This window comes from Scyliorhinus canicula, chromosome 13, assembly GCF_902713615.1.
Source record: "Scyliorhinus canicula chromosome 13, sScyCan1.1, whole genome shotgun sequence".
Lineage (NCBI taxonomy): Eukaryota > Metazoa > Chordata > Chondrichthyes > Carcharhiniformes > Scyliorhinidae > Scyliorhinus > Scyliorhinus canicula.
Window position 1 is genome coordinate 38512389 of NC_052158.1, and position 72089 is coordinate 38584477.

The following is a 72089-nucleotide window of genomic DNA, read 5'->3' on the forward strand; positions in this document are numbered from 1 at the left end:
CTGTGAAAAGCCTCTAGTCGCCACATTCCAGCGCCTGTTCGGGGAGGCTGGTATGGGAATTGAACCGTGCTGCTGGCCTGCCTTGCTCTGCTTTAAAAGCCAGCTATTTAGCCCAGTGTGCTAAACCAGCCCCAATTGAAAGCAAAACTAAACACAGAGCCAGAAACAGCTTCCAGCTCAAAGCGAAAGTATAAAGTAAAGCAGAGCTCAGCTCCACCCACACAATGACATCGCTGCAGCCACTTAAGAAGACAAACATTTCTTAAAGTGGCATTCACATGGCACCCATCAAACACTCCCAGGGGACAAGTACAACACAGGGTTAGATTAAGAGTAAAGCTCCCTGTACATTGTCCCATCAAACACTCCCATGGCAGATAAAGCACAGAGTTAGATACAGAGTAGGGTTCCTCTACACAGTCTCTTCAAACACTCTGGTGAATCTCTGTGTCTATTCGGAACCCTGGGTATCCAGTATCCCTTCTCAGGTCCCAAATAACAGGTCAAATCTGTGCTTTATGGCAAAGTCCACTTGCACTTTATTTGTCAGCTGTGTCACAGGTAACTTATTTTCAATGCAACATTTAGGAAGTTCCGACTAGCCCTACAGAAAGCTAGTCAGATTAATTGGCTTTAGCGAATACAGTAGTTGAGTTTTCATTCAATTACGGATCGTAGTAATTCTTCAGGATAATATAACTAAGTGATTTAAACAAAAGAAAGATGGCAATTGGTAAGCAGCAAAGAACTAGGTTTCAGAAATATAGATAGGGTGATTCCAGAATGAGTTTTTCCATCCCGGTAAATGATTCTTAAGGAGATTATTATCTTAAGGTTTGGTCTTCTTATTACTTCTGATTGGCTTTAACTAATTTATAATTCGCTCAATTCGGCCAAACTGTCAGTCTATCAATTTATGAGATATATGTATTTCAATATATTGGTGCCAATTTCCCATTCCATCGCTTGCCAATTTAATTAGAAAAATACAGTTTTTGTTAAGAGATTATCAGTCCTAGACTGGCTGTTACTATAGAAACGGGACTACTCATACTGGACAGCCGCCCAGCTTTTACCAAACAATGGGGCCTTTTAGCTAGTTGACATCACTGGCAGTCTCACAAGCAACTTGCAAAATGTGAAACTTAAAAATTAAAGAGCATTATCTGGATTAACGCTTAGTGGATTCCCAACTACTGTTGCACTGAAATAATGCTTAGCATGATTATCGTTAATTATTATTAATGAGTTCTCAATAAACCTCTATCATCTTCCCTTACTCTCATGATTATAGCTGATTGGAAAAGTCAATTTCTATCACACTCTCAGGGCAGGTATAGGATGTATAGATATACACTGTCGTTCTGGATCCACACACGTTCCATCAAATATCTAACAAAGGTGCACAGGATATGTTTTAGAGGGTGCTGACATAACCTCCAGTAAAATGTTGGGAACTTGAGGAGAACGTGGGAAGAGAATGGATGATAATAGATAAATGACACGCATTGGAAATGTTAACCGTCGGTTAGCAGTTGAGAACGTGTCAGCTTCTGCAGCATGTTAAATTGAAGATTTATTTTACATTTACAAGTAGTATTTATGAATCAGATGCACCATCTTTGCCCCATGAGTGTATCATTCTCTACCAGTCTCTGCTGTTCTCCGCTAGTCACTGCCAGAGTCTGCTGGTAGCTGTGAGTCTCTGCCATTCTCTGCTGGTCATTGTGAGTCTCTGCCAATCCCTGCTGGTGGCTGCCAGTCTCTCTCATCTCGGACATTCATGGCTGGTCTCGGACAGTCGCTGTTGGTCTCTGCGAGTATCTGCTGGTCTCGGCTACTGTCTGCTCGTCTCTCACCAGCCTGTGCACTGCCAGTCGAACCAGTTTCCACTGGTCTCCGTCACACTCTACTGTTCTCCGTCACACTCTGTCAGTGCCTGCAGGTATCTGCCAGTCTCTGCCAGTCTTTGCTGGTTGCTGCCAGTCACATTGTTCATTCTCTTCCTCCAGAAACCAATTCCAATGATGATGCAAAGTAGAGTGAGTGAGATGGCTGTTGCTCCAACTGTAATCCCGACCTTCACGCCTTCTTGTGCCACTCTCTCTGCTGGCACATACAGTTACATTAAAATTATATCGAGCAATAATAATTTACGAATGATTCTGTACTTCAATGTCCTGCAAACTAGTACTGTACATGTCTGATATTAGAGAAAGAATGTTTTAAATGTATGTACTACCTTTTATGAACACAAGGCTAGATTGAGATAGGTACAGGACTATGGCGAGAGGTTAGCGGGACAATGGACTAGTTTGGGGTTGATACAGGGTTAGAGTCATAGAGTTTTTACTGCATGGAAAGAGGTCCTTCGCCCATCATGTCTGTATCGGGCATCAAGCACCTATTCACTCCAGTGCCATTTTCCAGCTCTTGTCCCTTAGCCTTGTAGGCTGCAGCATTTCAACTGCTCTTCTAAATACTTCCCAAATGTTGTGAGGGTTCCCGCCTCTAGCACCCTTTCAGGCAGCGAGTTCCAAATTCCTACCACCCTCTGGGTGAAAAACATTTTTCCTCACATCCCCTTTAAACATCCTTCCCCTTCCCTTAAATCTATGCCGCCTGGTTATTGACCCCTCTACTAAGCGGAAAACTCACTTCCTATCCACACTATCTCTGTTCTTCATAATTTTATACGCCTCAGTTACCCAAGAAAACAACCCCAGCCGAACCAGTCTCTCTTGATAGCTGAAACACTCCAGCCCAGGAAACATCCTGGTGAATTCTCCTCAACCTCTCTAGTGCAATCATATCCTCCCTATAGTGTGGTGACCAGAACTGCACACAATACTCTAGCTGTGGCCCAACCAGTGTTTTATACAGCTCCATCATAACCTCCCTCTTATAATCTATGCCACGGCTAATAAAGGCAAGTATCCTTAACCACCTTATCTACCTGTCCTGCTGCCTTTCAGGATCTTTGGATACAACCCAAGGTCCCTCTGGTCTGTATTTCCCAGCATCCTACCATTCATTGCCATAGGGCGAAATCTTCCCAAAAGGAAACAAAGTCCTCGTGCGAGCGCGTTTAGCCATGTGGATATTCAAAATGACTTGCGTTGAATAAGGGGCTTAAACGCGTGGCCGAGGCCACATGTAGCCCCATTTTTTACAACCTTACTGTCTCGCTCTAAAGTGCAGAATTGACAAAAATGAATGCCACCTACTGTGGGCGGGATTCACCTTGCAACATCTTGTGGCATTGCATTGAGTCTCGCGAGGCATTGCGAGCCGGGTGGATCCCGGAAGCAGGGTCTCCCGGCTTCCAACAACCACACTGCCTACGGCGAGCTGCTTTTGGGGCACAGTGTGGCCACATGTTTGCACCTATAGAATCATAGAGGTATTCAGCACAGAAAAGCCCCTTCGTCCCATCGCTTCTGCACCGGTCAAAAACAACCATCTAACGATTCTAATCCCATTTTCCAGCCTTGTATGTCCTGTCATCGCAAGTACACATCTAAATACTTCTTAAATGTTATGAGGGTCTCTGCCTCCACTGCCCTTTCAGGCAGCAAGTTTCAAACTCCCCCCCCACCCTCTGGTTGAAATCTATGTCCCTGATCATTGATCACTCCACCGAGGGGAAAGGTTTCTTCCTGTCTACTCTATCTGTGTCCATCATAATTTTATGCATCCCAATGATTACCAACCCCCTCAGTCTCCTCTGCTCCAAGGAAAACTAAAACTCTCCCACGAGATGTCGGAATCGGAGCTCCACCTCAAATGGGTGGCACCGAATGACGCTCGTGGGCGTAGGTCGTGGACCTACTTACGACCTACCTGCGCGGGATCCACCGGTCTTTCATTCTTCGGCCTCTCCAGGGAGGCTGCAGCCAGGCTCCATTTAGTGCTGGTCCACACAAACATGGGCCAGGCGAATGGCACCCGGGCCATCAGAGAGACCTGGGTGGTCAGGGTCAGTGCAGGGTGGCTCCCTAGCCCTCCCCTGGAATTGGACACGTTGGCACTGCGCAGGTGGCACCTTGACACTGCTACCCTGGCACTGCCATGGTGCGTGGATGGCACTGCCAAGCTAGCAGGAGCACTGACTGGGTGCTAGGGTAGCAATACCAGGCTGCCCAAGTGCCAGGGTGGCACTGCCAAGGGTTAGGGATGAGGGGGACCATGCCCATGAAATGAGGGTGGGAGAGTTTGAAGGGAATGCAGGGCAGGTAGGGGCATCTGGGAGATTGGGGGGTAATGGATGGGGTACTATGCAGGAAGTGATACTGTAAGCTGGTTTTGGGGGGCAGAAGTGGGGGGGACCCCCAGGTACCCTATATTGGGGTGTCCTCACTTGGAGGGTGTGGGATAGAGTCCATGTGTGTGGAGGGTGACATTGCCCATGTGTGGGGGTGTGGGGGACCCACAAACTCAGTTAGAGTTCGGCGCACCATTTCAAAATGGCATCCCGATCTCTGAGTTCAGCTCCCCGGTGCTAAAGTGTGGGCTAAGCCTGTGAGAATATCCCCATTGCCCAATAACGTGACTGAGTGTCATTGAATAGCAGTGAGGAACTCGCCGGCAGAGCCGAGAGAAACCCCCTGAAAAACCCAACACAAATTAACTTAGAAATTTTGGGAGAGAATCGCCCCCGAACGGGTGGATTCTTCCACCCCACCAGCCACAAAAATGTCACAGGCGAGACAACAACAATCAGAAACTTCAGTAGGGCAGCAGAATTTGTTTGAGATTGATACAGAGCTAAGGGAAACGAGTTGGGTACTGGGATTAATTCGGGACTGATGCAGGGCTATGGGGAGAGTGTGGGGTTGTGGGATTAGTTTGGGATTGATACAGGGATGTTTGGAAAGAGTGGGCAGTGAGATTAGTGTTGGATTGATACAGGCCTATGCAGAGAGAGTGGGGCAGTGGAATTAGCTAGGGATGGATATCAGGACCAGAGGTGACAGTGGGGCAGCGGGATTTATCTGGGACTGATACAGGGCAATGGGACAGCGTGGGGAAGTGGGATTAGTTTGGGATTGATACAGGGTGATAGGTAGTGTGGGACAGTGGGATTAGTTAAAGATTGATGCAGGCCTATTGGGAGAGAGTGGGGCAGTGGGATTAGTTTGGGATTGATACAGAGTTATGGGGAGAGAGTGGGGCAGTGGGATTAGTTTTTGATTCATACAGGGCGATTGGTAGAGTGTGGGACGGTGGGATGTTTGGGATTGATACAGGGCTATGGGTAGAGTGTGGGGCAGTGGGATGTTTGGGATTGATACAGGGCGATTGGTAGAGTGTGAGGACAGTGGGATGTTTGGGATTGATACAGGACTATGGGGAGAGTGTGGGGCAGTGGGATAGAACATAGAACATAGAACAGTACAGCACAGAACAGGCCCTTCGGCCCTCGATGTTGTGCCAAGCCATGATCTCCCTACTCAAACCCACGCTATACCCGTAACCCAACAACCCCCCCTTAACCTTACTTTTAGGACACTACGGGCAATTTAGCATGGCCAATCCACCTAACCCGCACATCTTTGGACTGTGGGAGGAAACCGGAGCACCCGGAGGAAACCCACGCACACACGGGGAGGACGTGCAGACTCTGCACAGACAGTGACCCAGCCGGGAATCGAACCTGGGACCCTGGAGCTGTGAAGCATTTATGCTAACCACCTGCTACCGCGCTGCCCCTTTGTTTGGGATGTTTGGGATTGATACAGGGCGATTGGTAGAGTGTGGGACAGTGGGATGTTTGGGATTGATACAGGGCTATGGGGAGAGAGTGGGGCAGTGGGATTAGTTTGGGATTGGTACAGGGCGATTGGTAGAGTGTGGGAGAGTGGGATTAGTTTAGGATTGATACAGGGCGATTGGTAGAGTGTGGGACAGTGGGATTAGTTTGGGGTTGATACAGGGCGATTGGTAGAGTGTGGGACAGTGGGATTAGTTTGGGATTGATACAGGGCGATTGGTAGAGTGTGGGACAGTGGGATGTTTGGGATTGATACAGGACTATGGGGAGAGAGTGGGGCAGTGGGATTAGTTTTTGATTCATACGAGGCGATTGGTAGATTGTGGGACAGTGGGATGTTTGGGATTGATACAGGACTATGGGGTGTAATTAGAGCACTGGACTGCCATTACCACGGCCTGCAAGGCAGCCAATTGCTGCACACCACCCACCCTGGTTCTTCAAAGTGACACTGGCATATGGTTACCACCACCTCCGCATCCCACCCTCTACCATACCACACCCACCCTGCACACCCGGCCACCACCTGCCAGCAGCCCACCCTGGACAAAGTCCATGGTAGCCACTACGGGGCGAAGGTTGTGGACCAAGGAGCGTATCCCTAGCAAGGACAGTCCCAGCCAATAGTACCCCTGGCACCAGGGACAGGCGCCAGAGCCAGAGGCCTTCAGGCACCGACGGGGCCAGGAGTGCGGGGATGGGGGGAGGGAGCGAGTGTAGGGTGTTACATGCAGGGGCAGAGTCCGCAGTGACAACCTAAGCCGTTGTGTTGCTCGGTGGACCTGGTTGGGCATGGGGTACGCACCATGCTACCATGCCGGCCTTCCACCCCCTACAGCCAATGGATATTGGAATTCAACAAGCAATGCTGGCCTTGCTGCTAATCGCCGCAGCCCCGGGGGATAACTTGCGACTGTATGAGTTGGAGCTGCTCGAGGAGGAGGAAGCTGTAGCAGCAGAGCCTGCCCCAGAGGAACAAGAGGAGTCTGCCCAGGATGGAGAGCCAGCCACCCAACAGGCCGAGGAGGTGGAGGCGCCACATGAGGCCTTGTGTGTACCGGCAGCGCCTGTCATTTGAGGATCTGTCGGACCAGGTATGTCGTCCAAGACTCCGGATGAGCAGGGGGACAGTGCGACGTATCTACCAGGTGATAGCACTCCTGGCACTGTGGTGGTATGGGGGAGGAGACCCGCTCTGGTGGCTGTCGGGGTGATGGTCACCCTGACCTTTTACAGCACAGGATCCTTTCAGGTGCCGAATGGCAGCTGTCTGGGATCTCACAGACCATCACAGAGGCCCTATATGCCCAGGTGGCTCAATACATCCACTTCAATGTGGACAGAGCCTGCCAGAATGTCCGGATAATGAGGTTCGCCGCCATCGATGGGATGCCCAGGGTCCAGAGGTTGATTGACGGGATGCATGTCCGCCTACGACGAGCACCTGCAGATGACAGGCGGCTCTACACCAACTGAAAGAGGTTCCGCTCGATGAACGTACAGCTGATATGTGACAATCAACTGTGCATCATTCACCTCTGCATCGGATACCTGGGCAGTGTGCACGACGCCTTCATTCTGACATGCTCGAGACACTTCTCCAGCTGGGAGGGTTGACTCTTGGGTGATCGGGGCTATCCGCTGCGGTCCTGGTTGATGGCATCTATAGGGAGGCCACAGACTGACATTGAGACCTGCTACACTGATGCCCATTCAGCAACCAGGGCGTGATCGAGTGATGCTTCGGACTCCTGGAGGTGCAGTTCAGGTACCTGGTCCACTCTGGAGGGGAGCTCCAGTATGATGCTGTGAGGCTCGCTCGCCACTGGCGGCCTGCTGCATCCTCCACAACATCGCACAGCAGAGGGCCGATGTGCTGAAGGAGGAGGAGAAATGGCAGGCTTCATCCGACAGGCAGAATGCAGGTGAGGGTGAGGGAGGGCAGGACATGCGGCCCAGGCAGGCATGAGAGGCCACACAACGTATGCGGCAGGGGCAACGTGCATGAGACACTCTGATCGCCTCCAGGTTCACCAACTCTTGGATGGAGACTGGACGGAGGCACGGGCAGCTAAAGTGACTCCCTGTCGGGCCGTCCCCACAGCCTGCAATGCCCTCTGTGATACCTGCTGTACCGGATTGGCTGTGTTATGCGCACCAGATAGTGTCCCAGGAGCCTCTTCACTAAAGCCCAAACGAGGTGCTTATCTCTGGGATGGTGGAGGGTGTTGGAGATTCTGTTACTGGAAATCTGTGTCATCCTCTGAGCCGAAGTCCGGTTCTCCTGAGTCTCAGGTCGAGGGCTGACCTCTGAACTGCTCTCGGCACTGCTTGGCTCACGGTGGGGCTCCAGCCGTGGCACTGGCTATGGGTGGGGGATGCCAGATGGACCCGCCTCATTACCAGCAGGTTCTGCAAAACACAAGATAAGACGCATGATTAGAATGCGGCTGAGGGGTGGTGGGGATGAGCGTGTGGGTGGGAGATGGTGAGCGTCAGGGTAGTATAGGGTGCAGGTGTGGGTGAGGGTGTGGGTGGTGGGGGGGAGGGTTGTGTGGGGGTGGAGGTGGTGTAGGGTGCAGGTGTGGGTGAGGGTGTGGGTGGTGGGGGGGAGGGTTGTGTGGGGGTGGAGGTGGTGTAGGGTGCAGGTGTGGGTGAGGGTGTGGGTGGTGGGGGGGGGAGGGTTGTGTGGGGATGGTGTTAGGGGGGTGTTGACACGCATGTCATGGGGAACCGCAAGTAAACTGGGTCTCACTCCCTCACCCGTGGCTGAACTTCACCTCGGTGATCTCCCTTTCCTCCAGGCTGCCGACCACATCCAGGGCTCTCTGCTCTGCCACAATGAGGGGCCGCAGGTCCACCGGTCCCCCTCCTGTCTTCTCCCAATCCCGGCAATTATGGGTGGCCTTCCAGGGAAGGGCGGGGTGGGATGCAAACAACAAAATGACAGTGTTAGACAGTCCGACACATGCAGCCCAGGGGGTGGGTAGCTGGTGGCCTCAGTGGCCAGGGCACATGGCTCTGGCGGCCGGTATGGGTGCCAGCATGTAGTGCAGGGTGGGTATTCGCCACCCTCCGGGTGGGTGGGTGTGTCGGGTTACAGGTGTGTGGGACAGGGGTTGGTGCCCGGGGCACAGTGCTGCCTACTCACCCTGGCCGCCCTGAGGAGGTCGTGCAGTTGTTTCTAGGCACTGCTGGCCAGTCTGAATGGTGTTGCCATGGCGCTGACCGCCTCTGCCATCTGTGCCGTGGCATGGTGAATGGTGGTGGCTGGCAGCCTCCTTCCCGGGCCAGGATATAGGGTCATCCTTCTCTGGTCCACCGCATCCAGGAGGGTCTCCAGCTCAGCGTCGGTGAGTCTTGAGGCCATTTTGTTGGCTGGGATGGGAGTGAAGTGTGTATATGTGGCTGCAGCTTGTCAGCCTCCCGAGTGTTGATCACAAAACCAGTGAATCCCACGCCATTTCTCATTGGAATCGATTGTGTTCCACGTGTCGCCGGCATTAGCCCCTTAATAGTAGCAAAATCGGTCCAGGTGCGGCACTGGTTTTGCTGTCGTGGAAGACCATGAATTCTGAGTCAGCGTCAACACTGAGTGTTAGAAACAGAGAATCACGCCCACAGTGTTTTGCCTTCAACGGCTTCCTGTGGTAATGAATTCGATAGGCCGATGCTCTCTGAGTAAAGTAATTTCTCCTCATCTTTATCCTAAATGGTCTACCCCATATTCTCAGACTGTGACCCCGGGTTCTGGACTCTCCCACCATTGGGAACATCCTACATCTACCCTGTCTAGTCCTGTTAGAATTTTACAGGTTTCTATGGGAACTCCCCCTCATTCTGCTGAACTTCGACAAACACAATCCTGACCAACTCAATCTCTCCTCATACATCAGTCTTGTCATCCCAGGAATCACTCTGGTAAACCTTCACTGCACTCCCTCTATCGCAAAGATATCGGATATCGGGAAGTCTATAATCCAAGAGATTGGAAGTAAGGAACTAGCTATGCAAAGCCCTAGTTGAGACCACATCTGGAATACTATGAACAAATGTGGGCACTAAACAATTGGGAGGATACATTGGCCTTGGAATGTGAGGGGCATAGATTTACCTTCGACACGAAGGGTTTGACAGAAGTTCGGAAGTCTCATCCACAAAAGGCAATTTGATGCCACATCAATTGCTCATTTTTGAAAATAGGATACATAGATTTTTATTACATGGGATAAAGGTGAGAAAATGGATTTGGGTCACTGACTGATCACTGGATAGTGAAACAGGCTCGAGGGGCCGACCCATCGAATCTATACAGTGCAGAAGGAGGCCATTCAGCACATTGAGTCTGCACTAACCCTCTAAAAGAGCACCCCACCCAGGCCCACTCCCCCACCGTATCCCTGCAACCCCACCTAACCTGCACATGCCTGGTCATCAAGGGGCAATTTAGCATGGCCAATCCACATAACCTGCACATCTATTCCTCTGTGTAAAGGAATGTGCCAATCCTTCTGGTTACCAACATTTAGTAACCCCACGCCTTTTAAAAAACAATCATCGCATGTCTGACCATTACAGATGAGACCATCTGACCCCTCACTGGGGCTTTCTGCTTTGAACAAACAGACTGAGAGAGCACCCAGGGCTGGTGGAAGGACCCTGCTGCCCTGTCACTTGTCACTTACCCCAGCGTACATCGAGGCCCTGCAGGAGGCTGGCATGCTCGACGTGACAGGAGTATACCTCCCCATCATCTCCCATCAGATCCATCGTTTTCATCACCCGATATGTCTCGTCCTGGTTGGGCAGCGTGCCACTGGATTCAACGTTGAGGACTTCCTCACCGTCCCTCAGCCATGCCACATCGATTGGCCAGGGGTAAAAACCCGTCACAAGGCAGGAGAGTCTCAGCACTCGCTCGCCCTCAATCCTGTTCGCAATGAACACCTCAGGGATGGCTGCAAGTGAAACAAGGTCTGCAATCACTGACTATGAAGCTTCGACGAAAGACCATCGACCTGAACCATTAACTCCAGAAGTAACATTCCAGCCCCTCCCGCAGGCTGATTTTTCACACCTGCCAAAATCTTTTGAATGGCCCCATCTGCCAGCCAAACAGAGCCGTAAAATTCCTCCCTCTCTTGTTCTCTCTCCACAGGTGCTGCTTAGAATTCCCAGCATGTCAGGTTTTGCTTTGTATTAATTTTTAAAAATTTGTTCATGGGATGTGGGCGTCGCTGCCTGCTCATCAACTGAGGGCCTTTAAGAATCAACCACATTGCTGTGGGTCTGGAGTGACATGTAGGCCAGACCACGTCAGGACAGCAGATTTCCCTCCCATTAGTGAACCAGACAGGTTTTTACAGCAACTAGGAATGGGTTCATGGTGATCATAGAATCATACAGTGCAGGAGAGGCCCTTTGGCTCATTAAATCCGCACCGACAAAATAAAACCTATTCTAACCAGCATTAATCCCATTTCTGACCTCGGGTGACTGTCTGTATGGAGTTTGCACTCTCTCCCCCTATCTGTTTGGGTTTCCTCCGGAAGCGCCGGTTTCCTCCCACAGTCCAGAGATGTACAGGTTAGGTGGATGGCCATGGTTAATTTTCCCTGAGTGTCCAAAGCTTGGGTTTGGTTATGGGGATAGGGCGGGGGATTAGGCCTAGGTAGAGTTCTCTTTCGAAGGCTCGGTGCAGACTCGATTGGCCGAGTGGCCTTCTTCCGCACTGTCGGGAGTCTATGATTCCCAGCATTTGATTTTGAATGTGACATTTCAAAGAACAAAGAACAATACAGCACAGGAACAGGTCCTTCGGCCCTCCAAGCCTGTACCGGTCATGATACCAACCTTTGCCAAAACCCTCAGCACTTCCTTGTGCCGTATCCCTCTATACCCATCCTATCAATATGTTTGTCAAGATGCCTTTTGAACGATGTTAATGTATCTGCTTTAACAACCTCCCCTGGCAACTCGTTCCAGGCACCGACCACCCTCTGTGTAAAAAAGTTGCCTCTCTCATATTCCAAATGCGGCCTTACCAAGGTTCTATACAACTGGAACATGACTTGCCAGTTTTTATATTCGATTACCCGTCCAATGAAGGCAAGCATTCCGTATGCTTTCTTGACTACCTTGTCCACTTGTGTTGCCATTTTCAAAGATCTTTGGACATGCACGTCCAGATCTCTCTGACTTTCTATATTCCTAAGAGTTTTGCTATTTCCATTATATTTCCCCTCTATGTTAGACCTACCAAAATGCTCACGTCACATTTGTCTGGATTAAATTCCATTTGCCATTTCTCTGCCCAAGTCTCCTATCTATGTCTTGCTGTATCACCTGTCAATTCTCAACTATCTGCCACTCTCCCAACCCTGGTGTCATCCGTGAACTTACTCATCAGACCAGCCACATTTTCCGCCAAATCTTTTATGTACACTACATCAGAGGCCCCAGCACAGATCCCTGTGGAACACCACCAGTCACAACATTCCATTCAGAAAAACACCCTTCTACTGCTATCCCTTGCCTTCTGTGACCGAGCCAGTTCTGTATCCACCTTGCTACCTCATGTCTGATCCTGTGTGACTTCACCATTTGTACCAGTCTGCCATGAGGCTCCTTGTCAAAGACTTTACTGAAGAGCATGTAAACAACATCCACCGCCCTCTCCTCATCAATCATCTTTGTCACCTCCTTAAAAAACTCAATCAAGTTGGTGAGGCATGACCTCCCCTTCACAAAACAATGTTGTCTATCGCTTATGAGTCCATTTGTTCCCAAATGGGTATAAATTCTGTCCCTGAGATATCTCTCCAATAATTTACCTACTACCGACGTGAGGCTCACCTGTCTATAGTTTCCAGGATTATCCCAGCTCCCTTTCTTAAACAGCGGTACCACATTAGCTATTCTCCAGTCTACTGGGATCTCACCTGTAGCCAATGAGGATACAAAGATGTCAGTCAAAGCCCCAGTAATTTCCTCCCTTGCTTCCCTCAGTATTCTGGGGTAAATCCCATCCGGCCCAGGAGACTTATCTACCTTAATATCTTTTTTTGAAGACAGAATACCTCCTTTTTGATGTCAACATGATCCAGATTGTCCACACACCCTACCCAAGAATCATCTTCCACAAAGTCCCTGGGCAGGATTCTCCAATAATGGGGCTATGTCCCCACTCCTGCATCAAAACACGGGTTTATCCTCCAATTTGCATGGTGCTCGCAGGACCCTGGAGTACTCCTCGCAGCTCTGCCTGCCAATACAGGGCCCTGCACTTCCTGTCAGGAGTCCATGCATGCACACGGCAACAGCCTTTGGCGGCTGCCCCGCACAACATGGACTCACACTGCGGAGCAGCCCCGGAAATATAGGCCCCCCTCGGGATCGCATGAACCGCGGATCGTTGTCCCCGATCGCTAGCCTGCCGTCCGTGAGGCCCCCCCCCCCAAGTGAAGGATCTCCTCGCCACCCACTAGGGTGGCCGCCGACTGAGTCTGCAGCTGCTTCCGACTGTTCCCAATAGGCAAAGTGTGGTTAGAACCACGCCGTCGGGAACTCGGCCAGTTATTGGAGAATCGCCGCGGGGGCCTGTGAATGGCCCCCTACCCACACCACGTAGACCACGCGTGCAATTCGCAGCGATTCTCCAGGGACCGGAGACTGTCGGGAGTGGCGTCATGCCGGTTTTCGGTGTCAAGGCCCATTCTCTGCCTCCGCACCGATCGTGATTTCGGGGGGGGGAGGTTTGGAGAATTCCGCCCCCTTTCTTTGGTGAATACTGATGCAAAATACTCATTTAGTACCTCGCCCATTTCCTCTGGCTCAACACATAGATTCCCCCCACTGTCCTTAAGTGGTCCAATCAATTCCCTGGCCACCCTCTTGCTTTTTACATATGAATAAAAAGCTTTATTAAAGTCCTCATCCACGTACATTTAAAGACTGTGATGGTTCCTGCCGCAACTGCCTTCCCAGGCAGTGAACTCCAGATTCTAACCACCATCTGGATGAAAACAGTTTTCCTCAAATCCACTCCTGCCATTCACGTGAAAATTAAGCCCCCTTGTTATTGACCCTTCAACTAAGCTGCTTTCTATCCACCCTGTCCATGCATCTTCATTGGACTTTTAATTCCAAATTACATATTTGGAATGTTTATGGAACTCAAATGTCACCATCTGCACTGGCAGGATATGACCTCAGGTCCCCAGAGAGTTATCCTGAGTCTCTGGCTTCCTACTCATCTCCCTTTCATCTCCCTTTGACAAACCCTTTATTCATTCATTTCTCATTTCCCTGCTCGTCAACATTCAGATGCCGGATGCCTCCGAAAGCTGCACGTTCCTCTTCGCTGCACCTTCTTTAATGGCACTCTGCGCCGTGATGCCATGGCCAATCCACTCACCCCACCTTGCCGTCCTTTTGCTCCTCCACACAGGAGGCCAGGCAACACACACGAGGAGAGAGACGCTGAGGGTGTGACTGACGAGAGGTCTTAAAATTATGCAAAGGTTTGTCAGGGAGATGTAGAGAAACTGGGGTGGTGGGGGGATGGTGCAGGGAAGATGGTTATGGTGATATCACAGCAATGTGACTGGACTAGTAATCCAGAGACATCAGCTCATGCCCTTGGGAACAATGGTTCAAATCCCACCACGACAACTGGTGGAATTTAAATTCAATTGATGAAATCTGAAATTATAGCATGAATGAACAGACACTGGTCTTGTCAGCAAAGCCCACATCCCATGAAAGAAGAAAGGGGCAAAGCGTTGCTTCAACTTGTGCAGGTTACGAAACTAGAGGTTAGAAATATGAAATAGTCACCAATAAATCCAACAAGGACTTTCACTCCCCAGGGAGTGGAGGTGGGAACATGGGCCGGGATTCTCCCCTACCCGGTGGGGCGGGGGGTCCCGGCGTGATGGAGTGGCGTGAACCACTCCGGCGTCGGGCCGCCCCAAAGGTGCGGACGTCTCCGCAGCTTTAGTGGCCAAGCCCTCACATTGAGGGGCGAGGTCCGCGCCGGAGTGGTTGGCACTCCGCTGGCTGACGTGGACGGCCTTTGACGCCACGCCAGCCAGGGCCGAAAGGACTTCGCCGGCCGGCATAAGTCCACGCATGCGCCGGAGCGTCAGCAGCTGCTGATGTAATCCCTGCGCATGCGCAGCGGAGGGAGTCACTTCCGCCTCCGCCATGGTGAAGGCGGAACGTAAAGAGTGCCCCCACGGCACAGGCCCGCCTGCCGATCGGTGGGCCCCAATCGCGGACCAGGCCACCGTGGGGGCACCCCCCGGGGCCAGATCGCCACGTGCCCCCCACAGGACCCCAGAGCCCGCCCACGCCGCCAGTCCCGCCGGTCAGGTAGGTGTTTTGATTCCCGCCGGCGGAAGAGGCTTGACCGCGGCCGGACTTCGGCCCATCGCGGGCCGGAGAATCGCCGGGAGGGGGGCCGCCGACCGGCGCGGCGCGATTCCCACCGCCGCCGGCTCTCTGGTGGCGGAGAATTCGGGACACGGCGGGGGCGGGATTGACGCCGGCCCCTGGCGCTTCTCCGACCTGGCGGGGGGTCGGATAATCCCAGCCATGGAATTCAGGCACATGGAGTGGTTGATCTGAATAGTGCAGTTACATGATAAAAAATATACTTTTACAGATGCACCATAGAAAGCATCCTATCTGACTGCATCAGAGCCTGGTATGGCAACTGTTTGGCCCAAGACTGCATGAAACTTCAGAGTCGTGAACACAGCCCAGTTCATCACACGAACCCGCCTCCCATCCATTGATTCCATCTACACCTCCCGCTGCCTTGGGAAAGTGGGCAGCATAATCAAAGACCCCTCCCACCCGGCTTACTCACTCTTCCAACTTCTTCCATCGGGCAGGAGATACAAAAGTCTGAGAACACGCACGAACAGATTCAAAAACAGCTTCTTCCCCGCTGTTACCAGACTCCGAAATGACCCTCTGATGGACTGAACTGATCTCTCCACACATCTTCTCTACCAAGTAGTACTACACTCCTGTATGCTTCATCTGATGCCTGTGTCTATATATTTACATTGGTATTTTATGTTTGCGCTATTATGTATTTTCATATCATGTACGGAATGACCTGTCTGAGCTGCACTCAGAACAATACTTTTCACTGTACACCGGTACTCGCGACAATAAACAAACCCAACATCCAACATGAAGGCGAAATGGATATATTATAGAGTGAGATGAAATCAGCTCATAGGGAACATAACGCCTGCGTAGAGCAGTTGGGCCCAATGGCCTCTTTCTGTCCTTTACATTCTCCATAAATCGACCCAAAGTCACGCTCTTGTTTGCCACACAACTAACCATTGGTCACGCAATGAGATCCAGGAAACCATTTGACAAGGTGGGGATTATAGTTTCGACCAATCCTGCCCTGTCCTGAAATGGTGACTGGGCAAAATAATTGAATTTATTTCAACTATCGAAATCCTACTACCTCCTCACCTCACTCCCCACAAGCAAGTAATGCCGTATACTGAGGCCAGTGGCAGTGTCACTGCTCCCCCACCCAAGAATTAGTTCAGAAGAGAACATGGTGGAAAACCCGGGGTGGAATTTTACTGTGGAAGCTGGGCCTGAAAACAAGGCGAACCGCAAAAATGTCCACTGACTTCAGCTGAACTGGAAAATCCTGCCGGCAGGCGAGGACTGAAAATTCCGCCTCTTCCCACCCTGAGGAGTGCTTCCTCCAAACACCATCCCCACACCGTACCTCTCCTTTGCAGAACCCCTCGTCCGCACTTGAGGTATGTCAGCAGCCATTTCACGCAGTCCTTTTCCAACAGAGCCTTGAAGTACTTGTTCATAAAGGTGTAGGCATTCCATCGGTCCGCTAACGTCTGGAACTCTGGATTTAGTGCCATCCAGCTGATTCTGTCCTTGTCAAAAACAAATGCATCTTCCCCATCATATCCCAGCTTTATGAACCCATCTGTGGAGTTATCGCTGTATATTTCGCAGCCACACATTCCCTGGACAAAGAAAATACCTGGAAAGGGCATGAATATTCAAATCAATTCACAATGTGAAATGGATTCATTCGGGTTGGTACAAACTTGTATTTATACAGCAAATTTAACATCATAAAACACTTCAAGAGCTCTTCACAGGGGCATCCTCAAACTAGATTTGACTCTGAGCCAGGTGGGAAGATATTAGGACAGGCGGTCAAAAGCTTTCAGAAAGTCAGTTTTCATTCTCATCTCAGAAAGGAGAGAGAAAGAAGTGGAGATGACTGGGAGTGGAGAGCTTTTTGGAAGCAATTCCAGAGAAACTATTTCCCTTCAATGGGAATAAATCTTGGGGAGTGGAACATGCTGCAGTCTCAGTCCCGCAGGAAGGAGATGGTGTATTCCGTTGAGTGATTGCATGAGCAGACTGTAAAAGTAAACTGGGGTTAAAGGCTCCCTCTGTCCTGCCCAAAACTTCAGTGCTACCTCCCCCTGGGACACGCCTTTTCGCTCAGCAGTCTTGCAACAGGATGCAGCGCTTCTTTTTTCACAGTTCAGCCTAAGCAGGGCTCTTGCCGGCAGCCATTGTGAAAAACATTACCCTCTATGGGGGGGACCATGAACTGGGGTGAAAGGCGCCCTCTGACCTGCCCAAAACTTCAGAGCCAAGGGCAGTTAAGCACCTCCTGATGCAGACCGGCACATTCCAAATTCCAGGAGGATAAGTACTGAGACAGTCCTGCACTGTCAGACGGTCAGTACTGAGGAAGTGTTGCACTGTCGGAGTGTCCATACTGAAGGAATGCTGCACTGTCAGAGGGTCAGTACTAAGGAAGTGACACTGTCAGAGGGTCAGTACTGAGGGATTGCTGCACTGTCAGAGGGTCAGTGCTGAGGGAGTGCTGCACTGTCAGAGGGTCAGTACTGAGGGATTGCTGCACTGTCAGAGGGTCAGTGCTGAGGGAGTGCTGCACTGTCAGAGGGTCAGTACTAAGGAAGTGACACTGTCAGAGGGTCAGTACTGAGGGAGTGCTGCACTGTCAGACGGTCAGTACTGAGGGAGTGCTGCACTGTCAGAGGGTCAGTACTGAGGGATTGCTGCACTGTCAGAGGGTCAGTACTGAGGGAGTGCTGCACTGTCAGAGGGTCAGTACTGAGGGATTGCTGCACTGTCAGAGGGTCAGTGCTGAGGGAGTGCTGCACTGTCAGAGGGTCAGTACTAAGGAAGTGACACTGTCAGAGGGTCAGTACTGAGGGAGTGCTGCACTGTCAGACGGTCAGTACTGAGGGAGTGCTGCACTGTCAGAGGGTCAGTACTGAGGGAGTGCTGCACTGTCAGAGGATCATTAATGAGAGAGGGCTGCACTGTCAGAGGGTCAGCACTGAGGGAGTGCTGCACTGTCAGAGGATCAGTACTGAGGGAGTGATGCATTGTCAGAGGTTCTGTACCGAGGGTGTGGTGCACTGTCAGAGGTTCAGTACTGAGGGAGTGATGCAATGTCAGAGGTTCAGTACTGAGACGGTGCTGCACTGTCAGAGGGTCACTACTGAGGGCGTGCTGCACTGTCAGAGGGTCAGTACTGAGGGGGTGCTGTACGGTTGCACAAAACTGACATTCTGTCTGTATTCTCAGTTTAAAGTGATTACGATCTACCACGAGAGCTCCCACATTGTAAAGAAAAGCAAATAAAATTATCATCCACTCCATTGCTCTTAGTGATACAGGAAATCAATGCTGTGTTAGTCCCAGAAAGTCACATTGGCCAGACAATTACCAGTCAGTTATTCAGTTATAATGTGTGACAGATCCCTTCTGTGTTAACACAAATCACAGAATCACACAGTGCAGAAGAGGCCCTTCAACCATCGAGTTTGCACCAATATGTGAAAAACACCTGACCTACCTACCTAATCCCATTTGCCAACCCTTGACACTTGACCCGTGGCCTTGAATGTTGAGACGTACCAAGATCTCATCCAGGTACGTTTTAAAGGATGTGAGGCAATTCGCCTCTGTCTCCCTCCCAGACAGTGCATTCCAGACCGTCACCGCCCTCTGGGTGAAAATATTTTTCCTCAAATCCCCGCTAAACCTCCTGCCCCTCATTCGAACTTGTGCTCCTCATGACTTACCTTTTGACTCAGGGGAACTAAGGCTCCCTATCCTCCCTGTCATGCCCCTCATAATGTTGTAAAACTCGGTCAGGTCACCCCTCAGTCTTCTCTGCGCCAACGAAAACCAACCATGCCTTTCCAACCTCTCTTAATAACAAATGTTCCATCTCAGGCAACATCCTGGTGAATTTCGTCTGCACCCTCTCCGGTGCAATCACATCCTTCCTATAATGTGGCGCCCAGAATTGAACACAGTACTCCAGCTGTGGTCTCACCAATGTTCTATACAACTCCAACATGACCTCCCTGCTTTTGTAATCTATGCCTCAATTGATGAAGGCAAGTGTCCCAGATGCATTTTTCACCATCACCTTCAGAGATCTATGGACAAACACACCCCTGGAACTTCCTGGTGACATGCCATTCACTGAATACTTCCTTGTCAAATTACTCCTTCCAAAATGTATCACCTCACACCTTTTAGGGTTAAATTCCATCTGCCCATTTCACCAATGGGTCTGTATCGTCCTGTAATCCAAGACACAACCTCACATTTAACCACCCAGCCAATGTTTGTGTCATGCACAAACTTAATGAGCTTACACCCCACATAGTCATCTATGTCGTTTATATAATGACAAATAATAGGGGACCCAGCACTGATCCCTGTGGTACTTCATTGGACACTGGCTTCCAGTCACTAAAGCAGCCTTCTGTCTCTTACAGCTGAGCCAATTTTGAACCTACCTTATTAAATTACAATGTATCCCTTGTGCATTTGCCTTCTTTACAAGTCTCCCATTTGGGAACTTGTCAAAGATTTGCTGAGATCTATATAAACTACAGCAACTGCACTACCCCCAATTACATACCTGGTCACCTCCTCAAATATTCAATCAAATGTGTTCGCATGACCTCCCTCTGACGAAGCCATGCTGACTATCCCTGATCAAACCTTGCCTCTCTAAGTGGAGATAGATTCTCTCCTTTAGGATTTTCTCCAATATATTCCCGACCACAGACGTGAGACTCACTGATCTGTAGTTCCCTCACTTATCTCTGCAATCCTTCTTAAATAGTGGAACCACATCAGCTGTTCTCCAATTCTCTGGCATCTCCCCCATGGCCAGAGAGGAATTAAAAATTTGGGTCAGAGCCCCTGCAATCTCTTCCGTCGCCTCCCACAGCAGCCTGGGACACAATTCATCCAGACCTGGGGATGTGTCCACTGCCGGCCTGCCAACACCTCCAATAGCTTGTGAATTCAGATGTCAATTTGCTTAAGAACTTTGCAATCTCTCTCTGAGTTCCATACTTACATCCTCATTCGCTTGGGTGAAGACGGATGTGAAGTATTTGTTCAACATCCTACCAATTTCCTCTGGCTCCACCCGCAGGTTGCCCCCTTGGTCCATAATGGGCTGGGCTTTTTCCCTGGTTATCCTTTTCCCATTGATATACTTATACAATAGGGTGGCACGGTTAGCATTGCTGCCTCACGGCGCTGAGGACCTAGATTCGATTCCGGACCTGGGTCACTGTCCATGTGGAGTTTGAACATTCTCCCTGTGTCTACGTGGGTCTCACACCCACAACCCAAATATCTGCAGCGTAGGTGGATTGGCCACACTAAATTGCCCCTTAATTGGAAAAATTTTTTTAAATGTAGCCTTTTTTTCAAAAAGATATACTTACAGAATATCTAGAGATTTTTCCTACTTTTACCAGCCAACGCTTTCTCATATCCCTTCTTTCTTCTCCTAAATGCTTTCATAAGCTCCATCCTGCACTTTCTGTACTAATGCCTTCGCTAATTTGTTTCCCTTGTATTTGCTAAAAGCCTCTATTTTCCTTCGCATCATATCTTGAATATTTATGATCATCCGTGGTTCTCTGGTAGACCTTGGAAAATAGGAGACAGGTTTAGATAAAGGATCTGGATCGGCGCAGGCTGGGAGGGCCGAAGGGCCTGTTCCCGTGCTGTAATTTTCTTTGTTCTTTGTTCTTCATATCACTTGAGAGGGAAAATGTTTGGCCTGTACCCTCCACATTTCCTTTTCAAATGCTCCCCACTGCTCTTCTGTAGATTTCTCCTCAAGTAGCTCTTCCCAGTCTCCTTTGGCCAGAACCTGCCTTATTTTACTAAAATCTGGTCCCCCCAATCCAAAACTTGTCTTTGCAACTTGTTTATTTCTTTGTCCATAGCAAGCTTAAATTGTACCATATTGTGGTCACTGCACAATCACTTGTTGGACCCTCTACATATTGACCTAAAAGGTTCTCCTGAATACATTTATGAAATCCACTCCATCTGAGCCCTTAACACTATGGCTATCTATGATAAATTTAGAGTACCCAATTAATATTTTTTCCAAGTAAGGGGCAATTCAGCGTGGCCAATCCACCTCACCTGCACATCTTTTGGGTTGTGTGGGCGAAACCCATGCAAACACAGGGAGAATGTGCAAACTCCACACGGACAGTGACCCAGAGCCAGGATCGAACTTGGGACCTCGGCGCCATGAGGCCGCAGTGCGAACCCACTGCGCCACCGTGCTGCCCCTGCCAAATTAGTTTAAACCCCCCTCAACAGCACTAGCTGTCACACAGTCGCTGCACCATCCCTCTGAGGAGCCTTACCTTCAGCTCCATGCCGCTGTCGATAAAATATCTCAATGTTCCCTCTGACAAGACCATGGAATCCTGCCATAGTAATCATCATGGCGGCCCAGTGATCCTTCTGGAAGGAGTGAGCCATCCATCGCTGTCTGGGTACGATGCGCTGCAAGGTGCTGTCAAAATAGACTATCTGATAGTCATCCAGCATCGCCACCAAACTATACTCAGGCAGCTCGGCCTGGCCAAGGTTCAGTAAGTAGTAAAATGCGAGGATGTGAAAATCTGCAGGATAAAAAGTGGAAACCAGTCTCAAAAACACCATCGATTGTGAAATAAGTGAGGTGGGAACATCACGGGTTAATGCTAAACTAGAGCTTAAGAAACAAGAGCAGGCCACAAAAACCCTCGGGCCCACTCCGCAAACTCAGTAGGATCATTGCTGACCTGCTACCTGAAGAATGATGGGTAGGGCAGCACGGTGGCCTAGTGGTTAGCACAACCGCCTCACGGCGCTGAGGTCCCAGGTTCGATCCCGGCTCTGGGTCACTATCCGTGTGGAGTTTGCACATTCTCCCCGTGTCTGCGTGGGTTTCGCCCCCACAACCCAAAAATGTGCAGAGTAGGTGGATTGGCCACGCTAAATTGCCCCTTAATAGAAAAAAATAATTGGGTAATCTAAATTTTAAAAAAAAGAATGATGGGTGACCTTATTGATACATAAGAGAAAATGCTGGAAAATCTCAGCAGGTCTGACAGCATCTGAAGGGAGAGAAAGGAGCTAACGTTTCGAGTCCAGATGACCCTTTGTCAAAGCTTTTTTTTTAAATTTAGTGTACCCAATTATTTTTTCCAATTAAGGGGCAATTTAGCCTGGCCAATCCATCTAACCTGCACATTTTTGGGTTGTGGGGGCGAAACCCACGCAGATACAGGGAGAATGTGCAAACTCCACACGGACAGTGACCCAGGGCCGGGATTCGAACCCGGGTCCTCAGCGCCGTGGGCAACAATGCTAACCACTGTGCCACCGTGCTGCCCTTCCCTTTGTCAAAGCTAAAAGATATAGAAAGTGGGAAACATTTATACTTAAGGGTAAGGGAAAAGAATGATTCATAGTCATTATTGAGACATCTGTTTTCAGGGGCTTTGCAGGGTAGATGTTGAGAGGTTGTTTCCCTTTGTGGGAGAGTTTGGGAACAAAGGACATAATCTCAGAATAAGGGGCCATTTGTCTGAGACATAGACAAGGAGGAATTTATTCTCTGAGATCTTAGTGAATATGTGAAATTCTTTACCACAGAGCGCTCTAGAGGTCGGGCCGTTAAGTATGTTCAAGGCTGATAAACAGACAATCAGTAAGGGAATCAAGGGTTATGGGGATAAATTGGGGAAGTGGAGTACAGGATTATCATTTCTGATCAGCCATGATCTCATTTAATGGTGGAGTTCACACTAAATGGCCTACTCCTGCATCTGTTTATGGTGTCAAGCCCACTTTCCTTCCCACTCCCCAAGCCATCGATTCCATTCCTGCCCTAGCATTGATCACACTCACTGTTGAATATATGCACTGATGAGCACCCGCAACTCCCTGGGATAGGGAATTCCAAAGATCCCAATCAGAATATTGTTTGGTTCAGAAGCGCGTCAAGGTCACAGAGAGGTTGTGGAAGAGATTTGCACCTGGTCTATGAAGCCTGAGCAACGAAGGCCGACTGGGATGTTTTCCGTTGGGACAGTGAAGGCCAAGGAGATTTGGGGCGCGATTCTCCCAAAGGGAGACTGAGTGCCGACGCCGGAGTGAAACCGGTGTTTCACTCCGGCGTCGGAGGCCGCTCCTCGTCCCCTATTCTCCCCCCCCCCCCCCCCCCCCCCCCCCCCGGGGAGCTAAGAGCGGCGTTGCGAGAAACTCGGGGGCCGGGCCTTGACGCTTGCGTCAAAGCGGTGGGCCGAGAATGACGCGGCCAGCGGCGCCTGAGTGACGTCGGCCACGCATGCGCAGGTTGGCCGGCTCCAACCTGCACATGTGCGGTTGCCGTCTTCCCCTCCGCTGCCCCGCAAGACGTGGCGGCTTGATCTTGCGGGGCGGCGGAGGGGAAAGAGTGCGTCTCTTAGAGACGCCGGCCCGCCCATCAGTGGGCACCGATCGCGGGCCAGTCACCTCACGAGCATGCCCGTGGTGCTCGATCCTCTCTCCACCCCCCCACAGGCCCCACACTTACCTGTCGCGCGCTGTTCACGCCGGCAGCGACCAGGTGTGGTTGCCGCCAGCGTGAACCCGTTGGGGTCGTCAGGCCGCTCGGACCATCTGGGCCGGAGAATCGCCGGTCGCCGGGAAAAATCTCCGAGCGCCGTGTCGCAAAACGCGACACGCCATTTTGGGGGGGGGTTGGGAGAATCACGGGGGGTGCAGGGCGGCGTGTCATGATTCGCCCGGCCCTCCCGCAATTCTCCCACCCAGTGTGGGGAGCAACTGGTCAAGAGGCTAAGACTATTGGGGAGATTGGTAAAGCAATGAGAAGATTCGCAGGAACTTAAAACGTTAACTCTGTTTACCTCATGGGACGGCATGTGGCACAGTGGTTAGCACTGGGACTGTGGCACCGAGGACCCGGGTTCAAATCCCAGCCCTGGGTCACTGTCCGTGTGGAGTTTGCACATTCTCACCATATCTGTGTGGGTTTCACCCCCACAACCCAAAGATGTGCAGGTTCGGTGGATTGGCCACGCTAAATTGCCTCTTAATTGGAAAAAAAATGATTGGATACTCTAAATTTAAAAAGAACCTCTGTTTACCTCTCCACAGACCTGCTGAGCTTTATCGAGCCTTTTCTGATTTCATATCAGGTTTGTTGCATTTGCAGTATTTTTCACTTTAATGATGTTCAAAGCTTCTCATTGTTTGGTGAGTCACGAGCCAGTGGGACAGCAATGATGTGTAGTGGTATTGTCAGTGGGCTGGCAATCCAACAACTTGTGGTAGTAAATTTGGGACCTGGTTCAAATCCCACCATAGCCGATGGTGAAGTTTAAATTCAATAAAACTCTAGAATTAAAAAGTCTCCTGAAATGTTTGTTGTAAAAACCCATCTGATTCACTAATGTCCTTTAGAGAAAGAAATCTGTCATGATTACTGGGTCTGACCGATCGGTGAATCCAGACCCACAGTAATGTGGTTGACTTTCAAATGGTCGAACAAGCCACTCAGGTAAGGGAAATGAGGAAAGGGCAATGAATACTGACCCAGCCAGCCATGCCCACATCCCATGAATGATTGTTTTTTTTCAAATCAAAGGAGAAAATGGACCAATTTGGGCTTTGAGAGAAATGTGGGATATTAGGGTATGGAAGCTGGGATTTTCTGCTTCCTCTTGGAATGGATGCCAGCAATCCATTCTGGAAAATTCATCACCCGCCATTCTCCCATCACATATGGGAGCAGTGGCATTGTTCGATGTGCCAATTTATTCAAGTCAATGACACTGTCTCCGACACTAGTTGAATAATTGCAGAGTCGGCAGCTAATTCCCTCCATAATCAGACATGGAGAGTTCATTTTGGCCTTGACTCAGTCCGACATGGTAATAAATCCCCATAGTTGACTCAGAATTTTTTTTTAAATCGTTCTTGGGCCGGAGAAGCCGATTGGGCAGTGCCAAAGTTCAGTGTGTTATCTACGAAGTGAAGGTGGAGCCGGGGGCTAGGTTGGAATCCACACCAACTGCATTGTCACCCTGGTTGACAGAGCAGAAGGAGTTTCAGAATAATTTCTATTTGTACAACGCCTGACGCAACTTCGGAGAGTCTCAAAAGGCTTCACAGTAAATGAGATGTTTCTGAAAGTGTCCAGTTGTTGCTTTGTGAGAAACTTCATTCATTGTGCAAAGTGGTTTTGAACCCAGAGCTCAAAGTATCAAATATGAGGATATGTTGCATATATTAATACTCCATTAGATAGTGAAGATTAAGGGGTTGTGTGATTTTGATGATGAAAGGGTTTGAAATGGTGGATAGAGGGAAAATGTTTGAATTAGAATTAGAACGGTACAGCACAGAACAGGCCCTTCGGCCCTCGATGTTGTGCCGAGCAATGATCACCCTACTCAAACCCACGTATCCACTCTATACCCGTAACCCAACAACCCCCCCCCCCCCCTAACCTTACTTTTTAAGGACACTAAGGGCAATTTAGCATGGCCAATCCACCTAACCCGCACATCTTTGGACTGTGGGAGGAAACCGGATGTTTGGGATGGACAATAAGTGTGGTCTCGCCAATTCATAGAATTTACAGTGCAGAAGGAGGCCATTTGGCCCATCGGGTCTGCACCGGCTGCTGGAAAGAGCACCCTACCCAAGGTCAACACCTCCACCCTATCCCAATAACCCAGTAACCCCACCCAACACTAAGGGCAATTTTGGACACTAAGGGCAATTTACCATGACCAATCCACCTAACCTGCACATCTTTGGACTGTGGGAGGAAACCGGAGCACCCGGAGGAAACCCACGCAGACACGGGGAGGATGTGCAGACTCCGCACAGACAGTGACCCAAGCCGGAATCGAACCTGGGACCCTGGAGCTGTGAAGCAATTGTGCTATCCACAATGCTACCGTGCTGCCCATATCCATGATCCCCATAAACAAATTGAAGGAATTTTCTCTGGTGGGGGATTCCAGAACGAGGGAGTAATGACATCAGAAAGCCATTCTTCACACAATAGATGCTGGAAATCTGGATCTCACACTCCCAGAAAGCTGATGGAGCTGCGAGGATCAATTGAAATTGTCATAGAAACATAGAATTTACAATGCAGAAGGAGGTTATTCGGCCCATCGAGTCCTCACCGGCCCTTGGAAAGAGCACCCTACTTAAGCCCACATCTCCACCCTATCCCCGTAACACAACCTAGCCTTTTGGACAGTAAGGGCAATTTATCATGACCAATCCGCCTAACCTGCACATCGTTGGACTGTGGGAGGAAACCGGAGCACCCGGAGGAAACCCACCCAGACACGGGGAGAACATGCAGACTCCGCACAGACAATCACCTGAGGCTGAAATTGAACCCGGGACCCTGGAGCTGTGAAGCAACAGTGCTAACCACTGTGCCCTAAGGTTTGTGACTGGATTGATTAATATTTGTGGGGTCGAGAGATTCAGGCTCATGGAAGCAAGGCAACCGGATGGAGTTAAGATCAAAATCTGCTGCAAAGTAATTGGATGTTGGAGCAGGCTGAAGGGGATTGAATATTGTGTGATGGTTTGACTGTGTAAAGCAGCTTACACTCATGTAGCACCCCTTGTGCACCGAGAGACACCTCAGAGAACACAGCGGAGATGGGTGGGGGTGCAAGTAGAGTCAAAATCACAGTTCGGAGAGAAGAAGCTACAAGAACTTCCGGAGGGTGGGAAGAGACAAGGGGTGGGGTTCTCCTGTGCTTGGGATTCTCTTTTCCCGCCAGCAACGCACCCCCACCGTGGGTTTCCCAGCGGCATGAGGGTGGTTTAAATGGCAAATACCATTGAAACCACCCTCATGCAGACCTGTTGTGCTCTCCTATGGTTGACCCCTTCCCCACCCCCAGATAAACCCCCAAACCTGGGCCAGGTTTCCTTCATGTTTCTCAGCTCAATTGATCGTTAATGTCCAGGGCGCCATTTGAAAATCTGGCTCATCTTGTCTGCACCAACTCCGAATGAATACTCTACCCACGACCACCCCAGCCTATCCCCACAACCTAATCTGTGTAGTGATATGTATTTATGCTGGTATATAAAGAGTTAACAACTACATCATAGTTTAAGATAACTACTGGATGGCAGCACTAGATTCATGTAAAATAAGTGAACTCAAATGATCTTGGGTCTCTTCAAACCAGGAGTGACTGGACAGCAGTTAGAGAGAGGTATAGCATAGTTAATACTCATAGTTAAATTTAGTTCATACTTATTCTGATTTACTTTATCACCAGTTATAGTTCTGTAAGAGTGAACAAACTCGTTAGTATTTAATTTGTTATTCATTAAACGTATTTTGCTTTGAATTGAAGATTGGTAGTTTCTTTGAAATCTAACCATCAGACCATTCTGGAAGTAAAGCAAAGAGTAATGACCTATTACAAACAAGTAATATACAAACCTGCACATTCCAGGACACTAAGGGGCAATTTATCATGTCCAATCCACCCAACCCGCACATCTTTGGACGTGGGAGGAAACCGGAGCACCCGGAGGAAACCCATGCAGAGACGGGGAGAACGTGCAAACTCCACACCAGCAGACACCCAAAACCAGAATTGAACCCGGGTCCCAGGCACTGTGAGGCAGCAGTGCTAATCACTGTGCCAATAGGCAGTGAGAGAGGACAGGAAACCTACATCAAACATCCACCTATACAGAAGAACTGAAGTACTGCTCAAAATATCTCTGCCTGCCCTTCCCCCTTGTATTCTCTTCTTACTCCCAACCCCGTTCCATTCCCAATTCTTCCTTTCAATCCCATTGCCTCTCTACCAATCTTCTTCCCCCTTCCCGTCACATTCCTGTTATTCCCTCCCGAGTTACGGCTCTCAGACGTCCCATATCAATGACGATTATATGTAACGTCCACTTTGATGATAGTAGGCAGCCCATAAAATAACAGCCCCCAAACAGAAACATGTCAGACAAATTATCAGCACAACTTGCCATGAAGACCCCCTCCTGAAGGGATCGCCCTATGTTGTGCCTGCCAATCTCATGGATGCCCCCTCACCCTCTCCACCCCCATACCTCCACCCCCTCCTCAAATTCTGCCGACAGAACTGTTAGAATTCCTTACCGGAGGAGACTATGGACACACAGCAAACATTCAGCAAAGTAACAAGCAGCATTTTGAATTGACACACAGCACACTGATTAACCAGTAATGTAATCTCTTGCGCATCAGAACACCACGCTGGAGTGAAGCTACTTATCAGTGCTCATGTGAGGCAGGTCTGATAAGCAGATCCACTCAGATTGAAAATGGATTGTTCTGGTCACTGCTTTACCAGGGAGTAGATTATGCCACCTGCCTTTTACTGCAGGCGCTCACACATTAAAATCATTTTAAATATGAGGGGAACGCAGCAGCCACTTTGTGAGTAGCAAGCTCCCAGCAAAATCAACCTAATCAGGTGAGGGATAAATATTGGCTCTACGCTAAGGAGAACTACCCTACTCTTCAAAATGGTGTGATGGGACCTTTGATGGAGATGGCAGATGTGATCTGTTTAATGTCTCATCTGAACCTCTGACAGTGCAGCACTCCCTCAGCAATCCCTCCACAACAATGCAGCTTTTCTCCTGTGCTGGTCATCCCACAGTGCCACACTCGCTCGGAGAGGGGAATTCTCTTCAGTGTCTTGTCAATACTTATCTCTCAATCAACATCACCTGATCATGTTGCTGTTCGTGGGATCTTGCTGCACACAAAATGGCTGCTTCACCCCCCCCCCTCCCCCCTTTCGTTGCTACATGCAAAAGATTGTTCGATAGACCGTAGTGTGAGCCCCTGGAGTAATAGGCAGGCAGCAGACTCCACTCCCTGGTAAATCAGTGACCAGAAGAATTCAGTCTCACTGGACCTGCAGAACTGCTGCACGTGCGCACCAATAAGTAACTTCACTCCAGCGTTGTGTCCAGATGCCGAAGAGATTAAATTACTGTTGCAACAGCTTCTCTCCTGGTTACTCACTGTCCTCTGTTTCAACATGCTGCTTATCACTTTACTGAACATTTACTGTGTGCGTTCAGTCTCCCCAGAAAAGCAATTCAAACAGTTTCCACCTGTGGATTGACAGTGTCACAAGGCAGTATCGAGAGTCCCCTGAGTGTGCAGTGTTTCATTGTCCTGGGAGTACATGGGAGCATACATGGGAAATAGAAGCAGGAGGAGGTCTTTGAGCCTGCTCTGTCATTCATTATGAACATGGCTGATCATCAAGTTCACTACCCTGATCCCGCCTTTCCCCCATATCGCTTGATCTCCTTAGCCTAAGAGCTATATTTAATTCCTTCTTGAAATGACATGATGTTTTCGCCTCAACTACTTTTGAGGTAGTCAATTCCACAGATTCACCACTCTCTGGGTGAAGAAATTTCTCTTCACCTCAGTCTAAAAATGTTCACCCCTCATCCTCAAACTGTGACCACTAGTTCTGGACTCCCCACCATCAGTATGATTCTTTCTGAATCTACTCAGTTTAATCCTGTTCGAATTTTATACGTTTTAGGCGGCACAGTGGTTATCACTGCTGCCTCACGGAGCCAAGGACCCCGGTTCGGTCACAGCCCCGAGTCACTGTCCATGTGGAGTTGCACATTCTCCCCATGCCTGCATGAGTCTCACCCCCATAACAAAAATATGTGCCGGGTGGGTGACTGAATTGGCTGCATTGAATTGCCCCTTAATTGGAATTTGTTTTAAAATTTGATAAATTTCTATGATATCATCCCTCATTCTTCTAAGCTCCAATGAATATAATCCAAACCAATTTAGTCTCTCCTCATATGACAGTCCCGCCACTCCATGATTCAACCTGGTAAACCTTCACTGCACTCCCTCCAGAGCAAGAACATCCTTCTTTAGATGAGGACACCAAAACTGCACAAAAAAGGAGGTTTTGGAGGTAGATGGGAGATATGCGGAGATTCCGGAACTGGGGCTTTTGGTGAGGAGGAAGGAATTATAGGTGAAGTTTGATCTTCTATCCATGGGAAGGGTAGCTGAGGCGAGTAAGGGGGTCGTTTATGTATGGCGAGAAGGCCAGTCGATTGCTGGCAGGCCAGCTCTGTTAGCAGGCCACAGCGAGGGAGATTGTGCAGATTAGAGATGGGACGTGTGGGTTGGTAATGGTAGGTGAATAAGGTGTTTGAAGACTTTTATAAGGACTTGTAAAGACAGATGGTATGTTGGATATAAGGGTCCGGAAGTGGGAGAGGAGGAGAGGGCGGAACTGGAGGAACCAATGGGGGTGGTAGAAGTGCAGGCAGCAAGGGGGATGCATTCAGTTAAGGCACCAGGGACAGATGGGTTCCCAGTGGAATTTTATAAAAAATTTAAGGATAGGTTAGCACCGCTGATGGTAGATATGTTTGAGGATTCGATGGTAAGGGGAGTATTGCCGGAGATGATGAGACAGTCATCCATCTCATTATTACTTAATAAGGATAAGGATCCAGTAGTGTAGGTCGTACAGGCCCATTTCTCGACTGAAAGTGGACGCTAAGATATTGGCTAAAGTGTTGTCATTGAGGTTGGCGGATTGCCTCCTGAATGTGGTTGGGGAGGATCAGGTGGGGTTTGTTAAGGGCAGGCAGCTGACATTGTATGTGCTGCGGCTGCTGAATGTGGTGCTTCCACCGGCATAGGGGAGGGAGTTGGAGATGGTGTTGACATTAGATGCGGAGAAGGCGTTTGACAGGATGGAGTGGTGCGATCTGTTTGCAGTGTTGGAGAAATTTAGGATTGAGTCTAAGTTTGTGGCATGGGTGAAATTGTGATACAAGGATCTGACGGCGTGTGTACGAATGAACAATATGAATTTGGGGTACCTTCCCATGTCTTTTGGTTGCCCCATGTCCCCCTTTCTCTTTGCATTAGCGACAGAGTGCTTGGCCATCGCACTGAGGGGTTCAGACTTATAGAAGGGGATAGTGAGGGAGGGCGTGGAGAATAGGGTCTCTGTACACGGACGATTTGCTTGTACGTCTCGGACCCGAGCTCTTCGATGAGGGATATAATGGGGTTGCTGTGGTGAATCACAGTCCGTGTAATTCACACTGTTATTATATATGATGTACTGTGTCTATGTAAGCTCGGTATGCGAGCAGATGCGCGGCTCTGCCCATAGGGGGAGATGAGAAGTTTGTACTGGGCTCCACCCTTGGCTCCGCCCATGGCTCCTCCCACTAACCGGAAGTATAAAGCTTCGCAGTCGTGAGCCTGCCTGCCAGTTCATCTCGTCGCAGGCAGGCTCTGTTGAAAGACTATTAAAACCACTGTTCACTTCCAACCACGTGTCGTGTGAATTGATGGTCACATCAGTTGCTAAGGGAATTTGGGGCATTTTCAGCGTACAAATTGAAATTAGGGAAAAGCGAGTATTTTGTGGTGTCCTCCAGGTGCAAGGGTAGGTGGGCGGGGGGGGGGGGGGGGGGGGGGTTGCATTCCGGGTGGCGACAACACATTTTAGGTATCTGGGGGTGCAGGTGGTGCAGGATTGGGCATGACTTTGTAAAAACAATTTCATGAGCTTGGTTGGGAGGGTGAAGGAGGACTTGTTGCGGTGGGATAGTCTACCCTCGTTGTTGGCAGTTCGGGTGCAGGCAATGAAGATGAACATCCTGCCACTTATTTGTTTCTGTTTAAGTGTTTGTCGATCTTTTTACCTCAGTCATTTTTAATGGGTAGATAGGTTGGACTCGTCGTTTATGTGGGCAGGGAAGGTGGCTAAGATAAGGAAAGCGGTGCTCCAAAGGGTGCAGCAATCAGGGGGCTTGGCCATTCTGAACTTGCTATACCGTTACTGTAATGATAAGCAGTAACAGTGTAACAAGCGTATATAACCTCAGACCACTAGGTGTCGTGCAAGAGGAACAGGACACTGGAACCAGACAAAAAACAGACTTGGTCAGTTACAAAAGTTGTTAATAGCATGGATAGAAGCTCCACAGTTGTGTCAGCAATAGTTTAGTTTACCCACAGTTTATTCAACATTAAATAACTAGTATTGAACTAGATGTTCTGTCATACACTGATTCATTTATTATCATAGTACACAAACACGAGGGCAGCACGGTGGCGCAGTGGATTAGCACTGCTGCCGAGGTCCCAGATTCAATCCCGGCTCTGGGTCACTGTCCGTGTGGAGTTTGCACATTCTCCCCATGTCTGAGTGGGTTTCGCCCCCACAACCCAAAAAGATGTGCAGGCTAGGTGAATTGGCAATTTAGCCCCTTAATTGGAAAAATGAATTGGGTACTCTAAATTTTTTTTAAATCATAGTACTCGAACACAACACTTACCGGGTGGCGAATGTGGAGAATGTGCAGGGCTGGATTAGGGAGATGGAGGCCTTATGGGTTCAGATGGAGGTGGGTTCCTGTAAGGGGTCGGGTTGCGGGTACTGGCAATGAAGCCGTTACTGTTCGCCCAGGGATGTATCCAGGGAGTCCTGCAGACGATTTGAGGGTAACTCCAGCCGCACTTTAAATTGGGGGCAGGCCCGAGGGTGATGCCAATGAGAGGGAACAATGGGGTTGAGACAGGGAGGATGGATGCAAGTTTCCAGGGATGGGAGGAGAGAGGAGTGAAGGAGATGAAGGATTTGTTTTTGGAGGGGAAGTATGCGAGCTTGGAGAAGTTGTGGTGACGTTTGGGCTCCAGCGTGAGCTCCTTCTGCAAGTGCGGAGCTTCACAAGAAAGGTCTTCCCGAACTTTCCAGAGGCACCGTCCTCTTTGCTGCTGTAGGAGGTGCTGCCAGTGATGGGGCTGGAGGGTGGGGTCATTTCGCCGAATTATGGTAGGATCATGGAGAAGATAAGGTGTCCATGGGATTAAGGCCAAGTGGAAAGAAGAGCTGGGGATGGTGTTGGTGGAGTAAGTCTGGTGCGAGGTGCTGCAGAGGGTTAATGCCTCAACCGCATGTGTGAGAGTGGGGTAGATTCAATTAATGAAGGCATGCTTAATGAAGGCGAGGATGAGCCGGCTGCTTGAGGGGGTGGAGGATAGCTGCGAACAGTGCGGGAGAGGCCCAGCTAATTATGTTCATATGTTCAAGTCCAGCCCGATGTTGGAGAAATTTTGGAGATCGTTTTTTAGCACCATGTCAGAGGACCTACATGGAGATTTGGAAATGGTCTCTTGGAGGACATATGAAGTGGCAGACCTACCAGGGTGCGGGGGCAGTTGACTTAGCCATCGTATGTTAACCACTCGCAGGCGGGTTCTGTTGAGGTCAACTTCTCCCCACTGTGACTCGGCATGTCAGGGTGAACTCACGGAGTTCCTATGCTTGGAGAAGGTGAAATTCTCTCTGAGAGGGGCAGATGAGGGGTTCCACAATACATAGGGTTTGTTTATCTTACACTTTGGGGATCTGGTTACATTCAAGGGCTGGAGGGATGCAGTTTCGTGGAGGGCTGAGAGTGGAGATTTGTATTGGGTTTGTGTTTAATCTGTGTAAAAATGTTAAAATATTGCAAGTTGGAATAAAAATAATTATTAAAATGCACTGATCCTCTGACAGTGTAGCACTCCCTCAGTACTGACCCTCTGACAGTGCAGCACTCCCTCAGTACTGACCCTCTGACAGTGCAGCACTCCCTCAGTACTGACCCTCTGACAGTGCAGCACCTCCCTCAGTACTGACCCTCTGACAGTGCAGCACTCCCTCAGTACTGACCCTCTGACAGTGCAGCACTCCCTCAGTACTGACCCTCTGGCAGTGCAGCACTCCCTCAGTACTGACCCTCTGACAGTGCAGCACTCCCTCAGTACTGACCCTCTGACATTGCAGCACTCCCTCAGTACTGACCCTCTGACAGTGCAGCACTCCCTCAGTACTGACCCTCTGACTGTGCAGCACACACTCAGTACTGACCCTCTGACAATGCAGCACTCCCTCAGTACTGACCCTCTGACAATGCAGCACTCCCTCAGTACTGACCCTCTGACAATGCAGCACTCCCTCAGTACTGACCCTCTGACAATGCAGCACTCCCTCAGTACTGACCCTCTGACAGTGCAGCAATCCCTCAGTACTGACCCTCTGACTGTGCAGCACACACTCAGTACTGACCCTCTAACAGTGCAGCACTCACTCAGTACTGGCCCTCTAACAGTGCAGCACTCCCTCAGTACTGACCCTCTGACTGTGCAGCAAACACTCAGTACTGACCCTCTGACTGCAGCACACACTCAGTACTGTCCCTCTGACAGTGCAGCACTCCCTCAGTTTGGACCCTCTGACAGTGACGCACTCCCTCAGTACTGACCCGCTGACAGTGCAGCACTCCTTCACTATTGACCCTCTGACAGTGAAGCACTCCCTCAGTACTGACCCTCTGACAGTGCAGCACTCCCTCAGTACTGACGCTCTGACAATGCAGCACTCCCTCAGTACTGACCCTCTGACAGTGCAGCACTCCCTCAGTTATGACCCTCTGACAGTGCAGCACTCCCTCAGTACTGACCCTCTGACAATGCAGCACTCCCTCAGTACTGACCCTCTGACATTGCAGCACTCCCTCAGTACTGACCCTCTGACAGTGCAGCACTCCCTCAGTACTGACCATCTGACTGTGCAGCACACACTCAGTACTGACCCTCTGACTGTGCAGCACACACTCAGTACTGACCCTCTGACTGTGCAGCACACACTCAGTACTGACCCTCTGACAGTGCAGCACTCCCTCAGTACTGACCCTCTGACAATGCAGCACTCCCTCAGTACTGACCCTCTGACAATGCAGCACTCCCTCAGTACTGACCCTCTGACAATGCAGCACTCCCTCAGTACTGGCCCTCTGACAATGCAGCACTCCCTCAGTACTGACCCTCTGACAATGCAGCACTCCCTCAGTACTGACCCTCTGACAGTGCAGCAATCCCTCAGTACTGACCCTCTGACTGTGCAGCACACACTCAGTACTGACCCTTGACAGTGCAGCACTCACTCAGTACTGGCCCTCTAACAGTGCAGCACTCCCTCAGTACTGACCCTCTGACTGTGCAGCAAACACTCAGTACTGACCCTCTGACTGCAGCACACACTCAGTACTGTCCCTCTGACAGTGCAGCACTCCCTCAGTTTGGACCCTCTGACAGTGACGCACTCCCTCAGTACTGACCCGCTGACAGTGCAGCACTCCTTCACTATTGACCCTCTGACAGTGAAGCACTTCCTCAGTACTGACCCTCTGACAGTGCAGCACTCCCTCAGTACTGACCCTCTGACTGTGCAGCACACACTCAGTACTGACCCTCTGACAGCGCAGCACTCCCTCAGTACTGACCCTCTGACAATGCAGCACTCCCTCAGTACTGACCCTCTGACAATGCAGCACTCCCTCAGTACTGACCCTCTGACATTGCAGCACTCCCTCAGTACTGACCCTCTGACAGTGCAGCACTCCCTCAGTACTGACCATCTGACTGTGCAGCACACACTCAGTACTGACCCTCTGACTGTGCCGCACACACTCAGTACTGACCCTCTGACAGTGCAGCACTCCCTCAGTACTGACCCTCTGACAATGCAGCACTCCCTCAGTACTGACCCTCTGACAATGCAGCACTCCCTCAGTACTGACCCTCTGACAATGCAGCACTCCCTCAGTACTGACCCTCTGACAATGCAGCACTCCCTCAGTACTGACCCTCTGACAATGCAGCACTCCCTCAGTACTGACCCTCTGACAATGCAGCACTCCCTCAGTACTGACCCTCTGACAGTGCAGCACTCCCTCAGTACTGACCCTCTGACAGTGCAGCACTCCCTCAGTACTGACCCTCTGACAGTGCAGCACTCCCTCAGTACTGACCATCTGACAGTGCAGCACTCCCTCATTACTGTCCCTCTGACTGTGCAGCACTCCCTCAGTACTGACCCTCTGACAGTGCAGCACTCCCTCAGTACTGACCCTCTGATAGTGCAGCACTCCCTCAGTACTAGGATGTTGCCTGGTTTGGAGGGAAGGTCTTACGAGGAAAGGCTCAGGGACTTGAAGTTGTTTTCGTTGGAGAGGAGAAGGCTGAGAGGTGACTTAATAGAGACATATAAGATAGTCAGAGGGTTAGATAGGGTGGACAGTGAGAGTCTTTTTCCTCGGATGTTGATGACCAACACGAGGGGACATAGCTTTAAATTGAGGGGTGATAGATTTAGGACAGATGTCAGAGGCAGTTTCTTTACTCAGAGAGTAGTAGGGGTGTGGAACGCCCTGCCTGCAACAGTAGTAGACTCGCCAACTTTAAGGGCATTTAAGTAGTCACTGGATAGACATATGGATGAAAATGGAATAGTGTAGGTCAGATAGGCTTCAGATGGTTTCACAGGTCGGGGCAACATCGAGGGCCGAAGGGCCCATACTGCGCTGTAGTGTTCTATGTTCTATGTTCTATGACCCTCTGACTGTGCAGCACTCCCTCTGTACTGACCCTCTGACAGAGCAGCACTCCCTCAGTACTGACCCTCTGACAGTGCAGCACTCCCTCAATACTGAACCTCTGTGTGTAGCACTCCCTCTGTACTGACCCTCTGACAGTGCAGCACTCCCTCAGTACTGACCCTCTGACAGTGCAGCACTCCCTCAGTACTGACTCTGACAGTGCAGCACTCCCTCAGTACTGAACCTCTGACTGTGCAGCACTCCCTCAGTACTGACCCTCTGACAGTGCAGCACTCCCTCAGTACTGAACCTCTGACAGTGCAGCACTCCCTCAGTACTGACTCTGACAGTGCAGCACACCCTCAGTACTGAATCTCTGGCTGTGCAGCACTCCCTCAGTACTGACCCTCTGGCAGTGCAGCACTCCCCTCAGTACTGACCCTCTGACAGTGCAGCACTCCCTCAGTACTGACCCTCTGACAGTGCAGCTCTCCCTCAGTACTGACCCTCTGACAGTGCAGCACTCCCTCAGTACTGACCCTCTGACAGTGCAGCACTCCCTCAGTACTGAGCCACTGACTGTGCAGCACATACTCAGTACTGACCCTCTGACAGTGCAGCACTCCCTCAGTACTGACCCTCTGACAGTGCAGCACTCCCTCAGTACTGACCCTCTGACAGTGCAGCACTCCCTCAGTACTGACCCTCTGACAGTGCAGCACTCCCTCAGTACTGACCCTCTGACAGTGCAGCACTCCCTCAGTACTGACCCTCTGACTGTGCAGCACACACTCAGTACTGACCCTCTGACATTGCAGCACTCCCTCAGTACTGAGCCACTGACTGTGCAGCACATACTCAGTACTGTACTGAACAATCGACTGTTCCGCTCTCTGTCTGAGGCTAATATTTATTGTTCAATGGGCATTGTGAGACTCAGACATGAAGATCAACAATTCGTCCCATTTATGTTTAAAGGCACAGACACCTGGCACTCTTGATCACACACAATTGCAGACTTTCTTGGGAGAGCCCCTACTTGTCTCGAATCCCCAGAGGTTTGCTGGTTTCAGAGTGGGCATGCCCTCCTCTTCTCCCTTTACTCTAAGAATCCCCTGTTCAGTGTCCAAATTGCCCGGCAAGATGTGAGGGAAGGCCTTCCCCCTCTCAAATGCCCACCTGCATCATCCGAGCAGGGTGACCTTGAAAGATCTTCAGTCAGTACTGTAGCACGGGCGGTGGGCCTCATGGCTGCAGATCCTGAGATGAACCCAGAAATCTTAGAATTTCCCAATTGGCCAAAGCAGCCACTGTAGCTGAAGGACAGTCAATTGCTCCATTGGTACTACTGTCCGTTATGGACATATGAACATTTCTATCCCGCAATATATCTATCAGAATTTCTAGCTTTCAGCCCCCTAGGCTCACTGACAACCAACAAAAGTTAAAGACAGCCCAGGGGAGATGGTCTCCTGGAGTCACCTGGGGTTGTCTGAAATAAGCAGCTCTGAAAATTGTGGGTATATCTGTGGGGGTCATTGTAGAACATAGAACATAGAACAGTACAGCACAGAACAGGCCCTTCGGCCCTCGATGTTGTGCCGAGCAATGATCACCCTACTCAAATCCACGTATCCACCCTTTACCCGTAACCCAACAACTCCCCCCCTTAACCTTGCTATTAGGACACTATGGGCAATTTAGCATGGCCAATCCACCTAACCCGCACATCTTTGGACTGTGGGAGGAAACCGGAGCACCCGGAGGAAACCCACGCACACACGGGGAGGACGTGCAGACTCCACACAGACAGTGACCCAGCCGGGAATCTAACCTGGGACCCTGGAGCTGTGAAGCATTGATGCTAACCACCATGCTACCATGCTGCCCATTGTGTGTGTGTTTGTGGGTATATGTATGTGTTCGATCATGTACAAGTCTGTGGGTGTATGTGTGCGGTTCATTGTGTACCAGTCGGCACGGTGATACAGTAGTTAGTACTGCAACCTTACAGATCCGGGTTCAATTCCAGCTTGGGTCACTGTCTGTGCGAGTCTGCACGTTCTCCCGGAGTCTGTGTGGGTTTCCTTAGGGTGATCCCGTTTCCCCCCACAGTCCAAAGATGTGCAGGTTAGGTGGATTGGCCATGGTCGTGAAGGCCGAAGGACGGCGACTGAAATGAGAGATGGGACTGGAATTGGGACTTGGACTGAGAGGATGGGATCATTATCTTTCTTTTTGGGTCTTGTTTCCTGTGTTTGGGGGGGGAGGCGGTGGAAAAGCTGGGTTTTTGGGTTGGATGGTTATGGGTAATTTATCTTTGTTAAATCTACAGTTGGTTACAATTATATTGGGCTTTGGAGTTATGGTGGTTTTCTGGGGCGTGGTTTTTGTACTGATTTGTTTGTTGGTCTTTGTTTGCTGGGACTGGGTCACGGGGAAGGGGATTGGGAGGAGGGGGGCATGGGCAGGGACCACCACACTGGCAAGCAAACGGGAAATTAGTGAACGGGAATGTGTTGGGGGGATGGGCCGCAAATGTGAAACCTGATTGAACAGGTTTTGAAGCACCAAGGAGGTGTGAAATGAGGGGATGGCGTCAATAGTGGGGGAGGTGTTTGCAAGAGGAAGTGGATGAGCGGATTTTGGGAGGGGGGACGGGTGCGATGGTAACAAAGTGATGGGGTGAGTTAGGCCTGAAGGACAGGGTCCAGGGCTATGATGATGGTGGATAGGAGAGGGGGCGAGGAGGCGAGGGGGGGGGGGGGGGGGGGGGGGGGAATGGAAGAGACCCACAGTCAGAATAGTCATGATGTGGAGATGCCGGTGTTGGACTGGGGTGAACACAATAAGAAGTCTTACAACACCAGGTTAAAGTCCAACAGGTTTGTTTCAAACACTAGCTTTCAGAGCGCTGCTCCTTCCTCAGGTGAATGAAGAGGTAGGTTCCAGAAACATATGTAGACAAAGTCAAAGATGCCAGATAATACTTAAAATGCGAGCATTTGCAGGTAATTAAGTCTTTACAAAGCCAGAAAGAGGGGTAACCCCAGGTTAAAGAGGTGTGAATTGTCTCAAGCCAGGACAGTTGGTAGAATTTTGCAAGCCCAGGCCAGATGGCGGGGGGTGAATGTAATGCGACATGAATCCAAGGTCCCGGTTGAGGGTGTACTCATGTGTGCGGAACTTGGCTGTAAGTTTCTGCTCGGCGATTCTACGTTGTCGCGAATCCTGAAGGCCACCTTGGAGAACGCTTACCCGGAGATCAGAGGCTGAATGCTCTTGACTGCTGAAGTGTTCCCCGACTGGAAGGGAACATTCCTGCCTGGTGATTGTCACGTGATGTCCGTTCATCCGTTGTCACAGCGTCTGTGTGGTCTCGCCAATGTACCACGCTTCGGGACATCCTTTCCTGCAGCTTATGAGATAGACAACGTTGGCCGTGTCGCATGAGTATGTAGCGCGTACCTGGTGGGTAGTGTTCTCATGTATAATGGTGGTATCCATGTCGATGATCTGGCACATCTTGCAGAGATTGAAATGGCAGGATTGTGTGGTGTTGTGGTCGCTGTTCTGAATGCTGGGTAGTTTGCTGCAAACAATGGTTTGTTTGAGGTTGCGCGGTTGTTTGAAGGCAAGTTGTGGGGATGACCTTGGCAAGATGTTCGTCTTCATCGATGACATGTTGATGGCTGCGAAGAAGATGTTGTAGTTTCTCGTCTCCAGGAAGTACTGGATGATGAAGGGTGCTCTGTCGGTTGTGTCCCGTGTTTGTCTTCTGATGAGGTTGGTGCAGTTTTTTGCTGTGGCGCGTTAGAACTATCGATCGATGAGTCGAGCGCCATATCCCGTTCGTACAAGGGCATCTTTTAGCATCTGTTGTTGTCTGTTATGCTCCTCCTCGTCTGAGCAGATCCTGTGTATACGGAGGGCTTGTCCACAGGGGATGGCTTCTTTAATGTGTTTAGGGTGGAAGCTGGAGAAGTGGAGCATCGTGGGGTTATCCGTGGGCTTGCGGTAAAGCGAAGTGCTGAGCTGACCGTCCTTGATGGAGATGAGTGTGTCCAAGAATGCAACTAATTTTGGAGAGTAGTCCATGGTGAGTCTGATGGTGGGATGGAACTTATTGATGTCATTGTGTCATTGTTTCAGTGATTCTTCGCCGTGGGTCCAAAGGAAAAAAATGTCATCGATATATCTGGTGTATAACGTCGGTTGAAGGTCCTGTGCGGTGAGGGGGTCTTGTTCAAACTTGTGCATGAAGGTGTTGGCATATATTGAGGTACAAATTTGGTCCCCATGGCTGTTCGTGCGTCTGGATGAAGAACTTGTTGTCAAAGGTGAAGACATTGTGATCCAGAATGAAGCGGGTGAGTTGCAGAATTGCATCTGGAAATTGGCAGGTGGCGGTGTTCAGTACTGAGGCTGTTGCAGCAATGCCGTCGTCATGGGGGATGCTGTAGAGGGCCAAGACGTCCATTGTGACGAGGAATGTTCAACTGGTCCATTGGTGCTGAGTTTCTGTAATAAGTCCGTCGTGTCGCGACATAAGCTGGGCGTTCCTTGTACGATGGGTTTCAAGATGCCCTCGATGTAGCCAGAGGTTCTCACACAGGGTCCCATTGCCTGATACAATAAGCCGGCCTGGTGTGCTGGCCTTGTATATTTTCGGGAGGCAGCAGAAATCTCCAACGCTGGGAGTACGTGGGATGAGAGCATGTAGGGTGGTCTGACGGTCTGGATCCAAGGTCTTCATAGAATTTACAGTGCAGAAGGAGGCCATTCGGCCCATCGAGTCTGCACCGGCTCTTGGAAAGAGCACCCTTCCAAACCGCACACCTCCACCCTATCCCCGTAACCCAGTTACCCCACCCAACACTAAGGGCAATTTTGGACACTTAGGGCAATTTAGCATGGCCAGTCCACCTAACCTGCACATCTTTGGACTATGGGAGGAAACCGGAGCACCCGGAGGAAACCCACGCACACACAGGGAGAACATGCAGACTCCACACAGACAGTGACCCAAGCCGGGAATCGAACCTGGGATCCTGGAGCTGTGAAGCAACTGTGCTAATCACTATGCTACCGTGCTGCTCACCTTGATCAGTCTGTTGAGTTGGCGGGTGTGTTCCTTGGTCGGATCTGCGGGTAACTGTCTGTAGTGTTCCTGGTTGTTGAGTTGTCGGTACACTTCTTTGCAGTCGTCAGAATAGTGACATGGAACATGAGGACGTTAGGGGGGCCAGTGAAGAGATCGAGGATTTTTACAAACTTAAAGAGCTTAAAAGCCGACGTGGTGATGCTGCAGGACACCCAACTGAGGGTGAGGGATCAGGTGGGGCTTAAGAAGGGTTGAGTGAGTCAGGTTTTCCACTCGGGGTTTGATAGGAGGGCTCGGGGGGGTAGCGGTATTTGTGGGCAAGAGGGTGAAGTTTCAGGTGGAGGAGGTAATGGCGGACCATGGGGGCCGGTAGAGGGGAGTTTGGTGGCAAAGGCGAGGGTATATGGCCTCAACTGGGATGATGCAGGGTTTGTGATGAGGGTGCTGGTGCTATTCCGGATTCGGACACCCACAAGTTGATAGTGGGGAGGGATTAGAATATGGTCAGGAACAAAAGTTGGACAGGTCTCAGCTGTGCTTGCTGGCCCTGTCAGGGCTTATGCGGGAGATGGGTAGATGGACCTGTGGATGTTCCTGCAGCCGAGGGAAAGGGAGTATTTGTTTTTCTCCCCGGAACACAAGGTGTACTCGAGGATAGACTATTGCATGGTGGGGAAGGCGCTATTGGCTAGGGTTATGAGGTTGGAGTACTCAGCAATCGTGATTTCAGATCATGCTCTGCATTGGTTGGATGTGGTTTTGGAGAAGGGGATGGCCCAGAGGCAGGGGAGGAGAATGGACATGGGGCTATTAGCGGAGCGTAGCTTTTGCGATAGATTGGGAAGGTGATCGAGAAAAATGCGGGGTAGGTTTCGCAGTCGGTGGCTTGGGAGGCTCTGAGGACAGTGAGGGGGAGGTGATTTTGTTCAAAGCTAAGGTGGACAAGGAGGAGAGAGAGAGAGGAGCACCAAAAACTGATAGAGGAGATTCTGGAGGTGCATGGGAGGAGTGCAGGGGTCCCGGTATTAGGTCCCATGTCTCTTGGCCAAGAGGAAGGAGTTGGCTATAAAGCCCTTGACCATTGCGCTGAGGTGCTCGGGGCTGTGGAAGGGATAGTGAGTGGGGGGGAGGGGGGGGGGGGGGGGGTGCGACGATCTGTTATTACATATTTCGGGACCGAGCACGTCAGTGAGTAGTATAATGGAGCTGCTCCAGGGATTCGGGACATTCTCGGGGTGTAAATTGAATTTAGGCAAGAATGGGTTATTGTATGGTCTCCTCGCCGGGAGTAGGGGAGGGGTTTGGGGGGGGCTGCCATTCCATTTGGCAGTAACCCACTTTAGGTAGCTGGCCCGGGATTGGTGAGGGCTCCGAAAATATCATTTCACTATTTTGATGGGGAGGGTGAAGGCTGATCTGACGAGGTGGGACAACCTCCCTCTGTCATTGACAGGCTGTTAAAATTAATGTTTGATCACGATTCTTGTTTTTATTTCAGTGCCTGCCGGTCTTTTTATCAAAGTCCTTCTTCAGGGAGGTGGTCAGGTTGATCTCCTCGTTCATTTGGAGGGAGTAAGGCGGCCAGGATTGGGAGGGTGCTTCTGCAGAGATGACGACAGGTTGGGGGGTGGGGGGCGGTGGTGGTGGGCCTCCCAAACTTGCTGGACTGTTATTGGGCAGTTACTGCGAAGATGCAGGGCTGCAGCAAGGAGTGGGGTGTTCGGTGGGTAAGGATGGAGGCGGGCTCGTGCTGGGAGCTGAGATTGCGGGCACTGGCAGAGGCGTCGTTTCCAATAACTCCAGGAAGGTGCTCGGTGGGCCCGGTGCTGGTGGCCACATTGACGATTTGGAGGCAGTTCATACAGTACGTTAAGCTGGGGCCGGGTCAGGGGGGATGCCGATTATGGAGAATCATGGGTTCGAGCCCAGAGGGTGGATGCGAAGTTTCGGAGACGGGATGAGAGGGGGATCAAGGAAATGAAGGATCTGTTCCTTCGGGGCGATTCGCAAGCCGAGAGGAGTTGGGAGAACAGTATAGTTTGGTGGAGGGGAAAGGGTTTAGGTACCTGCAGGTTCGGGACGTCACAAGAAAGGTTTCCCGACCTTCCCAATAGCGTTGGCCTATTCGTTGCTGAAGGTTGTGATGTCGGCAGGAGGGCTGGAGAGGGGGTTGTTTTGGCGATCAATGGGATGATCCTGGCAAGGGGTAGGGTGTCTATAGATGGGATTAAGGCAAAGTGGGAGGAGGAGCTTGGGGGATGTTGGAAGAAGGACTGGGATGTGAGGTGTCACGCAGGGTGAATGCCCCGACCTCGTGTGTGAGGTTAGGGCTGATACAGCTGAAAGCCGTGCATAGGGCGCACCTCAGGAAATTAAGGATGAGCCGGTTGCTCGAGGGGTGGAGGGTGTCTGTGAGCGATGTGGGAGGGGGCTTGAGAACCATGTTCATATGCTTTGAACCTGCTCGAAGCTGGATAGGTTTTCAAGGGTGGTATTCAGCACAATTTTGGGGGTCTTACATATTATTGTGGAGCCCAGTCCGCTAGAAGCCATATTCAGGGTGTCAGACCGGACTGAGCTGCAGGCGCAGTTGTCTTAATAATAGTAATTACTTATTGTCACAAGTAGACTTCACTGAAGTTGCTGTGAAAAGCCCCTAGTCGCCTGTTCAGGGAGCCCGGTGCGGGAATTGAACCCGTGCTGCTGGTCTTGTTCTGCATTACAAGCCAGCGGTTTAGCCCACTGTGCTAAACCAGCCCCAGTAGCCTTCACCTCGCTGATCGCTCGTAGGCAGGTCTTACTGTGGTGGAAGTCAGTCTCTCCATCCTGTCCCTTGCTGTGGCGGGGGGACCTGCTGGGCTTTTTGACCCTGGGGAAGGTGAAGTTCGAGCTGAGGGGGGGTTGAATGATGTGTTCCACAATTGTTGGGGTTTGTTCATCATGCACTTTCGGAAGTTGGTCACCGTTGACTGTTGGGGGGGGGTGAATCGGGGTGGGGGGAGGATTGGGGGAGCTTTCTTGGATTTGAGTGGGATTGTTTTTTATATGAAATTAAATGAAAATCGCTTATTGTCACGAGTAGGCTTCAATGAAGTTACTGCGAAAAACCCCTAGTCGCCACATTCCAGCACCTGCCCGGGGAGGCTGGTACGGGAATCGAACCATGCTGCTGGCCTGCTTGGTTTGCTTTAAAAGCCAGCGGTTTAGCCTGGTGAGCTAAACCAGCCCCATATTGTTGGGGTTGTTCTTTTTGTTTTTCTCTTGAATGGTGAAAACAGTGAAAAATTGTCAAATAAAAATATTTTTAAAAGATCACTTTGGCAGTCATACTGTACTTTGGAGTCTCTGGTCTGGTGGTAATGTCGCTGGACGAGGAATTTTCAGGCCCTTGGGGTAATGCTTCTACAGCATGGGTTCAAATCCCACCATGGAAGCGTTGGAATTGAAATTCAATGAGTAAAATCTGGAATTGAAAAGCTAGTCTCAGTAATGGTGACCATGAAACTCTCATTGACTGTTGTGAAAGAAAAAGCCAAGTTCTCCTGAGTGAAGGAAATCTGCCATCCTGGCCGACATGTGATTCCAGAACCACAGCAATGTGGCTGACTGTTAACAGTCCTCTAAAATGGCCCAGCCAACCACTCAGTTCAAGGATAATTATGGATGGGCAACAAATGCTGGCAAGGCCAGTGACACCCACATCCCATGAAAGAAATCAAAAGATGGATTCAGAAAACCTTATGTTCTCAGGATCTAAAGTCGTAACTGTCATGGCTAAGGCCAGAAGGCAGTGAAGTGCCTCATCAGAGATAAGACCTTTATTGGATCAATGTCAGGCACTGAAGACAGAGTGGGAATGGGGTGAAGATTTAAAATGACCAGAAGCTCAGTGGCCATGCGTGCAGGCTGAATGGACGTGTTGAGCGAAAGAAACATGGCCATTCGGCCCTTCAAACCTGCTCTGCCATTCATTATGATCTTGGCTGATCATCCAGTTCAATAGCCTAATCCCGCCTCCCCCCAATATCCTTTGATTCCCTTCGCCCGAAGTGCTATATCTAACTCATTGAAAACAGGCAATGTTTTGGCCTCATCTACTTCCTGTGGTAACGAATTCCACAGGCTCACCACTCTCTGGGTGAAGAAATTTTTCCTCATCACAACCCTAAATGATCTACCCCGTATCCTCAGACAGTGACCCTGGTTCTGGGCACCCCCACCGTCAGGAACATCCTTCTTCATCTACCCTGTCTAGTCCTGTTAGAATTTTAAATGTTTCTATGAGATCTCCCTTCATTCTTCTGACCCAGTCATTTATTGAATCTCCTCAATGTGGTGGAGAACATGTGGTGAGCAGCAAGTACGGTACAAAAAGATCACGATGATGCTGGAAGTAATGACTATTTCAGCAGTGTTCAATGGTTAGATATCAAGATTCCTGTTTTACAATTGGCTAAAATAGAGAACTGCTGCATTAATTGTTGTCAGGGCCGCTGAGGGAATGGAAGGAAATGGTGCAATCTGAAAATCTCGGCAGCACAGTCCTGAAAAATTGGCTGTACTACTGAGATTGAATAGTGTGGCCCTGGAATCAGTTAGGTATTGATATAAAACAATGAAGATACAGCAAGACAGTAAGATTAGTCTGGGGTTCAAACAGGGCAATGGGAGAGGGCAAGGCATTGGGATCGGTCTGGGATTAATACAGGGCTATGGGGCGACAGTAGGCCAATAGGATTATTCTAGGATTGATGCAGGTTTATGGGGAGAGGGCAGGGCAGCGGGATGAGTCTGGGAGTGATACAGGGCTATGGGGAGAGAGCAAGGCAGTGGGATTAGTCTGGGATTTGTACAGGGCTATACGTAGACAGCAAGACAGTGGGATTAGTTTGGGATTGATATTCAGCTGTGGGGAGAGTGTGAGCAGGGGGATTATTTGGGCATTTATTCAACTTCATGGGGAGAGACTGGGGCAATAGGAATCGTTTGAGATTGATCCAGTGCTATGGGGAGAGAGCCGGGCACTGAGATTAGATTGGGTTTTATACAGGGTTATGAAATAAATGAAATTCGCTTATTGTCACAAGTAGGCTTCAAATGAAGTTACTGTGAAAAGCCCCTAGTTGCCACATTCCGGCGCCTGTTCGGGGAGGCTGATACGGGAATTGAACCGTGCTGCTGGCCTGCCTCGGTCTGCTTTAAAAGCCAGCGATTTAGCCCTGTGCTAAACAGTCCCAGAGTAGAGAGCAAGGCAGTGTGGTTATTTTGGGATTGATACAGGGCCATGGGGAGAGAGTGAGTCAGTGGGAATATTCTGGGTTTCATACAGGGCTATGGGGGGAGAGCAAGGCAATGGGATTAGTTAGGGATTGAGACAGGATTTTGGAGACAGATTGTGACAGTAGGATTAGTTTGCAATTAATGCAGGGCTATGGTGAGAGAGTGGGGTAGTGGGTTTAGTTTGGGAGTAATACAGGGCTATGGGGAGAGGGTGGGGCAGTGGGATTAGTTTTGGATTGCTACAGGCTATGGGGAGAGAGTGGGGCAGTGGGATTAGTTTGGGATTGCTGCAGGCTATGGGGAGAGAGTGGGGCAGTGGGATTAGTTTGGGATTGCTACAGGCTATGGGGAGAGAGTGGGGCAGTAGGATTAGTTTGGGATTGCTACAGGCTATGGGGAGAGGGTGGGGCAGTGGGATTAGTTTGGGATTGATACAGGGCTATGGGGAGAGGGCGGGGCAGTGGGATTAGTTTGGGATTGATACAGGGCTATGGGGAGAGAGTGGGGCAGTGGGATTAGTTTGGGATTGATACAGGGCTATGGGGAGAGGGCGGGGCAGTGGGATTAGTTTTGGATTGCTACAGGCTATGGGGAGAGAGTGGGACAGTGGGATTAGTTTTGGATTGCTACAGGCTATGGGGAGAGAGTGGGACAGTGGGATTGGTTGGGTCTGGTACAGGGCTATGGGGGAGAGTGGGGTAGTGGGATTGTTTGGGATTGCTACAATGCTATGGGGAGAGAGTGGGACAGTGGGATTAGTTTGGGATTGATACAGGGCTCTGGGGGAGAGTGGGGTAGTGGGATTAGTTTGGGATTGATACAGGGCTATGGGGAGAGGGCGGGGCAGTGGGATTAGTTTTGGATTGCTACAGGCTATGGGGAGAGAGTGGGACAGTGGGATTAGTTTTGGATTGCTACAGGCTATGGGGAGAGAGTGGGACAGTGGGATTGGTTGGGTCTGGTACAGGGCTATGGGGGAGAGTGGGGTAGTGGGATTGTTTGGGGTTGCTACAATACTATGGGGAGAGAGTGGGACAGTGGGATTGGTTGGGTTTGGTACAGGGCTATGGGGGAGAGTGGGGTAGTGGGATTAGTTTTGGATTGCTACAGGCTATGGGGAGAGAGTGGGACAGTGGGATTGGTTGGGTCTGGTACAGGGCTATGGGGAAGAGTGGGGTAGTGGGATTGTTTGGGGTTGCTACAATGCTATGGGGAGAGAGGGCGCAATGGGAATGGTTTGCAATTGATACAGAGATATGGGGGAGAGTGGGGTAGTGGGATTGTTTGGGGTTGCTACAATGCTATGGGGAGAGAGTGGGACAGTGGGATTGGTTGGGTTTGGTACAGGGCTATGGGGGAGAGTGGGGTAGTGGGATTAGTTTGGGAGTAATGCAGGGCTATGGGGAGAGGGCGGGGCAGTGGGATTAGTTTTGGATTGCTACAGACTATGGGAAGAGAGTGGGGCAGTGGGATTAGTTTGGGATTGATACAGGGCTATGGGGAGAAGGCGGGGCAGTGGGATTAATTTTGGATTGCTCCAGGCTATGGGGAGAGAGTGGGACAGTGGGTTTGGTTGGGTTTGGTACAGGGCTATGGGGGAGAGTGGGGTAGTGGGATTGTTTGGGGTTGCTACAATGCTATGGGGAGAGAGTGGGACAGTGGGATTGGTTGGGTTTGGTACAGGGCTATGGGGGAGAGTGGGGTAGTGGGATTGTTTGGGGTTGCTACAATGCTATGGGGAGAGAGGGCGCAATGGGAATGGTTTGCAATTGATACAGAGATATGGGGAGAGAGTGGGGAATGTGTGGTTAGTTTGGATTGCTGCAAGGTTATCAGGTGAAAGCAAGGAAAGCCGATTGGGATTGATACCAGGCTACTGACTGCGACCAAGGCCATGGATTAGTTTGGTATTGATACAAGGCTATGGAGATACAGTGAGGCAGTGGGTTCATAAAATCATAAGGCATCGGGGCAGAATTAGGCCACTCGGCCCATCGAGTCTGCTCCGCCATTCAATCATGGCTGATATAATCAGAAGCATAAAATCCTTTCAGTGCAGGGGAGGCCATTCATCAGCACTGACTCTCTGTAAAAGCACTCTACCTAGGCCCAATCCACTGTCTTATCCCTGTAACCGCACCCACCCTTTGGATACTAAGGGGCAATTTAGCATGGCCACTCCACCTGACCTGCACATCTGTGGTTGGAAATCAGAGCACCCACAGGAAACCCACGCAGACACGGGGAGAACATGCAAACATCCAAAACAGTCGGCAGATGTGCAGGTTAGGTGGATTAACCATGCTAAATTTCCCCTTGGTGCCCAAAAAGATTAGGTGGGGTTACGGGAATCTGGTGGAAATCGGGTGCACTTTCCAAGGGCAGGTGTGGACTCAATGGGCCGACTGGCCTCCTTCCGCACGGTAGGGATTCTATGATTCACACCCAAGTCACCCAAGGTCAGAATCAAACCCGGGACCCTGGCACTGTGAGGCAGCAGTGCTAACCACTGTGCTACCATAATGCCTTTGGGATTGGGATTGATGCTGGGTTACAGAGAGACCACGTCGGGGAGGCTATATTAGAATCAATTCAGAGCTATGGGAAGAGAGCGGAGCGGCACAGCATGGCATAGGGCAGCATGGTGACACAGAGGTTAGAACGACGCTCTATGCTGCTCTGCTTATATCGTATTTGCTTTGTTATTTTTCCCTTGTTCCATACTGTAACTAATTATTTATTTGTCGATGTACTGTGTACTTTTTCACATTCACTGTAACTATCTACTTTTTTTGTCAACTGTGTACGTACTGTGTATCATAGAATCATAGAATTTACAGTGCAGAAGGAGGCCATTCAGCCCATCGAGTCTGCACCGGCTCTTGGAAAGAGCACCCTACCCAAGGTCAACAACTCCACCCTATCCCCATAACCCCATAACCCAGTAACCCCACCCAACACTAAGGGCAATTTTGGACTCTAAGGTCAATTTATCATGGCCAATCCACCTAACCTGCACATATTTGGACTGTGGGAGGAAACCGGAGCACCCGGAGGAAACCCACGCACACACGGGGAGGATGTGCAGATTCCGCACAGACAGTGACCCAAGCCGGAACCGAACCTGGGACCCTGGAGCTGTGAAGCGATTGTGCTATCCACAATGCTACCGTGTACGTTTCCTTGGCCGCCGAAAAATATTTTTCATTGTACTTCAGTCCATGTGACAATAAATAAATCACTCAATCGATCACTATTGCCTCATAACGCCAGGGACCTGGGTTTGATTCCAACCTCAGGTGAATGGAGTTTGCCAATGCTTCCTGTGACTGTGTGGGTTTCCTCCGAGTGCTCCAGTTTTCTTTCACAGTCCAAAGATGTGCAGGTTAGGTGGATTGGCCATGGTAAATTGCTCCTTTGTGTCCAAAGGTTAGATGGGGTTACGGGAATAGGGCAGGGAGCTGGGCCGAGGTGGGGTGATCTTTCAGAGGGTTGGCGCAGAATCGATGGGCCGAATGACCTGCTTCTGCATTGTAGGGGTTCTATGATTTTATTCTTGGCTCTCCACTCTGCAACTGGATCCTCGATTTTCTTTTTTTAAATAAATTTAGAGTACCCAATTATTTTTTCCAATTAAGGGGCAATTTAACGTGGTAAATCCACCTATCCTGCACATCTTTGGGTTGCGGGGCGAAACCCACACAGACACGGGGAGAATGTGCAAACTCCAGACAGTGACCCAGGGCCGGGATCCTCGATTTTCTGACCAACAGACCACAATCAGTAAGAATGAACAACAACACCTCCTCCACAATAGTCCTCAATACCGGGGCCCCGCAAAGCTGCGTACTTAGCCCCCTACTCTACTCCCTGTACACACACGACTACGTGGCAAAACTTGGTTCCAACTTCATCTGAAAGTTTGCTGACGATACGACCAAAGTGGGCCGGATCTCGAATAACGACAAGTCAGAGTACAGGAGGGAGATAGAGAACCTAGTGGAGTGGTGTAACAGCAACAATCCCTTCCTCAATGCCAGCAAAACTAAAGAGCTGGTCATTGACTTCAGGAAGCAAAGTACTGTACTCACCCCAGTCAGCATCAATGGGGCCGAGATGGAAATGGTTAGCAGTTTCAAATTCCTAGGGGTGCACATCTCCAAAAATCTATCCTGGTCCACCCATGTCGACGCAATCACCAAGAAAGCACAACAGCGCCTATACTTCCTCAGGAAACTAAGGAAATTCGGCATGTCCACATTGACCCTTACCAACTTTTATAGATGCACCATAGAAAGCATCCTATTGGGCTACATCACAGCCTGGTATGGCAACTGCTTGGCTCAAGACCGTAAGAAACTTCAGAGAGTCGTGAACACCGCCCAGTCCATCACACGAACCTGCCTCCCATCCATTGACTCCATCTACACCTCCCACTGCCTGGGGAAAGCAGGCAGCATAATCAAAGACCCCTCCCACCCGGCTTACTCACTCTTCCAACTTCTTCCATCGGGCAGGAGATACAGAAGTCTGAGAACACGCAGGAACAGACTCAAAAAAAGCTTCTTCCCCACTGTCACCAGACTCCTAAATGACCCTCTTATGGACTGACCTCATTAACGCTCCACCCTGTATGCTTCATCCAATGCCAGTGCTTACGTAGTTACATTATATATCTTGTGTTGCCCTATTATGTATTTTCTTTTATTCCCTTTTCTTCCCATGTACTGAATGATCTGTTGAGCCGCTCGCAGAAAAATACTTTTCACTGTACCTCGGTACACGTGACAATAAACAAATCAAATCCAATCCAACTCTACGATTCATTTGATTAGTTTAGGATTGACACAAATCTATGGGAAGAGAGCATGGCAGTGGGGTTAGTTTGGGAACCAGGGCTGAGTGGAGCAGGATTAGCACAGGGATAAGGGTGGGACATTGCGATGAATTTGCTCGGTCTCAGTCTCAAATGTTATTTTCGGATATCACAAATTACAGATTACAGATTAAACTGTGCGCCTGTCTCAATGTATCTGACTTTTGTTGAATTCAGGAATAGAGTTGGAAATCAGACAAATCTGAATGAAAACCATTTTCTGAATTTAAATTTCTTAACGTTTCTACAGTTGATCACAGTGCGCTATTCATGTGTGGTTTATCGATGTTCTGTATTTTGATCCCATCTGGAGTCCCATGTGAAGTTGTGCCACGGGTTGAACAAAAGGCAGTGTGCATAGTCTCTCCAGACAGTCTGAGTCACTCAACCAGTTCAGCCACTTCTCTCCCGGGTGTCTGTTTTGAATTTCAATGGGACACAGTAATAGGTAGGGCGGGACCTGCATTGAGTTACACATCATCCCGTCCCTCCTTTCTCGCCGTCCTCCCAAATAACCCTAAAGATCTGTCCCCTCCTCAATCTCGATTATCCAGCCCTTGTTCCTGAGGCAGAAATGGCTACTCTCTTAACTGAACCTTTGAACGCCCCTTGTTTTACTACGCGTGTTAACCTTTGATTCTCTTTAATCTTACTTTGAACGTACCCTTTTTAGCCTGTTTTAACACGCCAGGGCCACTATTATCTTGCCCTGAAGCACTGTGAACAGATGCTGTTTACCGCAGATTAGCAGTTAATTATTTCCATCCTCATATATGACAGCGGCAGCCCACATCCTCCACTTTCCAATAACTGTGGCTATTCAACTCTTTCCATGCAGGTCCACATTACAGAAACTTCAATTAATTCAACATAGCTTGGGAAAACGTAGCAAACTTAAATAGAAAAGAGTATATTTGTAATTGAAGTTAGTACCCAACATGTACAATCCCGGTCACTATTATGAAAAGGATACAGAGGCAATAGAAAGAGGTGCAGGGAAAGGTTACAAGGATGATACCAGAACTGCATGGGTATACATATCAGACAAGTTCTGTACATGGTGTGGGTCTTGTCCATTCCTCACTCCTGCGCTGTGACAATCACGTGAGCCATTTTCTGATTCATCTAGAGGTCAAAAATGGATCGTAAGGCAGCGCGGTGGTGCTGTGGTTAGCATTGCTGCCTCACGGCGCCGAGGTCCCAGGTTCGATCCTCGCTCTGGGTCACTGTCCGCGTGGAGTTTGCACATTCTCCCTGTGTTTGTGTGGGTTTCCCCCACAACCCATGCTAAATTGCCCCTTAATTGGAAAAATGAATTGGGTACTCTAAATTTATTTTTTTTAAATGAATCATGTTCACAGGAACTCAATGTACAAACCTTGAGATAAAGGGGGATAAAACATGCCCAACATTAGCCGAATCCTGATGACCATCTTTGTAAATGGCTACATCAAGCTGTACATAAACCCTCAGTGCACAAACACCAAGTGAATGAAATGAAATGAAAATCGCTTATTGTCACGAGTAGGCTTCAATGAAGTCACTGAAAAGCCCCTAGTCGCCACATTCCGGCGCCTGTTCGGGGAGGCTGGTAAGGGAATTGAACTGTGCTGCTGGCCTGCCTTGGTCTGCTTTAAAAGCCAGCGATTTAGCCCAGTGTGCTAAACCAGCCCCAGTAAGTGAAAATCTCTTATTGTCATGAATGGGCTTCAATCAAGTTACTGTGAAAAGCCCCGAGTCGCCACATTCCGGCGCCTGTTCAGGGAAGCTGGTACGGGAATTGAACCGTGCTGCTGGCCTGCCTTGGTCACCATGTGCTGAGGTTTGACCTGACTCCAGTGTTGCATATGATGAGTCTGACCTCGCTACCGTGGAACGCTTCAAGTAGTCGGACCGTGCCCATCCACCTATCCCTCATGGAAAAATATATGCACAATTGAACCACAAATCTATCAGGCAGTGGTGTAGCCACTGTAGCCACCTAAAATGGACACTGAACCAAACAAAATGGAGAATCGCTAAGACTGTAGGGAAAAACAGTTTAGCCAAGGCAAACAGCCTGCAAACACTCATTAGCATTTTGCAAGCAGCAAAACCAGTTTCTGGCCAGGTGGAAGATCTCCAACCAACGGTGATAATGGCAGAACGTTCTACATACTAATGAGGCAGTCCAGATCTAGGCACACACAATGGCAACATTTGGGTTTGAATAAGATACTTTAAGTGGATGTCCAGACAGAGCGGCACCAGAAGTATCCACTATAGAAACCGCCCCCACCATCGAGAAAGACCCTTACATTGGAGGAATTCAAAAGATATCGATTGGAAGCTATCCAATCGCTACCTAGAGGTAAAGCCCGCCCAAGAAGAGGGAAGGACATTGGGGACCCCTATAAATATAGACCCCCACACATGGTCCTGTCTGTTGTTTCGTGCTCCGGCTTTGACCAAGAACTCCATCCTGTATCTTGACTCCAGCCGTTGAGCACCAGCCGCCGAACCGTAAGTGCCAGTACGACGCTCGCTACGCGAACCAAGCCCGCTAGACCCCCAGTGACCAGCACGCTTTCTGAAGGTTGCAGCCCAAGACCGGGACGAAGGCCTCGCTCCCTGACCTTGCCTGTTCCTGTGTAGTTAAGTATTCTGTTTGCTTAGTTTAGTCATAGCTTAGTCCCTTAGGGTGTGCATGCGTATTTATTATAATTGTATAATAAATATTGATCGTTTGGAACTTACTAATCGGTGTATCATTTTATTACTTTGAACTTGACCTTGGAATATATGTGAGTTGTCTATATGGCAACTGGCGACTCCTGAGCTGAAAAATACATAAGACAGAGCCTAGTGGTGTTAAGCACACGGCCTTTAACACAGGCAAGTTAATACACCCCAATAAACGCGTTTTACACTCATAGCAAAACGTGCAACAGTGGTCTGAAAATAACGTCCTAGAGATCCTATTGGAAAAGGAGATGGTGGATCCAGTTGCATGTTTCTCTGAGCAGACTGTCAAGGTCATTTGGCAGAATACCTCATCACCAGAACTTTCAAACAAGCACAAAGACCTATCTTGGCTGGTGGTGAGAAAGGTGCTCCCCGTCAGATCCTTCCCATATGCCTGTTATCTCACCCGATCCGCATGTTGTCCTCGAGGAGACTGTGTTGGGGAAGCGCCCATTGTCCACCTCCTGTGGAATGTGCTTCTGCAAAGAAGGTCTGGAGAGAGATGAGATGGTTTTTGTCGCGGTTCATTTTGAGCAATTCAGTGATGCAGGACTCTGTGCTCTGGGGACACACACTGAGACATCAACTGTTTCTGGAGGAACATGAACTCGGTGAAAGACACTCTTTGTTCTGAAACTTCGTGGTTTTCCTGTGCAAAGAATTGTCCGCAACTAAATGTTGCGTACTGACACATTCCAAAGCCTAGGACTACATCCTGAGGGATGCACTGAAGCTTGGAGCAGCCGCTGTAGAGACACAGTGGGGGAAGGTCACTATCTGAGGCCTTTCGGCCATAGTGAACTGAGGGGAGGGGTATTGTGCAGAACACTCGGGCTCCATGGGTCACACTGAAAGCAGACATCCTAGGATGCTAAAGAAAGTGGCAGCAGAGATAGTGTATCTGTTGGTTATAATATTCCAAATTTCCCTGGACATAGGAACGGTTCCAGTGGATTGGAAAAATGCTAATGTAACGAACATCCTTATTAAAAAGGGAGGCAAAATGTAGGAAATTACAGACTAGCTAGTTTAGAGAGCTTAAAGTGGGTCGGTGCAGTCTCGATGGGCCAAATGGCCTCATTCTGCACTGTATGTTCTATGCGCAGGTTAGGTGGGGTTATGGGATTATGGGGATAGGGCGGGGGAGTGGGCCTAGGTCGGGTACTCTTTCAGAGGACCGGTGCAAACTCGATGGGCCGAATGGCATCCTTCTGCACTGTAGGAATTCTATGGTTCTAAGTGAGTGAACATGTACATATTGTAAGAAGTGTGTGGATGCAGCATGGAGCTGAGAGCTAATTGTAAGAGGTATGGATGCCATGCGGTGTTATGGACAATCAAAAGGAATTTCCATAATATCTCAGTATTGTAACAAATTCCAGACTTGGCAAGGGTAAAGTTGCAGGAAAGGGCTCAGTTTCTGCCAGTTTTACTGCCCTTTCAGGATATTACACAAGATTCAGGGGGAGACAGTGGTGTTGTGATATTGTCAGTTGATAAATCTGGAATTGAATGTTCGTCAAATACCGATTACCGTTAAAAAAAAACTGGCTCACTAAGTTGCCATCCTTACCTGGTTGGCCGAGCTGTAACCAGACCCACAGCAATATGGGTGACTCTTGACTGCTTTCTGAAATAGCCTAGCAGGGAACTCAGTTTAAGCGCAAGTAGAGATGGGCAACAAATGCCAGCTTTGCCAGTGCTGACCACATCCCAGGAAAGGAAAAACAAAAATGATCACAAACTGTGCTTATGCAGGAAGGAAGGTGGCTGCTGGGATATTGGGCATTTCCCGCCTTCCAGGCTGCCCTGGAGCAGATCATCATTCACGGCCATTGTCGCCCTGACCTCCATCCTTTTCTAATTTTATCTCACCCGGTCAGTGCTGGAAGTCTCTCTTCCATTTTTCTACAGCTGAACACAGCTAACAGTCTTGCAAATTCTGCTTTCATTCTACTTCTAACTATCAAATGGTCCAAACCTCTGCAAATATCTCTGTATTTTAGCCTGCCTGAAATCTCTTGGTTTCAGAACCTCTTCTGATTTCAGGGGATCTAACTGTGGCTACTTGCAAATATCATAAAAGGAGTGCCTCTCTCAGCTCTGTGTTTTTGGCTGTCTCTCCTCTCTGTGGGGAAAAGTAACATCTGTGCCTGTTTAATTTGTCTCTGTCCCTGGAGGATAGAAAGCATTGTGTCTGAAAGAGCATCTTTCTGGACAAATGAGCTTTCCCCGTTATAGCAATCATTTTTTTTTAACTCTCCCCAATCTTGAGCGGAATTAACCACCAATGCATTAATAAATGAAAGGATCTGCTCCTTAGCCCTTGAGTATCACTGCAGAGCAGTGAAAATTTACACAAACCACTGCAGAGATACCAGCTCGCCATAACCTGATCCTTCAAAACTGAACATCTATTCAACCGGAGGCAACAATTAACAAGCACCATGTGTTATAGAGTGAGGGATAAGAACAAATCAGGCACCGATTAATTTGTGAATCGATGCTGAATACATTGTAAAGAACAGTTGGACAGATTGGAGCTTCTTTATTGTTGATCCTCAGAGGCTTACAGTATTCAGTCAGGGCACATGGCAAATGACAGTTATATCGCTGAGGGAGGCAGCATTAGATGTGAACAGACTCAGGGGTTTCAGTGTAACAGGAGGGAAAGGTTGGAGAGACCTTTTCATTGAAATCATATAGCAATGATAAGGGCCAATCAGTCCATGGTGTTCAGGGAGGGCCTTTTGAAAATACTCTGCAATTAGTCCCACATCCCTCCAACGTTCTCCTTTTCAGATATATATCCAAATTCCTTTCAAAAGTACCAATTGAATCTGTTTCCGTCACCCTTTTAGACCGCACATTCCAGATTCTAACAATTCGCTGTGCAAAATAAGAAGTTCCTCATCTCTCCTGGTTCTTTTCCTAAATATCTTAAACCTTGGTGTTCTGATCACCAACCCTTATTTACTCAATTAAAACCTCACAAACGATCCACCCTCACATAGATCTCTTCATTCACCTGAGGAAGGAACAGTGCTCCGAAAGCTCATGTTTGAAACAAACCTGGTGGACTATAACCTGGTGTTGTAAGACTTCTTATTGTGCTCACCCCAGTCCACGCCGGCATCTCCACATCAATATTCCAGCTGCAACAGCAGGTCAAAGGTTAGAAATCCTGTAGTGAGTAACTCACCTCCTGACTCCCCAAAGCCTGTCTGCTACCTACAAGTTAGGAGTGTGATAGAATATTCCCCACTTATCTGGGGACAACACTCCAACAATACTCAAGAAGCATCCCTGCTTGATTGTCATCCCTTACACAAATTTCACCAAGGTTCCTTAGGCAGCACCTTCCAAACTCATGACCACTACCATCCCGAAGGAAAGAGCAACAGATACCCACCACCTGGAAGCTCCCCTCTAAGCCACTCACCATGCTGACCTGGAGGTATGGGACAAAACCCTGGAACTCACTCGCTAACAGCAGTGTGGATGTACCTCGACCACATGGACTGCAGCGGCTCAAGAAGGCAGCTGGACACCACGCAAGGGCAATTAGCGAAGGGCAATAAATGCTGGCCTAGCCAGCAGTGCCCATATTACATGGACAATAAAAAAAACAATTTGGGTGCGATTCTCCGGCCTCCTTGTGCTCTCGCTCAAGGGAAACAAGGCCAGTGAATAGCAGTAGAGGCCTAAAATGAGAACCACGCCAGGCGGCAAACAGTTTGTGGTGCAAGCGCCCCGCTCCCCCAGGAATAATCAGGATCTCGCCGTAGCGTGGCGAGAAACCAATTATCACCACTTAAGCCCTAATTCCATACAATTAATGAGAATCACCCCATATCTAACAGTCTCCCATGATTCATCGGCCACCCCAACAAGTGGTCACACTGGTGCCGATTAGTGCTCCTTTTGAAAAATGTGAACCTGGCGGAAGGGCTTCTGTGTGGAGCTGAGGAGGTGAGTAGCTCACAGGCAAAGAGCCCGGGGGCACTGGACTTGCCACCCCAGTGCTCAACAGGAGTGGCGGGGGGGGGGGGGGGGGCATGACTGGGGGTGGCGGAACCCCAGCTGGTTGTGGGGCCCTGCCACAGAGGTGGGCCGCCATGGGAGGGCAGGGTTCAAGCGCTGGGGGGGAGGGGGGTGCAACCGCGCACAGCACCACCATGCCAAACCCTGAATCATGTTTACCTGTTCCAGGGGGCAACCTTTGCCCCTGCCCGTCCGCCCCACTGCGCACCCATAACCCCCACCAGCTGCTGAGGCTTCGGGCCATGTGGCTGAAGGCGAATGCTAATAGGGAATTGGCAATCATGATTAAGTGAGCACTTCACACAACCCAAATGGATTCCTGTGGGTGGCGTGCTATGTAGCATGTGGGAGTCATTGCCTAGCATCCCAATCACATCTTGATGCATGAACACTGTGGGAGACACCACACACACAACAGCCAACATCCGAACACCCAGGTGATGGGACACAGCTCCGGGGACAAGTCCACAGCCGGAGGGTAGATGAGTGCCACCGGGAGGGGGGATGGCTGAAGACAGGACCAAGGGTTCGGAAGTCGGCCCGCATTGCAGACAAAAGTGACAGAGGCATCAGACTGGTTGTGCATAAGCGTGTTTGTTGTGTATAATAATTCCCCACCTCTGCGGCATCCACCAGCCTCCGCGTTGATAACCGCTCTGTCCTCGGGTACCCCAGTCACCTCCAGGGCGCGCTCCTCGAACATGATGAGGATTCTTATAACCGGCACCCCAATGCCAGTCTGGGCCTTCTCCCACCGATTGTGGGAGAGCTTTTTCTGAGGAAACACAGAGAGCGCATCGTTTGCCCCATGCGTGGTTCACAGTGGTGGGAGGTGGGTGTGTGAAGGAAGGGTTGAGGGGATTGAAGGGAGAGGGGGGTGGAGGGAGGGTTGGGGGTTGCATGGAAAGTTAGGGGGTGGATGCTCGCATGGGGGTGGAAAGGTCTCGGCGGAGGGGGAGGGTTGTGGGGGTGGGTGTTGGTGTCTACTCACTCGTGCTGCCCGGTGTAGATTGTATTTTTAAAAATAAATTTAGAGTACCCAATTATTTTTTCCAATTAAGGGGCAATTTAGCATTGCCAATCCAGGGCAGCACGGTGGCCTAGTGGTTAGCACAACCGCCTCACGGCGCTGAGGTCCCAGGTTCGATCCCGGCTCTGGGTCACTGTCCGTGTGGAGTTTGCACATTCTCCCTGTGTCTGCGTGGGTTTCGCCCCCACAACCCAAAAATGTGCAGAGTAGGTGGATTGGCCACGCTAAATTGCCCCTTAATTGGAAAAATAATTGGGTAATCTAAATTTATAAAAAAAAAAGATCTGTACAATATCTGAAACCTAAGGCGCTGGTTGCCAGAGGAGCAATAAAGGCCACTGTACTCAAGACAATATGTAACAGAAGACCCAATTCATAGAATCAGAGAAGATTTGAGGCAAAAGAGTGCCATTCAGCCCATTATGTCTGCCTGTCAACGAAGAATTCTCGGCCGAACCCGCCTTCCTGCCCTCGTTCCTACAGGTCATTGTTCTTCAAATAGGCGCCCAAGCGCTCTTCAGAAGTGATGACAGTTTATGCCTCTACCACCCTTTCAGGCAGTGTGCGGGCCTTACGTTTCATCCAAAGAAAATCAGTTTCTTCCCTCTAACCCTTCCACCAATTATTTACAATCTATGTCCCTTGGTTTTCGACTTCTCCAGTTTACTGTATCCATGCCCCTCATAGCTTTGTACACCTCAATTAAATAGCCTCAAAAACTCAGGGTTTCCGATGACCCAGGTTACCCATATCAACACTGCGGTGCTGCGCTGTGTTGCTATGGTGATCGTTTGCCCCCAATTATCCAAGCAGGCTCCGTCCAACGAAGCTGAACAGAGTCTGTGGCACACCCCACAGCAGCAGCAACTCCATTAATCCCTTTGAGTTGGGCCCAGCTGTCCAGGTTTAATTTTCCATTGGTAAAGCGAAAGCTATCTTTCTAAACAAGAGTCAGAATGGACTCGGAACTTTGGGCAGAATCTTAGGGGCCAGTCACGGGCGGGGCTGGGACTGTAAAATGCGGTGAGCTGTTCAACAGTCCATTGAACTTTGGCTGAACTGGAAAATCCCGCCAGCGGGAAGGCCATGACATTCCTCCTGTTAACTCTGTTTCTCCCTCCACAGATACTGCCAGACTTGCTGAGATTTTCCCGGCACTTTTTGTTTGTGTATTGAAAGCATTTTCTTCCAGGTTCTCCTGCATCAGTTGCAGGAAAGACCTTGATGGTACATTCAAGAGATTGCCCGCAGAGTGCCAGCCTGTCACTGATGTGTTAGCCAGGTTGGGACGACGTGGACTGCACTTGATGCAGTGTAGCGAGAGACAGACCTCTAACACCGGAGAAGATCCAACACAATTTTATTTAACGTCTTAACTAATGTACATGTTCAACTGTGGGTTGACACTATACTGAATTGACTGGAGACCTAGTACTAGCCTGACCAGACTTTCAAGCTACCGCATGGTGTTTGCACTGGCTAGCTCATGGACTCTGACTGCCTCAGTGGCTGGGTTCAGAGAGAGCGGGAAACCTAGCGCCCCCTGGCTTTATAGTGGTAGTGTCCTGTCTGGTGATTGGCTGCTGTGTTCTGTGTGCTTACTGGTCATCCTGTGTGTCAATCACTGCCTGTCTGCACTCCATTATCTACATAGATGTATATTATGACAGTCACCACCCACAACAGCTGCCTTGCAACCACTCAGAGGCAGGCTGCTGAGTTTATACAATCTCTGCTCACATAGGAGCCACCCAGAGCAGTGAAACTTGTCCATTCAGGACTGACCACCGCCTCAACCCACCAGATTCCCACCCATGAACCTGAGCTGAATTCAGCTACAGCGGTGACGCACCAATTTCCCGAGCACTAAAGCTCTGAAATTTTCACCCTGTTTCTCATGAACAGAAGCAGATTTAATTTGTTTCTGCATGAATACAAGCATTCTTACATGACAACTAATGAATCTTTCCATGTGGCTGAATCTCTCCTGGATACAATTAGTTCATTCAAACCAAACCCTAAAGATTTGAGTCCAGACAAGCAAAATCCATGGCATGGTGACGTAGTGGTTAGCACTGCTGCCTCACAACGTCAGAGACCCAGGTTCGATTCCAACATTGGGTGACTGTTGTGTAGAGTCCATGTCTGCGTGGGTTTCCTCCTGGTGCTCCGATTTCCTTCTGCAGTCAAAAGATGTGCAGGTTAGGTAGATTAGCCATGGAATTTGCCCCTACGTGGGGTTATGGGGATAGGGCGGAGATTTTGACCCAGGGAGCGTGCACTTTCAATAGGTCAATGTAGACTCAATGGGCCGAATGGTTCCTCTGCACTGTAGAGATTCTGGGCAGGATTCTCCCTTTTGGTGACTAAATCCCCATGCCCGCCGGAAAATGGGCGAGAATCTCTCCGGACTTCCTCGAAAATCCGGTGTGATTCTCCATTTTCCAGGGGGCTAGCAGGGCACCGGCGTGCGTCCAACAGTTCTGGCTACCGGCAGGGCCCTGCTGTCCAGACCGTGCGGCTGCGCATGCGCATGGCGGCTGCAAGTGGGTCCGCGCATCTGTGAGGCGGCACACTTTGGTGCGGCTGCCGCCGACACGGCGGACCCACATAGCGGTCCGGCGCAGTATAAGGTAGGTCCCCCCAAATCGCGATGGCCCGCCGATCGGTGGCCCCTGATCACGGGCCTGGCCATCGCTGAGGCCCCCCCCCCAGAGCCAGATTCCCCCCTCCCCATCAGGACCGCCACCACGGGGCAGCACGGTGGCGCAGTGGGTTAACCCTGCAGCCTCACGGCGCTGAGGTCCCAGGTTCGATCCCGGCTCTGGGTCACTGTCTGTGTGTAGTTTGCACATTCTCCCCGTGTTTGCGTGGGTTTCGCCCCCACAATCCAAAGATGTGCACAGTAGGTTGATTGGCCACACTAAATTGCCCCTTAATTGGAAAAAATTAATTGGGTACACTAAATTATTAAAAAAAAAAGGACCGCCACCACAGCCGCGGGTCCGAGCTCCCAACGGGTGGTACCAGACGTAAACCACACCAGCGGGAGTTTGGCCGGTCGACCGCGGAGAATCTCCGTGGGGGCCTCTTTCAGTGGCTCCTCTGAGCAGCCAGCCAATGACCCGCGCCAATGCATTCCAATCAATGGAGTGCGACAACAGCCGAGATTTCCTGGGCCCACTGTGGCATGTCACACTACAGTAGATTCACTGGGCGGGGTGTCCCCCACTCTACCCTGCCCCCCTTCCCCTCCCACCGCCCCGGACAGAGGAGGTGGCCCACTGTTGGCCAGCGGTGGAATTTCTTGGTCCCGTCATGGAATTTCCCATTGAATACACCACTCCCCACCTCCCCCAACAGGAAACGTGCAGCGCAGGTTCACCCGCGTCCAGAAGATCCAGTCAACGCAAACCACTGGAAAATTCTGACCATTGACTTATGGCGGAACCAGGTGATCCCTGCAGTGGCAGGTTGGGTCGGCTTGGTTAATCAAGCCCAAAACAGCTGTTAATCCATTCAATTGAAAAAAAGCCTTTGTTCTGGAGCTAACTAGAGAATCTAATAAAGAGTCATTCAAAATGATTAAGAGACTCTTTTTCAATGATTTCATGGGATGTGTGTTACTAGTAAGGCCGACATTTGTTGTTCATCCTAGGTTGTCTTGTGAGGAAACATTGGACACATTGAGCTTGTCTCCACTAGAGTGTAGAAGAGTGAGGGGTGACTTGATTGAGGTATATAAGATCCTGAACGGTCTCGACAAGGTGGTTGTGGAAAGGATGTTTCCTCTTGTGGATAAGCCAGAATTAACGGACACTAATTTAAAATTAGGGGCCGCCCTTTTAGAACATTGATGAGGAGAAGTATTTTCTTTCAGAGGGTTTTGGGTCATTGGAACTCTCTGTCTCAGAAGGCAGTGGAGGGAGGGGTCATTGAATACATTTTTTTGTAATTTAGAGTATCCAATTATTTTTTTTTTCAATTTAGCGTGGCCAATCCACCTAACCTGCACATATTTGGGTTGGGGGGGTGATGTGACCATCAAATCACTCGAGACACAATAGGAAGTAAACTGTGGCTTTAATAGACTTACAACTGAGCCTGCCTGCGACCAGAAGAACTGAGGGCAGACTCACAAGGCTGCAGCACTTTATACTTCTGGTAGTTGGAGGGGCCATGGGCGGAGCCGAGGGTGGGGCCCTGTACAAGCTCCTCATCTCCACCTGTGGGCAGAGCCGCGCAACGGCTCACAGACAGAGCCCACAAGGACTTAATGCTATACAGTGTGAACACAATACTATACAGTGTGAATTACATGATGTACTTTCACCACATTCACCCCCTGATATATGATGTCATAATTATAGGTGGAGAGTTCGATCCTCCACCTCAAGGTTTTATCGTTTTTTATTTTGCCCATTTGCGAGTTGTCGAATATGAAGGCAACCGATCTCTGGTCGGTGATGAGGGTGAACCTCCTACCTGCGAGGTAGTGCCTCCAGTGCCATACGGCTTCCACAATGGCTTGGGCTTCTTTTTCGACTGAGGAGTGTCGAAGTTCTGAAGCGGAGAGGTTTCAGGAGAAGAAAGCTACTGGTCTCCCTGCCTGGTTCAGAGTGGCGGCGAGAGCGGCCTCTGAGGCATCGCTCTCCACCTGGAAGGGGACGGATTCATCCACCGCCCGCATGGCGGCTTTGGCGATGTCCTCCTTGATGCAGTTGAAGGTCTGGCGGGCCTCTGCTGACAGTCGGAAGAGTGTGGTCTTAAATAGTGGGCGGGCCTTGTCCGCATACTGGGGGACCCACTGGGCGTAATAAGAGAAGAATACCAGGCACCTTATGAGGGCCCTGGGACAATGAGGGAGAGGGAGTTGTAAGAGTATATGGTCCGGGTCAGGGCCTAGGGCTCCGTTTTCCACGACATAGCCGAGGATGGCTAGCCTGGTCGTGCGGAAAACGCATTTCTCCTTATTGTAGGGGAGATTGAGTTTTTGGGCGGTTTGGAGAAATCGATGGAGGTTGGCATCGTGGTCCTGCTGGTCATAGCCGCAGATGGTGACGTTATCCAGGTACAGAAATGTGGCCCGCAGCCCGTACTGGTCCACCATTCAGTCCATTGCTCGTTGGAACACCGAGACCCCATTCGTGATGCCAAAGGGGACCCGGAGGAAATGGAAGAGGCGGCCATCTGCCTCAAATGCCGTGTAGTGGCGGTCCTCCGGGCGGATTGGGAGCTGGTGGTATGCAGACTTCAGATCCACCGTGGAGAATATGCGGTACTGGGCAATCTGGTTGACCATGTCTGCAATTCTGGGGAGGGGGTACGCACCGAGGTGCGTGAACCGCTTAATGGTTTGGTTGTAATCAACCACCATCCGGAACTTTTCCCCGGTCTTGATGACCACCACCTGAGCTCTCCAGGGGCTATTACTGGCCTCTATGACTCCCTCACATAGGAGCCGCTGGACTTCGGCTCAAATGAATACCCTGTCCTGCAGGCTATACCGCCTGCTGCGAGGGACTACGGGTTTACAGTTAGCCGTTAGGTTAGCGAAGAGTGGAGGGGGTCGATTTTTAGAGTCGCTAAGCTGCATATAGTGAGAGGAGCTAGGTGTCCGCTAAAGCTGAGTGTGAGGCTTCTAAGATTATACTGAAAATCGAGCCCGAGTAAGAGTGGGGCGCAGAGGTCTGGGAGTACGTACAGCTGAAAATTAGAGTAGCTGGTGCCCTGAATCGCTAGGGTCGCAATGGTGCGCCCTTGTATTTGGACCGAATGTGAGCCCGAGGCGAGGGTCATAGTTTGCCGTGCAGGGAAGATAGGGAGCGAACAGCGTCTTACCAGGTCTGGATGCACGAAGCTCTCGGTGCTCCCGGAGTCGAAGAGGCACGGTGTCTTGTATCCGTTGACTTGAACGGACATCATCGAGCTCTTGAGGTGCTTCGGACGCAACTGGTCCAAAGTGACTGCATTGAGTTGTGGGTAGTCGGTGGCTCGATCAGCAGTGCTGGAGTGGCCTCGTGATGATGAGGTCGTCATCCGGAGGTCGTAGTCGTCGAGGTGAACTTCGGGTGATGGTCAAAATGGCGGCCCCCATTGATCGCACGTGGCGGGCGATGAAGAAGATGGCGTCCAAGATGGCCGCCTCCGTGGATCGCATGTGGTAGGCGGCGAGGAAGATAACGCCCAAGATGGCAGCCCCCATGACTCGCACATGGCCGGCCGCGTGCGGGAGTATTGCCAAGATGGCGGCCTCCATGAGCCGCACATGTCAGGCGGAGGCAGAGTCGGCAGACACGCTGCAACATTACGGGGTCTGTGGGCCTGCGAGTTGGGGGAGCGATTGCTCTGGACTGCGGGGGAGTTAGAGGGTTTCAATTTCGACAGGCATACTTTAGCATAATGTCCTATTCGACCGCAGCTGCTGCAGGTCGCGTTGCGGGCCGGGCAGTGCTGCCGTGGGTGTTGGGGCTGACTACAAAAATGGCACGCTGGCGCTCCATAATGGGTGGGTGGCCGTGCGGCGCAGGCCTGGGGCAGTCGCTGGTTGGGGGTCCACGATGTGGTCGCATGGTCTGCGGGGAATGAGTTAAGACTTTGAAACGCAACTTCCATTGATGTTGCTAGCGCTACCGTGTCCTCAAAGTTCTGGGGCCCTTTTTCAAGGAGTCGCTGGCGCACATAATTAGACCGGCCCCTGCAACGTACACATCACGGACAGCGAGTTCCATATGTTGGGAGGCAGTTACAGCCTGAAAGTTACATTCCCGAGCAAGGGCTTTTAAATCGCGCAGGTAGTCCTCTAGCGACTCTGCGGGGAGCTGGCGGCGGTTAGCGAAAATATGCCGCGGGTAGACTTTGTTTACCGGCCGCATGTATAATCGGTCGAGCATAGCGAGGGCCTTGGTGTACGAGTCGGTATTGTTGAATTGTGTAGAGATGTGATGGCTCACCCATGCGTGCAGTAGGCTGAGTTTCTGCTCATCTGTAGTAGTGGAGGTGGTCGACGCAGCCAGGTAGACCTTGAAACACCGAAGCCAGAGTAGAAAGATTTCCTTCGCCTCTGCAGCCAGCGGGTTGAGTTCTCGTCGATCAGGTTTGAGGGCTGATTCCATCGTGGTTTCCTTAAGTCTATTAAATTGATGTAACCATCAATTCACTCGAGACACGATAGGAAGTAAACTGTGGCTTTAATAGACTTACGACTGAGCCTGCCTGTGACCAGAAGAACTGAGGGCAGACTCACAAGGCTGCAGCACATTATACTTACGGTAGTGGGAGGGGCCATGGGTGGAGCCGAGGGTGGAGCCTGTACAAGCTCCTCATCTCCCCCTATGGGCAGAGCCACGCAACGGCTCACAGGCAGAGCCCACAAGGACACAATACTATACAGTGTGAATTACATGATGTACATTCACCACAGGGGGTGAAACCCACGCAGACATAGGGAGAATGTGCAAACTCCACACGGTTTGATTCTGGGTGATCCTGGGCCGGGATTCGAACCCGGGTTGTCAGCGCCGCAGTCCCAGTGCTAACCACTGCGCCACATGCTGCCGTCATTGAATATTTTTAAGGCCACTGACCAGCCCTTCTGACCATCCCATCTATATCCTCCTGTAATCTCAGTCTATCCTCACAATTTACCACCCCACCAATTTGCATATCATTCGCGAACTTGCTAATCAAACCTCTTATACTCATGTCTAAATCACTTATATAAACCACAAACAGCAAGGGCCCCAACACTGATCTTTGCGGGACCCAACTGGACACAGGCTTCCAGTTGGAAAAACACCCTCGACCTTAACCCTCTGCTTTCTGCCACTCAGCCAATTCTGGATCCAATTTGCCAAATTTCCTTGGATCCCATGGACTCTGGCCTTCGTCATCAGTCTGTCGTGTGGGACTTTGTCAAAAGCCTTACTGAAATCCAAGAAGATTACACGAAATTAATTTCCCTCATCTACTCACTGGGTCACATCTTCAAAAACTTCAATCAAGTTGGTCAGACATGACCCCTCCCCACCCCTTAACAAAACCATGCTGATGTTCTTGATTAATCCCTGCCTCTCCAAATGCAGATTCATTCTGTCTCTCAGAATTGCTTCCAATAGTTTCCCCACCACTGAGGTCAGATTAACTGACCTGTAGTTTCCTGATTTATCCCTTCCTCTCTTTTTGAATAATGGTACCACATTGGCTACCCTCCAGTCCTCTGGCACCTCTCCTGTGGCCAGAGAGGAATTGAAAATTATGGGCGAATCCAGGAGGAGAGGGAGGCGGACGTTCTGGCATTTGCTTCCCTGGTAGCCCGGAGGCGGATATTGTTGGCATGGAGGGACTCAAAGCCCCCTGAAATTGGAGACCTGGCTTTCGGACATGGCAGGCTTCCTCTGCCTGGAGAAAATTAAGTTTGCCATGAGAGGGTCTCTGCTGGGGTTCGCCCGGAGGTGGCAACCATTCGCCGACTACCTCGCAGAGATCTAATCGTCAGCAGAAAAAGGGGGAGGGAGGGGGTTGGGTTAACATAGGTTAGGGGGTAAGTAATGACAAGACCTGTGGGAGAGCGAGGCGGAATTTGCACTCTGTTTATATTTTTCTTGTTATGTATATTGATGATTTTGTTGTTGTTGAAATGCCAAAGAAATTCCTCAATAAAACATTTATTAAAAAAAAGAAAATTATTGGCAGCCCCCCCTGCTGTTTCCTCCCGTGCCTCACTAAGCAGCCCGGGATAGATTTCATCTGGTTCTCGAGATTTGCCTGCTTTTAAACCTGACAGACCACTCAGAACCTCCTCTCTATCTCTGCCAATCTCTTTAATTTTATTACAGTCTTTCTCCCTGATTTCTATCCCCACACTGTTCCTCTCACGAGTGAACACTGACACCAAGTATTCATTTAAAACCCTACCTAGAACCTCTGGTTTCTCTTGCAAATTACCACTGTGGTCCTTAATGTGCCCGGCTCTTTTCTCGAGTTATCCCTCTACCCCTAATGCAATTGTAACGTAGGGGCTGCTTTAGCACAGTGGGCTGAACAGCTGGCTTGTAAAGCAGAACAAATCCTGTAGTGTGGGCTCAATTCCCATACCAGCCTCCCTGAACAGGCACTGGAATGTGGCGACTAGGGGCTTTTCACAGTAACTTCATTGGGAGCCTACTTGTGACAATAAGCAATTTTCATTTCATTTACTTTTTTGCTCTCCTAATTACCTTTTTAATTCCCTTCTTGCATAGTCTTTTGACCTCTCAGGCATCTGCTGTTTTGAGTCTCAATATCTGCTGTCAGCTTTCCTTTTTCTCCTTAGCCAACGCTGTATATCCCTCAATATCCAGGGTTCACGAGACTTTTTTGGTTCCACCCTTTTTGTGATTGGAGCATGTTGCCCTGTACTCTCTCCATTTCTTTCTTGAATGCGTCCCACTACTCTGTCACGTATTTACGTAAATGTGTCCACTCCCAGTCCACTCTGGCCAAACCATCTTGTTAAAATTGGTCTTTCCCCAGTTTCGAACTTTGATCTCACGCTCATCGTTGTCCTTTTCCATAACAATCTTGAATCTAATGGAGTTATGATCACTGTCTGCAAAATGTTCGATCACTGATACTTCAAACACTTGCCTGGCTTTGTTACCGAACATTAACTCCAGGACAGCCCCCTCTCTTTTAAGACCCTCTCCATACTCCTCAATGCATTGTTAAAATTCTACTCCCTCTAAAACTTTTACACTATGGCTACCCCAGTTAATATTGGGGAAGTTTAAATCCCCCATTATCCTTACCCTATTACTTTTACACTTCTCTGAAATTTGCCTACATATCTGCTCTTCTATTTCTCTCAGACTGTCAGGAGGCCTATATAACACTCCCCGCAATGTGATTGCTCCTTTTTGGTTTTTAAGTTCTACCCATATGGCCTCAGTTGAACAGCCTTCTAAGATGTTGGGCAGCACGGTAGCATGGTGGTTAGCATAAATGCTTCACAGCTCCAGGGTCCCAGGTTCAATTCCCGGCTGGGTCACTGTCTGTGCGGAGTCTGCACGTCCACCCCGTGTGTGCGTGGGTTTCCTCCGGGTGCTCCGGTTTCCTCCCACAGTCCAAAGATGTGCGGGTTAGGTGGATTGGCCATGCTAAATTGCCCGTAGTGTCCTAATAAAGTAAGGTTAAGGGGGGGTTATTGGGTTATTGGGTTACGGGTATAGGGTGGTTACGTGGGTTTGAGTAAGGTGATCATGGCTCGGCACAACATCGAGGGCCGAAGGGCCTGTTCTGTGCTGTACTGTTCTATGTCGGCCCTCCTTACTGCTGTAATTGATTCCCTGATCAAACATGCAACATCCCCTCCTCTTTTACCTCCTTCCCTATCGTGCCTGATGATCCTATGTCCTGGAATATTGAACTGCCACTCCTGCCCCTGTCTCAACCATGTCTCAGTAACAGCAGTGGCATCATATCCCCATGTTTTAATTTATGCCCCCATTTCATCTGCCTTGTTCATCAGACTTCTTACATTAAAATAAATACCATCCAATCTTGGCAAACTCCTGGTGACTTAACTGGTCTCGACAGTTTTGGAATTAGTTTTGGAATTGATACAGGGCTATGGGGAGAGAGTGGGGCAGTGGGATTAGTTTGGGATAGATACAGGGCTATGGGGAGAGAGTGGGGCAGTGGGATTAGTTTGGGATTGGTACAGGGCTATGGGGAGAGAGTGGGGCAATGGGATTAGTTTTGGATTGGTACAGGGCTATGGGGAGAGAGTGGTGCAGTGGGATTAGTTTGGGATAGATACAGGGCTATGGGGAGAGAGTGGGGCAGTGGAATTAGTTTGGGATTGGTACAGGGCTATGGGGAGAGAGTGGGGCAGTGGGATTAGTTTTGGATTGGTACAGGGATATGGGGAGAGAGTGGGGCAGTGGGATTAGTTTTGGATTGGTACAGGGCTATGGGGAGAGAGTGGGGCAGTGGGATTAGTTTGGGATTGGTACAGAGCTATGGGGAGAGAGTGGGGCAGTGGGATTAGTTTGGGATTGGTACAGGGCTATGGGGAGAGAGTGGGGCAGTGGGATTAGTTTTGGATTGGTACAGGGCTATGGGGAGAGTGTGGGGCAGTGGGATTAGTTTTGGATTGGTACAGGGCTGTGAGGAGAGAGTGGGGCAGTGGGATTAGTTTTGGATTGGTACAGGGCTATGGGGAGAGAGTGGGGCAGTGGGATTAGTTTTGGATTGGTACAGGGCTATGGGGAGAGAGTGGGGCAGTGGGATTAGTTTTGGATTTGTATAGGACTTTGGGGAGAATGTGATTCCATCTAACTTACACCTTTTTGGGACTGTGGGAGAAAGCTGGAGCACCTGGAGGAAACTCACGTAGACATGGGGAGAAGATGCAAATTCCACACAGTCGCTCAAGGCCGAAATTGAACCCAGGTCCCTGGATCTGTGAGGCAGCAGTGCTAACCACTGTGTCTCCATGCCGACCATTGATACAGAGTTCTGGGGAGAGAATGGGGCGGTGGGATTGCTTTGGAGGTATGTCCTTCAGCCGGAAGGAATTCCAGACCAAATTGCCTCCCTCTCTCCAGATGTTAATCCACAACAACCAGTAAATCCAAGCACCTCAGTGCCACTGTGTTTACATGAATGGACATTCCGAGAAATAAATATTTTGCCGGACACTTTTACCTGATGGCAGTGCTCCTTGAAGAGGACAAATTTGGAAGTGAGCCTCGTAATAAATTGAAAAATGAAACTGAAATTAAATTGAGTGACAGAATAAGGTGCAGCTACTGAGATGGCTGCCTGTGAAGTGGCGTTATCCCTGAGTGAGGATTTAACCTGCTCCGTCTGCCTGTCTCTGTTTGTGGAGCCGGTGCGGCTGGTATGTGATCATAACTTCTGTAAATCCTGTATCCAGAAGTGTTGGGAAAAGCAGAGTCAGGCTGTGTCCTGCCCGGAATGTCGGTTGGTTCTGCTCCAAGGAAGTTTCACCAGTAACAGGGTGTTGGCCAATCTCTGTGAAAAAGCCAGGCAGCTGGAGCTGAAACTGGAGGCAGATTGGTCTCTGTGTGAGGAACACCGGGAGAAGCTGATCCTGTTCTGCGAGGAGGATGAGATGCTGATCTGTGCCAGTTGTGTCGGTTCTCCCCCACACTCAGCCCACAGGTATCAACCTCCAGAAATGGCCGCTGACATATACAAGGTATGAGGACATAGTGAGTTACCCGCCTCCACTCTTCATTGTTGTTCACTGGTCAGAATATGAACAGTTTGAAATTAATGGACAAATTGTTGCTCAGTCCTCTGGTTTGTTCACTTTCAACACTGTCATTTCAACAGTGAGGCATCAGGGAGTGAGGAGTCTGCCTGA

At 49.9% G+C, this 72089-nt stretch overlaps 2 protein-coding genes across 2 annotated transcripts in view; one reads left to right on the forward strand and one right to left on the reverse strand.

The window, feature by feature from the left end:
* Positions 1-1299: 1299 nt before the first annotated feature.
* Positions 1300-56478, reverse strand: LOC119975562 (major histocompatibility complex class I-related gene protein-like). The gene is made up of 5 exons (XM_038815349.1): positions 56388-56478; positions 21538-21798; positions 16545-16820; positions 10459-10731; positions 1300-2106 (listed from the first exon to the last, which is right to left on the reverse strand). Exons 1-5 carry the CDS (start codon positions 56476-56478, stop codon positions 1910-1912), a joined length of 1098 nt encoding a protein of 365 aa, XP_038671277.1. The 3' UTR covers positions 1300-1909.
* Positions 56479-71200: 14722 nt separating this feature from the next.
* The window catches only part of LOC119975419 (zinc-binding protein A33-like), a 36127-nt gene continuing 35238 nt past the window's right edge, over positions 71201-72089 (forward strand). Inside the window, exon 1 of the mRNA XM_038815050.1 lies at positions 71201-71921. Within this exon, the coding sequence (XP_038670978.1) occupies positions 71514-71921 (408 nt within the window). The 5' untranslated portion in view covers positions 71201-71513. The remainder of the gene's footprint in view (positions 71922-72089) is intronic.

Excerpts from the sequence above, each read along its gene's own strand:
- LOC119975562 (XM_038815349.1), bottom strand. The coding sequence starts at position 56,478 with ATGGCCGTGAATGATGATCTGCTCCAGGGCAGCCTGGAAGGCGGGAAA. Across the intron at positions 10,732-16,544 it reads AGGGGTTCTGCAAAGGAGAG|CCATCCCTGAGGTGTTCATT; the intron begins GTACGGTGTGGG and ends TTTCACTTGCAG. Across the intron at positions 2,107-10,458 it reads GGGCCTCGATGTACGCTGGG|AGAGAGTGGCACAAGAAGGC; the intron begins GTAAGTGACAAG and ends ATGTGCCAGCAG.